Consider the following 71,098-nt stretch of genomic DNA (forward strand, 5'->3'; position numbering starts at 1 on the left):
CTCGCTCTTATTCCTTCTGATCCTCTATCTCTCGTTATTTTGTCTTACCCCCCCCCCCCCCCCTCCATCTGTCTCTCTTTTCTCTCTTTCATTCCCTATCCGTCGCTCCTTCTCTCCATCGCTCCTTCTCTCCATCGCTCCTTCTCTCCATCGCTCCTTCTCTCCATCGCTCCTTCTCTCCATCGCTCCTTCTCTCCATCGCTCCTTCTCTCCATCGCTCCTTCTCTCCATCGCTCCTTCTCTCCATCTCTTCCCTCGTGTCTCTCCTTCTCTCCTTGTTCATCTTCCTCCCTTTTTGCTCCTCTCTCACATTTCCCTTCTCCATGGTGTCCCCGTGTCTCAGTTTTTTTTCCCTGGCCTATGAAATGAGGAATTAATCCGTCCCTATTCTTCAGGGGGTGATTCTCTCCAGTCATCAGAAACTCATTATCCTCCAATTGTGGGAAGTGTGTTTTGGAAATTAATAATTTTTCCGAAACATGCCAGAAACATTAAAAATGATTGCAGGCGAAGAGCCAGGATCCATCCTAGACGGTCATCTTTGTGTGTAGGTGAGAAGCTCACAGTGTGCAGTGAATGCCATTTCAGTATAGAAGAGGAGCCGGTACGTATGGAGGGAGGATTTAAGTCCATATCTGGAACTTTCCAGGGACTTCCATGGCCCCTCCATGACTTTAAGCCATGTAACCTATCGTTAAATCCTGTCCCAGTTCTTCCAAGAAAAGGCAGTTGGAGAGGTCCCGGGTGCCGTCTCCAGTTCCATGATTGTTTTCACACCTTGACACTGCAGCCGGTGCCAAGTAATGATGTCAATCTTTTTGGTCTCTGAGCTGACCGGAGGCCTATGGCTTCTTCTCCGGAATCTCTGTAGACACAACACAGGGCCTGCCAGACTTGGGAACCATCTATTGTAAGAAAGATCACTCCATAAATGTTCAATGAAATAAAAGTAGGTGAGCGCACAAATCAAAAATGAGCTGCTAGCATAAAAGGATAAAACCCCTTAATCCTCAAAGATACAATAAATCAAATATGCAGCGCTAAAGAATAAAGTGATCAAGTCCACAAAACCGCAAAATATCTAAATTAGTGAGATGAACTAAATATAATGAACAAAGTGGCAAGTGAAAAAGTGAATGGATGAAATAAATTCACAAAGATGAAGTGATTCGACACTAAAAATATATTCCATATATAATATAAACTATGAAGTTCATTGAAGTGCTACTAAATCCATATTCCAGTAAACATGTGACTGGATGAAAATCAGAAGGTGATTGATGCAATACTCCAAATAATAGCAGTGATTCCAGTGACTGAGAAGCAGGAACGTTGAAAAAAATCCAGTGCTCGTGACTTCAAATGGTGATGAAATGGGGTGGGCTTGCACTTACCAGAAGCGCAAGTTAAATGCGCATATTACAATGATCTCCAAAAGGGACCCTGGTGGTCATCATGGATCTGGTCAGGGACAGAAGGGGGCTCCACTGGCACATACACACAACATGGGAAGCACTCCAGACATCACTAACGGACCAATCCAGCATTTAGGGACATCAGACTTCGCCAAAATACACCGATAATACCAGATGGTGATCCTCCACCTTAGATGGCTCAGTAATCAAGCCACCAGACCAGGGGCGGACTGACAACTCATGGGGCCCCCGGGCAATAGGGGATCATGGGGCCCCTGTGTCCTTGCACAAACTCAAAAAAGCCTATGAAAAAGGTACCAGGGGCATCTCATGGGGCCCCCTACTGATCCCGGGCCCTCAGGCAGTGCCCAAGTTTCCAAATGGTCAGTCCGCCCCTGCACCAGACATAGGTATTATAGTGTAGTAAATTTAATAAGAAATCCGGCGAAGTAATAATATCCAAATAATATGCAAATGTGGAACAGGCTTACATGAACAGTGTAAAAGATGGCCGCCGGACCAACATGCGGCCTCGGCGGCTTGACTTGAGCACGGCAATGCTCCTCCCTGACGCGTTTCGTGCGACAGCACGTTGTCGAAGGAATGTACCGTGGTGTTAGATGATACGGGAGGGAGGCTTCCAGGTGCGGGAAATGTTCACGTGTATAGAATGGACGTCCCAGTTCCTGTACTTGGATAGTCCTGAGATACTGTGCAGCACTTCACAAAGTACATAAAGACTTTGCGTCGGTCTGCCGCCAAAGGAGCTTACAGTCTAATTTCACATTCATTGCTTGGACACCCGACCGTCACATATATATGAGCTTGTTGGACATCCCATTCCAAAACCATGGCTTTCAACCAGTTGCCGCCTGCCCACAGTACATTTACTAAAAGCAGGGTTTGGGGGCACGTGCCCACTGCTAACCAGCACTGTCACTAGCTAGATCCCAGCCAGGGGCGGACTGACAACTCATGGGGCCTCCCGGGCAATAGGGGCTCATGGGGCCCCTGTGTCCTTGCCCACACTCAAAGCACACCCAAAAAAAGCCTATAAAAGGTACCAGGGGCATTTCATGGGGCCCCCTACTGAACCTGGGCTCTCGGGCAGTGCCCAAGTGATCGAATGGTCAGTCCTCCCCTGATCCCAGCCCATGATTTATGGCTGAGACCTGCTGATCGGTTGTAGCCAATCACAGCAGAGAGTCCTGTGTTTACAAACAACACAGGGCTCTGTACACAGATCAGTGATCTGGCTGTTTCTTTTCCCTGCCAAGCAGGGAGAAAAACATCAGCCAGATCTGTGAGTAAAAGCAGCACACATTACACTTGTTAGGCACTTGATTGCCCCTTGATGTTAACCCCTTCCCAACCAGTGCCATTAGTACAGTATTATATCCGATCAATGTATTGGTGTCACTAGTGAGGGCCGTGTCAGCCAGTTAGTGTACCTCCTGGGGGTCAGTTAGCGCCACACTATCACAGTCCCACATTGGCTTCTGTGTTAATTAGAGCCCATTTGGTCAGGTGCTGATGTTGGAAGCCCGTATCATTGGACCTCACATTGGGCACCAATATGAGACCTGGCTCGCAGTCGGCGTTCTAATTCTTTCCAAAGGTGTTCAGTAGGGTTGAGGTCAGGGCTCTGTGCAGGACATTCGAGTTCCTCCACACCAAGCTGGTCATCCATGTCTTTATGGAGCTGCTTCACACAATTTGTGAAGTCAGGTACTGATGTTGGATGAGAAGAGCTGGCTCGCACAATTGGGCCTCGTGTTGGGCACCATAAAAGAGATCTGGCTCACAATCAGTGTTTCACTTCACCACAAAGGTGTTCAGTAGTGTTGAGGTCAGATCCTGATGGATGAGAAGACCTGGCTCACAGTTGGTGTTCAGATTCATCTGAAAGGTGTTCAGTAGGGTTGAGGTCAGACACTAATGTTGGATGAGAAGACCTGGCTCACAGTTGGTGTTCAGATTCATCTGAAAGGTGTTCAGTAGGGTTGAGGTCGGACACTAATGTTGGATGAGAAGACCTAGCTCACAGTTGGTATTCGATCTCATCCCAAAGGTGTTCAGTAGGGTTGAAGTCAGATCCTGATGTTGGATGAGAAGACCTGGCTCACAATTGGTGTTTGAATTCATCTCAAAGGTGTTCAGTAGGGTTGAGGTCAGACACTAATGTTGGATGAGAAGACCTGGCTCACAATGGGTGTTCCATCTCATCCCAAAGGTGTTCAGTAGGGTTGAGGTTAGATCCTGATGTTGGATGAGAAGACCTGGCTCACAATTGGTGTTTGAATTCATCTCAAAGGTTTTCAGTAGGGTTGAGGTCAAATACCAGATGTTGGGTGAGATGACTTGGCTCACAATGGGTATTTGAAGTCATCCCAGAGATGTTCAATAGGGATAAGGTCAGATAATGATGTTGGATGAGAAGACCTGGCTCACAATTGGTGTTTGAATTCATCTCAAAGGTGCTCAGCAGGGTTGAGGTCAGATGCCAGACGTTGGATGAGAAGACCTGCCTCACAATTGGTATTTGAAGTCATCCCATAGGTGTTCAGTAGGGTTGAGGTCAGACACTAATGTTGGATGAGAAGACCTGGCTTACAATTGGTATTTGAAGTCATTCCAGAGATGTTCAGTAGGGATAAGGTCAGATAATGATGTTGGATGAGAAGACCTGGCTCACAATTGGTGTTTGAATTCATCTCAAAGGTGCTCAGCAGGGTTGAGGTCAGATGCCAGACGTTGGATGAGAAGACCTGCCTCACAATTGGTATTTGAAGTCATCCCATAGGTGTTCAGTAGGGTTGAGGTCAGACACTAATGTTGGATGAGAAGACCTGGCTTACAATTGGTATTTGAAGTCATTCCAGAGATGTTCAGTAGGGATAAGGTCAGATAATGATGTTGGATGAGATGATCTGGCTCACAATTGGTGTTCAAATTCATCCCTAAGGTGCTCAGTAGGGTTGAAGTCAGAGCTCTGTGAAGGACACTTGTGTTCCACCACACCAAGCTGGTCATCCATGTCGTTATGGAGCTGGCTTTTTACACAGGGCACATTCATAACAGAAAAGGGTCTTCAACAAACTTACTACAATATTGAAAGAGCATAATTGTCTACAATGACTTTATATGATGTACTATTAAGGGGCCTTCACTGGAGACACCTGAACCCCATCAGGGGAAGGGGATCCACATACCATTGGTCATTTAGGCAGGTGTGATGGTCAAGCCTTTGGCCCCCTGGTCTCGTAGGGCCAGTTAAGCTGCCAGTTTGATTTTGGATTGCTGGAGAGAATCCCCTGTAGAACATCTGCACCAATATGGGAAGAATTTACTCCATGCATTTATTTGCTGGGGATCAAACCCCATATGCCAATAGGCAAAGTTAAAGGAGGTTTCCCAAGTGCCGTACACCTAACGAAGGCTGTGTAATAGACTGGTAAAAGCAGCCTCAGCTCAGTCTATCAAGGCCACTCCATTGCGTTTCGCCACACCGGGGTTGAAACGCGTTGGTGGTATGGCCTTGATAGGCTGAGCTGAGGCTGCTTTTATCAGTCTATTACATTGCCTGCCGAGGTGCGTGGCAGTCGGGAAACCTCCTTTCACTTTGTCTGCATGCTCTGGGTCTGGACGAACCCATCCTGCTCCATCATTGATTTTGACCCATACTCAGTACTATGATGGTTCTTCCTTCTCAGTAAAAGTAGAAGAACCAGCGTCGATGGAGATGGACAACAGCCTAGCTGACAAAGAGGAGAGCTGCTACGACAACGCAGAGGCAGCGTTCAGTGATGATGACGAAGAACTGAACAACAAAACCACTGACAACGGTACGGACTCCCGCGCTTTCATTTTTTTATATATATGCAGCATTACAGCATGTCTAAACCTGTATTTGCAGATAATATTGTTAGCCTGAAAAAAAGAAAAGGAATGCGGTCACCGCAGCTAAGGACTGGTAATCTGCAATGTATGACGCTGTTCTTGAGTCTCAATACACTTTCTATACCTCCACAGTGAATACTTTTTGATCTGCTGTTAAAGGGTTGGTTCAGAGTGATATATTTAGATGGAGCCCGTTAGGTTGAGTTTCCCATGTTTTGGTTCAAGAATGTTAGAATTGTCTACACAAGTCACTGATGGTACAAAAGGTGTCAGTTGATCGGTCGTTTTTTAACTGGAGGAGGAAAAGAGCAATTCATTGCAAATTATTAGGACAAAAATTTCCCTGGATGGAATCCAGATGGCCAATTCAGAGACTCTGACTGCGCTTCACATTTAGATTAATACCAGACCCTTACATCTACAAATATATGTGAATCCACACCGCCACATCATGGAGCTTCTGTAAAGTGCAAGCCCATCCTGATCTGTGTGGGCAATGTGTAAACCAACACATTAGCTGCACATAGTACTTTAGCTGCATGCAGCACCTTGGCTGTGAAACATGGCGTCTTGGCTGTGAGACAAGGCGCCTTGGCTGTGAGACAAGGCTCCTTGGCTGTGAGACAAGGCTCCTTGGCTGTGAGACAAGGCTCCTTGGCTGTGAGACAAGGCGCCTTGGCTGTGAGACAAGGCGCCTTGGCTGTGAGACAAGGCGCCTTGGCTGTGAGACAAGGCGCCTTGGCTGTGAGACAAGGCGCCTTGGCTGTGAGACAAGGCGCCTTGGCTGTGAGACAAGGCGCCTTGGCTGTGAGACAAGGCGCCTTGGCTGTGAGATATGGCGCCTTGGCTGTGAGATATGGCGCCTTGGCTGTGACACATGGCGCCTTGGCTGAGAGACATGGCGCCTTGGCTGTGAGACATGGCGCCTTGGCTGTGAGACATGGCGCCTTGGCTGTGAGACATGGCGCCTTGGCTGTGAGACATGGCGCCTTGGCTGTGAGACAAGGCGCCTTGGCTGTGAGACAAGGCGCCTTGGCTGTGAGACAAGGCGCCTTGGCTGTGAGACAAGGCGCCTTGGCTGTGAGACATGGCGTCTTGGCTGTGAGACAAGGCGCCTTGGCTGTGAGACAAGGCGCCTTGGCTGTGAAACATGGCGCCTTGGCTGTGAGACAAGGCGCCTTGGCTGTGAGACAAGGCGCCTTGGCTGTGAGACAAGGCGCCTTGGCTGTGAGACAAGGCGCCTTGGCTGTGAGACAAGGCGCCTTGGCTGTGAGACAAGGCGCCTTGGCTGTGAGACAAGGCGCCTTGGCTGTGAGACAAGGCGCCTTGGCTGTGAGACAAGGCGCCTTGGCTGTGAGACAAGGCGCCTTGGCTGTGAGACAAGGCGCCTTGGCTGTGAGACAAGGCGCCTTGGCTGTGAGACAAGGCGCCTTGGCTGTGAGACAAGGCGCCTTGGCTGTGAGACAAGGCGCCTTGGCTGTGAGACATGGCGCCTTGGCTGTGAGACATGGCGCCTTGGCTGTGAGACATGGCGCCTTGGCTGTGAGACATGGCGCCTTGGCTGTGAGACAAGGCGCCTTGGCTGTGAGACAAGGCGCCTTGGCTGTGAGACAAGGCGCCTTGGCTGTGAGACAAGGCGCCTTGGCTGTGAGACAAGGCGCCTTGGCTGTGAGACAAGGCGCCTTGGCTGTGAGACAAGGCGCCTTGGCTGTGAGACAAGGCGCCTTGGCTGTGGATGTAGCACCTTTGCTGTGAGACATGGTTACAGCATCTTAGCTGTGGATATAGCTCCTTAGCTGTGGATGTATCACCTTCCTCAGTTACAGCATTTTAGCTGAGGAAGGTAGGGCCTTCCTCCTTTAAGTTACAGCACCTTGGATGTGGACGTAGCACCTTCTTCGAAGTTATAGTGGTGTGGACATAGAACCTTCACTGTGGACGCAGCACCTTCTTAGAAGTTATAGTGCTTTAGCTGTGGACGTAGAACCTTCGCTGTGGACATTGCACCTTCCTCAGTATTATAGAACCTTGGCTGTGGATGTATCACCTTCCTCAAAGTTACAGCACCTTAGCTGTGGACGGGTAGGGCCTTGTCTGTGGACGGGTAGGGCCTTGTCTGTGGACGGGTAGGGCCTTGTCTGTGGACGGGTAGGGCCTTGTCTGTGGACGGGTAGGGCCTTGTCTGTGGACGGGTAGGGCCTTGTCTGTGGACGGGTAGGGCCTTGTCTGTGGACGGGTAGGGCCTTGTCTGTGGACGGGTAGGGCCTTGTCTGTGGACGGGTAGGGCCTTGTCTGTGGACGGGTAGGGCCTTGTCTGTGGACGGGTAGGGCCTTGTCTGTGGACGGGTAGGGCCTTGTCTGTGGACGGGTAGGGCCTTGTCTGTGGACGGGTAGGGCCTTGTCTGTGGACGGGTAGGGCCTTGTCTGTGGACGGGTAGGGCCTTGTCTGTGGACGGGTAGGGCCTTGTCTGTGGACGGGTAGGGCCTTGTCTGTGGACGGGTAGGGCCTTGTCTGTGGACGGGTAGGGCCTTGTCTGTGGACGGGTAGGGCCTTGTCTGTGGACGGGTAGGGCCTTGTCTGTGGACGGGTAGGGCCTTGTCTGTGGACGGGTAGGGCCTTGTCTGTGGACGGGTAGGGCCTTGTCTGTGGACGGGTAGGGCCTTGTCTGTGGACGGGTTGGGCCTTGTCTGTGGACGGGTTGGGCCTTGTCTGTGGACGGGTTGGGCCTTGTCTGTGGACGGGTTGGGCCTTGTCTGTGGACGGGTTGGGCCTTGTCTGTGGACGGGTTGGGCCTTGTCTGTGGACGGGTTGGGCCTTGTCTGTGGACGGGTTGGGCCTTGTCTGTGGACGGGTTGGGCCTTGTCTGTGGACGGGTAGGGCCTTGTCTGTGGACGGGTAGGGCCTTGTCTGTGGATATAACACCTTCCTCAAAGTTACAGAACCTTAGCTATAGATTGTGGGACCATATCTGTGGCTGTAGCATCTTCCTCCTTTAAGTCAAAGCCCCCCTGCATGTGACTACACTCAACAATGCCCAGTATTGAAGACTGAACCACCCCTTATGTTTTCTTCCATCCCCAGGAAAGAAACGAGACTTCAGGTTCCACCCCATCAAAGAGACGATCGTTGAGGAGCCGGTAGACATCACGCCGTATCTGGAACAGCTGGAAGAGCCACTGAGAGACAAGGTTGTTTCTTTGCAGAAGGAAAGGTGAGTAGTATGTGTACCTACTGACACCGGCTTTTCCCTTCTCCTGCCTGTCAATAAAGGATTACAGCATCCACTTTGAGTGATCACTGGGGTTGGGGAAACCTTTTTCCTTCATGCAGCAGACTGATGACATCATTTTCCCAGATTGCACCTCTCTTGATTTGCACCTGTTGCTGCATATTGTGGGGCATGTCAGGAATTTATTCATGCAGACTTGTAACATAACTGATCGGGGGGGCTTTAAACTTTTAACAAAGACCAGCACGTTGAGGTGACCAAACTCTTCAAAATTCCCAGTGAAGTTAATATCCTCCTGTGATACACAGAGATGAAGCAAATCTTTCTATATAAGTTGTACTTGTTTATCTGCAGCCTTCTAAATCCTCCCAAACCAAACCTTTTACACAGCATTTCTGAGCTCCTAAAGGCAAGGGGTATGGATCTGAATTGCCACACTGCACAGCATAGAGCAGGGAACTGAGTGTAATCTGAGATCTGAGTGGAGGTAATAGAGTCCTTAGTTGTCCGATGTGTTTAGTGTTGAGCGGTCATGGTGCCTTCTTGTTTATATCTTTCAGTGACATGGAGTCGCAGTGCGAGATGATGCAAGATATAGTGGAGCAGATCCTAGAGGTAAGTGCTTGTGAAGCATCTATTCTTTTAGACTGATGTTTCGGATTAAACCCAATGATCTGCAGCAGAGGAGAGTGGTGGGGAATCAGGAAGGTAAAACTTGTCTTCATTTTTAAGTTCAGCCAAAGTATAATGCCTCAATCCACGTCCTATAGAGCCATCAAGAGTTTCCTGCCTGTAAGCTCTAGCAGGTCGGAAAATGCCTTGGAGGAGGACTTGGGTGGAGTGCCTCTGAGCAGCAAAGTGTTGCTGATTCTATGGGAGGGATATGTGGCTTTTTGGTTCAAGGGGAGGTGATGGAGCCAAGAGTTTGGCTGGCGCAAGGCACTGGACCTGAAGAGGTCCTTGAAACTTGTTTCTGTCCTTATGCAGAAGGCTGATTTTATTTCCGAATTCCTGTGTCGTTAAAGCTTGCCCCATATCAGTGGTGGGAGGTTAGGTGTCACAGGTGAGGTTCTGAAGAAGGCACTCCCTCTTTTCAGTGTAGCTCCATAACAGCCTTGTAGCACCAAATCCAAGCTTCCTGGCACTGCCATGGTAATGGGTAAACAGAATGGAGTATGGCCTGCCAAGTATAGCAGCAGCCAATTACCCGGTAAGATCCTTACTGTAGGATACCAATGTCCTGTGACCGTTGATGTGCCGATCCCACCATCTGGGAATAATTGTAGGCCTTACACATGGCACTTAGTAGACTAATGCTTTCATCTCTGGAAAGGCCAATGCACTGTCTTCTACTCTTCTCCTTCCAAGCATGAGCATGGCCAACTGACAGCTGTCCTTCAAATGGAAGGCTAAGCGGTGAACTCTTTCTTCTCTTCTTCGCAGGATGACTTCGACTCGGAGCAGTTGTCCGTTTTGGCTTCCTGTCTCCATGAGTTGTTCAAGCACCATTTCCGGGGAGAGGTCCTACCAGAGGAGATCACAGATGAGTAAGTGCCCCCTGACCCATGTGACCAGATATTTTGTTCTCTGTATGGTTAGAAGGCTTCTTGATCAAAACCTTCTTGAAGGGGGTCAGTCATGTCAGTTTGTTGGGTTACAGCTGAGCTGAAGCTACAAGGAGTGGACAGGTTTATGTCCATACTAAACTTCGACTCGGAGCAGTTGTCTGTTTTGGCTTCCTGTCTCCATGAGTTGTTCAAGCGCCATTTCTGGGGGGGAGAGGTCCTGCCAGAGGAGAACACAGATGAGTAAGTGCCTCCTGAGCCATGTGACCAGATATGTTGATCTTCTCCGTATGGTTAAAAGGTTTCTTTATTGAAACCCTGAAGGGTTCAATCTTGTCAGTTTGTTGGGTTACAACCAGGGGCGGACTGACAACTCATGGGGCCCCCGGGCAATAGGGTATCATGGGGCCCCTGTGTCCTTGCCCAAACTCAAAAAAGCCTATGAAAAAGGTACCAGGGGCATCTCATGGGGCCCCCTACTGACCCCGGGCCCTCGGGCAGTGCCCAAGTTTCCAAATGGTCAGTCCGCCCCTGGTTACAACTGAGCTGAAGCTACAAGGAGTGGACAGGTTTATGTCCATACTAAACTTCGACTCGGAGCAGTTGTCCGTTTTGGCTTCCTGTCTCCATGAGTTGTTCAAGCACCATTTCCGGGGAGAGGTCCTACCAGAGGAGATCACAGATGATTAAGTGCCCCCTGAGCCCATGTGACCAGATATTTTGTTCTCTGTATGGTTAGAAGGCTTCTTGATCAGAACCTTCTTGAAGGGTTCAGTCATGTCAGTTTGTTGGGTTACAACTGAGCTGAAGCTACAAGGAGTGGACAGGTTTATATCCATACTAAATTCTTAGGGTAGGTGGGCCACACAAGGCAGAATGTGGGGGCCGGTTAGGGTGATGAAGCCTTAACAGTTTACTGGACTGCCAACAATATACCCGCTACCTTGTGAAGGATCGCATACAACATGATGAGGTAGGATGTGTGAGACAATGACGTTTGGTGGTCATGTCAGTGCAGTGTGGAGGACTAAAGGGTGACTGTGACAGTAATGCAGGCATTCTGCCTATGGATGGACAATGGAAGACGAGAATGATGGATGACGGTACATTGGTGAACTCTGTCGAAATCTGGTCCATTGGTGGGGTGGGGAAGAGGGCAGGGTGATGGTACCAAATACATTGTGGTTGGCCTCAAAGGATATGGCAGTGGATTACTCCGATGGATAGGAATCAATGACACTTTGTTGGACCTCTACATTAGTTTGGTTTACCTCTTACCCTCTGACAATATTTACTTGTATTTATCAGGTCTCTGGAAGAGTCTGTTGGAAAACCCCTCTACCTGATATTTAGGTAAGTCTCCCTTACATCCTCTTTCTACAGCCCAGGCTTACCAAGACTTTATCATCTTCACTTTATCTTCTCTGCCTCCAGAAACCTGATCCAGATGCAAGAAGATAGCAATGGCTTCTCCCTCCTCCTAGACTTACTGTCTGAACTTTATCAGAAACAGCCCAAGATTGGCTATCATCTTCTGTACTACCTAAAGGCCAGGTAAGGGGGATATGATAGGTTGGGTAAGAAAGACTGGCATATGATGGGCTGGGAAATGAAGACTAGTGTATGATGGGTTGGAGAATAAAGACTGGTATAGGATAAACTGGGAATCGGAGACTGGTGCAGTGTATATGTTGCAAAACAGAGACTGGTATACGATAGGTCGGGGAGCGGAGACTGGTATACGATAGGTCGGGGAGCGGAGACTGGTATACGATAGGTCGGGGAGCGGAAACTGGTATACGATAGGTCGGGGAGCGGAGACTGGTATACGATAAGTTGGGGAGCGGAGACTGTTATACGATAGGTCGGGGAGCGGAGACTGTTATACGATAGGTCGGGGAGCGGAGACTGTTATACGATAAGTTGGGGAGCGGAGACTGTTATACGATAGGTCGGGGAGCGGAGACTGGTATGCGATAGGTCGGGGAGCGGAGACTGGTATACGATAGGTCGGGGAGCGGAGACTGGTATACGATAGGTCGGGGAGCGGAGACTGGTATACGATAGGTCGGGGAGCGGAGACTGGTATACGATAGGTCGGGGAGCGGAGACTGGTATACGATAGGTCGGGGAGCGGAGACTGGTATACGATAAGTTGGGGAGCGGAGACTGGTATACGATAGGTCGGGGAGCGGAGACTGGTATACGATAGGTCGGGGAGCAGAGACTGGTATACGATAGGTCGGGGAGCGGAGACTGGTATACGATAGGTCGGGGAGCGGAGACTGGTATACGATAAGTTGGGGAGCGGAGACTGGTATACGATAGGTCGGGGAGCGGAGACTGGTATACGATAGGTCGGGGAGCGGAGACTGGTATACGATAGGTCGGGGAGCGGAGACTGGTATACGATAGGTCGGGGAGCGGAGACTGTTATACGATAGGTCGGGGAGCGGAGACTGGTATACGATAGGTCGGGGAGCGGAGAATGGTATACGATAGGTCGGGGAGCGGAGACTGTTATACGATAGGTCGGGGAGCGGAGACTGTTATACGATAGGTCGGGGAGCGGAGACTGTTATACGATAGGTCGGGGAGCGGAGACTGTTATACGATAGGTCGGGGAGCGGAGACTGGTATACGATAGGTCGGGGAGCGGAGACTGTTATACGATAGGTCGGGGAGCGGAGACTGGTATACGATAGGTCGGGGAGCGGAGACTGGTATACGATAGGTCGGGGAGCGGAGACTGGTATACGATAGGTCGGGGAGCGGAGACTGGTATACGATAGGTCGGGGAGCGGAGACTGGTATACGATAGGTCGGGGAGCGGAGACTGGTATGCGATAGGTCGGGGAGCGGAGACTGGTATACGATAGGTCGGGGAGCGGAGACTGGTATGCGATAGGTCGGGGAGCGGAGACTGGTATGCGATAGGTCGGGGAGCGGAGACTGGTATGCGATAGGTCGGGGAGCGGAGACTGGTATGCGATAGGTCGGGGAGCGGAGACTGGTATGCGATAGGTCGGGGAGCGGAGACTGGTATGCGATAGGTCGGGGAGCGGAGACTGGTATACGATAGGTCGGGGAGCGGAGACTGGTATACGATAGGTCGGGGAGCGGAGACTGGTATACGATAGGTCGGGGAGCGGAGACTGGTATACGATAGGTCGGGGAGCGGAGACTGGTATACGATAGGTCGGGGAGCGGAGACTGGTATACGATAGTTCGGGGAGCGGAGACTGGTATACGATAGGTCGGGGAGCGGAGACTGGTATACGATAGGTTGGGGAGCGGAGACTGGTATACGATAGGTCGGGGAGCGGAGACTGGAACACAATAGGTTGGGTGCAGAGACTGGCGGACGATTGGCCGGGTGCAGAGACTGGCGGACGGTAGGCCGGGTGCGGAGACTGGCGGACGGTAGGCCGGGTGCGGAGACTGGCGGACGGTAGGCCGGGTGCGGAGACTGGCGGACGGTAGGCCGGGTGCGGAGACTGGCGGACGGTAGGCCGGGTGCGGAGACTGGCGGACGGTAGGCCGGGTGCGGAGACTGGCGGACGGTAGGCCGGGTGCGGAGACTGGCGGACGGTAGGCCGGGTGCGGAGACTGGCGGACGGTAGGCCGGGTGCGGAGACTGGCGGACGGTAGGCCGGGTGCGGAGACTGGCGGACGGTAGGCTGGGTAAAAGAGGATTGAATATGAGGAGCGCGAGGTCGGAGACTATTATATGATAGGTTGGGGTCGGTGTCGTATTTGGCATCGGATGTGAGATTTCTTTCCCTCCCCAGCAGGGTCTGTATCAGGTCCGGGATTTAATCCTCCTCATTATTTTCTTCTTCTGCTTAATAACATCCAGTGTCTGTTCTCCATGTCCGGATTGTTTATTGGAGATAATTAATAGCCAGAACAGATTTCCCTCCTAATCAGGTACACGACTTCCTGAATGATGAAATGTTCTTTTTCTTCTCTGAGACGTAGCTGGCTGTGCGCTCTGCCCAGACGTGCGCAATGCCCTGACTTCCCCTCTGCCCGGACGTGCGCTCTGCCCGGACGTGCGCTCTGCCCGGACGTGCGCTCTGCCCGGACGTGCGCTCTGCCCGGACGTGCGCTCTGCCCGGACGTGCGCTCTGCCCGGACGTGCGCTCTGCCCGGACGTGCGCTCTGCCCGGACGTGCGCTCTGCCCGGACGTGCGCTCTGCCCGGACGTGCGCTCTGCCCGGACGTGCGCTCTGCCCGGACGTGCGCTCTGCCCGGACGTGCGCTCTGCCGCCGTGACGTTGCCCTGCCGCCGTGACGTTGCCCTGCCGCCGTGACGTTGCCCTGCCGCCGCGACGTTGCCCTGGTGCCGCGACGTTGCCCTGGTGCCGCGACGTTGCCCTTGTGCCGCGACGTTGCCCTTGTGCCGCGACGTTGCCCTTGTGCCGCGACGTTGCCCTTGTGCCGCGACGTTGCCCTTGTGCCGCGACGTTGCCCTTGTGCCGCGACGTTGCCCTTGTGCCGCGACGTTGCCCTTGTGCCGCGACGTTGCCGTCTGCCGCGACGTCCCTTCTGCCGCGACGTGCGCTCTGCCCGGACGTCCCTTCTGCCATGACGTGCGCTCTGCCCGGACGTCCCTTCTGCCGTGACGTCCCTTCTGCCGTGACGCGCCCTCTGCCCCGGACGCGCCCTCTGCCCCGGACGCGCCCTCTGCCCCGGACGCGCCCTCTGCCCCGGACGCTATGGGTTCTTGGCGGGAGTCTAGGATACATAGGCATGGAAAGCATGGAGCTTAAGCATCGCTTACCTGGCAGAGTCCTTGACCCGAAGTAAACGTGGCCGTGGATGACGTCATCGCTGAGATTTCTGTATATTTCATGGCAATGGCTTAGAAAACGCCCGACGTACTAAATCAAGCAGACAAGTAGAATTTGTAAAGGAGACGTCTGAGGAGGGTGTTCTGCGTGATTCCGATATCAGCCGCTGGTCCATTCCGCGATCCTCCTGTATCCTCACTGGGAGAAGAGAAGATTGTAAAGGGGGCGCTCTCACCTGTTTTCAGAGATAACACAGATGTATCTAAAGATGGCGATTGGTCAGGGATTGGTGCGGGGGATGGGTTGGGACTCTTCTTACCACCTCCAATGTATATCAAAATTGGTGGTGTTATTGGTCCATTGGTGTTATTAACTGTTATTGGTGGATTTTGGTCCATTTTGGTGTCTAATTGGTTTCCTCTCTGCAGCAAAGCCGCGGCCGGGAAGATGAACTTGTACGAGTCGTTCGCTCAGGCCACGCAACTCGGTGACCTGCACACCTGCCTGATGATGGACATGAAAGCCTGCCAGGAGGATGATGTGCGTCTGCTGTGTTACCTGACCCCCTCCATATACAGCGAGGTACAGTATGCAGGTGGAGGGATTGGCCTGATCTCAGGGGTGAAGGTGCAGGAATTGGGGGGATCTGAGGAGTGAAGGTGCAGGAATTGGGATCTGAGGAGTGAAGGTGCAGGAACTGGGGAGGATCGGAGGAGTGAAGGTGCAGGAATTGGGGGGATCTGAGGAATTGAAGGTGCAGGAATTGGGGGGATCTGAGGAGTGAAGGTGCAGGAATTGGGATCTGAGGAGTGAAGGTGCAGGAACTGGGGAGGATCGGAGGAGTGAAGGTGCAGGAATTGGGGGGATCTGAGGAGTGAATGTGCAGGAATTGGGACCTGAGGAGTGAAGGTGCAGGAATTGGGATCTGAGGAGTGATGGAGCAGGAATGGGGGGGATCTGAGGAGTGATGGTGCAGGAATGGAGGGGATCTGAGGTGTGATGGTGCAGGAATTGGGGGGGATCTGAGGTGTGATGGTGCAGGAATTGGGGGGATCTGAGGAGTGAAGGTGCAGGAATTGGGATCTGAGGAGTGAAGGTGCAGGAACTGGGGAGGATCGGAGGAGTGAAGGTGCAGGAATTGGGGGGATCTGAGGAGTGAATGTGCAGGAATTGGGACCTGAGGAGTGAAGGTGCAGGAATTGGGATCTGAGGAGTGATGGAGCAGGAATGGGGGGGATCTGAGGAGTGATGGTGCAGGAATGGAGGGGATCTGAGGTGTGATGGTGCAGGAATGGAGGGGATCTGAGGTGTGATGGTGCAGGAATTGGGGGGGATCTGAGGTGTGATGGTGCAGGAATTGGGATCTGAGGAGTGATGGTGCAGGAATTGGGGGGGATCGGAGGAGTGAAGGTGCAGGAATTGGGGGGGATCGGAGGAGTGAAGATGCAGGAATTGGGGGGATCTGAGTGACGGTGCAGGAATTGGGGGGATCTGAGGGGGTGAAGGTGCAGGAATTGGGGGGATCTGAGGGGGTGAAGGTGCAGGAATTGGGGGTGATCTGAGGTATGAGGGCAGAATTGGGGTGATCTGAGGTATGAGAGTGCAGAATTAGGGGGATCTGAGGTATGAGTGCAGAATTGGGTGATCTGAGGGGGTGAAGGTGCTGGAATTGGGTGATCTGAGGGGGTGAAGGTGCAGGAATTGGGGGGATCTGAGGGGGTGAAGGTGCAGGAATTGGGGGGATCTGAGGGGGTGAAGGTGCAGGAATTGGGGGGATCTGAGGGGGTGAAGGTGCAGGAATTGGGGGGATCTGAGGGGGTGAAGGTGCAGGAATTGGGGGGATCTGAGGGGGTGAAGGTGCAGGAATTGGGGGGATCTGAGGGGGTGAAGGTGCAGGAATTGGGGGGATCTGAGGGGGTGAAGGTGCAGGAATTGGGGTGATCTGAGGGGGTGAAGGTGCAGGAATTGGGGGGATCTGAGGGGGTGAAGGTGCAGGAATTGGGGGGATCTGAGGGGGTGAAGGTGCAGGAATTGGGGTGATTTGAGATGTGAAGAAGGCATTGTGGGGAATATGAGGGGTGAGGCTGCAGTACATTTGGGGGGGGGGTGTATCTCGATGTATTAGCAGCCTGAGCCGTGCTGAGCGATGGGGCGGCCATCTTGTTCTGGGTGTCACTGAATTTCCAGCTACACAGCAGGAGGACCTCACTCTCCTCTCTCCCTCCAGTTTCCAGACGAAACGCTGCGGAGCGGGGAACTCCTGAACATGATTGTGGCCGTCATTGACTCCGCCCAGGTAAGGGTCGAACGTTACACTGACACCTCCAATGCGTTTGTAATGGTGGAGGTGTGAGAGCCGCTCAGGGCTGAGCTCTGTAGGGGGGGCGGGGCTCCGGTAACTCCCTGTTTGTGTCTCAGCTGCAGGAACTGGTGTGTCACGTCATGATGGGGAACCTGGTGATGTTTCGGAAGGACTCCGTGCTCAATATTCTAAGTAAGTGTTCTAGGTTGGGAATTGAGTGTCTGGGGTCTGTGGGGAGGGGGAGGGGGGTGGTTAGGGGCTCTGATACCTATTTTATACAGGTATTTATATTGTGCCAACTATTTACCCCCCCAAGGAGCGTCCATACCAAGGACCTCACATACATGAGCCAACTAACCCACCAGCATGTCTTTGGAGTGTGTTTATTTCGGTGAAAGCCCCGCCCCCATTGAACCAGATTGAGTACATCCAACGCATTTCGGTGAAAGGCCTCCCCCTATTGATCAAGATTGAGTGCCCCAATGCGTTTCCATGAAGCCCCCCACCCCCTATTGAACAAGATTGAGTGCCCCAACGCGTTTCATTGAAAGGCCTCCCCCTATTGAACAAGATTGAGTACCTCCAATGTGTCTCAGTGAAGCCCCCCCCCCAATTGAACAAGATTGAGTACATCCAATGTGTCTCAGTGAAGCCCCCCCCCCAATTGAACAAGATTGAGTACATCCAATGTGTCTCAGTGAAGCCCCCCCCCCAATTGAACAAGATTGAGTACATCCAATGTGTCTCAGTGAAGCCCCCCCCATTGAACAATATTGAGTACATCCAACGCATTTTGATGGAAGGCCTTCCCTAAGATTCAGTGCAGCTAATACACTTCAGTGAAAGGCCCCCCCCCCCCATTGAACAAGATCAAGTACATTCAATGCGTTTTGGTGAAAGACCTCCCCCTATTGAACGATCTAATATATTCAATGCGTTTCGGTGAAATACCTCCCCCTATTGACCAAGATCAAGTACATTCATTGCGTTTCGGTGAAAGACCTCCCCCTATTGACCAAGATCAAATATATTCAACGTGTTTCGGTGAAAGACCTCCCCCATTGAACAAGATCTAATATATTCAATGCGTTTCGGTGAAAGACCTCCCCCTATTGACCAAGATCAAGTACATTCAACGCGTTTCAGTGAGACCTCCCCCATTGAACAAGATCTAATATATTCAATGCGTTTCAGTGAAATACCTCCCCCTATTGACCAAGATCAAGTACATTCAACGCGTTTCGGTGAAAGACCTCCCCCTATTGACCAAGATTAAGTACATTCAACGAGTTTCGGTGAAAGACCTCCCCCTTGTTGAGCAAGATCAAGTACATTCAATGCGTTTCGGTGAAAGACCTCCCCGTATTGAACAAGATCAAGTACATTCAACGCATTTCGGTGAAAGACCTCCCCTTATTGAACAAGATTAAGTGCTTCCAACGCGTTTCGGTGAAAGACCTCCCCCTATTGACCAAGATCCAGTACATTCAACGCGTTTCGGTGAAAGACCTCCCCCTTATTGAGCAAGATCTAATATATTCAATGCGTTTCGGTGAAAGACCTCCCCCTATTGACCAAGATCAAGTACATTCAACGCGTTTCGGTGAAAGACCTCCCCCTATTGAGCAAGATCTAATATATTCAATGCGTTTCGGTGAAAGACCTCCCCCTATTGACCAAGATCAAGTACAGCCAACGCGTTTCGGTGAAAGACCTCCCCCTATTGACCAAGATCAAGTACATTCAACGCGTTTCGGTGAAAGACCTCCCCCTATTGACCAAGATCCAGTCCATTCAACGCGTTTCGGTGAAAGACCTCCCCCTATTGACCAAGATCAAGTACATTCAACGCATTTCGGTGAAAGACCTCCCCCTATTGAGCAAGATCTAATATATTCAATGCGTTTCGGTGAAAGACCTCCCCCTATTGACCAAGATCAAGTACAGCCAACGCGTTTCGGTGAAAGACCTCCCCCTATTGACCAAGATCAAGTACATTCAACGCGTTTCGGTGAAAGACCTCCCCCTATTGACCAAGATCCAGTCCATTCAACGCGTTTCGGTGAAAGACCTCCCCCTATTGACCAAGATCAAGTACATTCAACGCATTTCGGTGAAAGACCTCCCCCTATTGACCAAGATCAAGTACAGCCAACGCGTTTCGGTGAAAGACCTCCCCCATTGAACAAGATTAAGTACAGCCAATGCGAGTCGGTGAAAGGCCTCCCCGTATTGAACAAGATCAAGTACATTCAACGCATTTCGGTGAAAGACCTCCCCCTATTGACCAAGATCAAGTACATTCAACGCATTTCGGTGAAAGACCTCCCCCTATTGACCAAGATCAAGTACAGCCAACGCGTTTCGGTGAAAGACCTCCCCCATTGAACAAGATTAAGTACAGCCAATGCGAGTCGGTGAAAGGCCTCCCCTTTCTTTGGGGCTTTAAAAAGTGTTCTCTTCCATTCATTGGAGGACACAGCCAGACTGGTTGCATGTCGCCACCTTCAGGAGGAAGACACTAGGTGCAACTAAAGTGAAAAACGCCCAATGAGCTGCCTCCTACTGGTGACCAAATCCCCATTTACAACACGCAGCTCAGTTTTTTAGCCTAGGGCTTAGGTGTCGGGACTTGTCCTCGTTGTCAGGATCTGCCATGTTCTTCACCCTATTGGTACTGAGGTGGTCACATGACCCTGAGTGGGTGGGCAGTAAGGTCTCTGTCTCTCTTTCAGTTCAAAGTTTGGATTGGGAGACCTTCGAGCAGTACTGTACGTGGCAGCTCTTCCTGGCTCACAACGTCCCATTGGAGACCATCATCCCCATCCTGCAGCATCTCAAGTACAAAGGTCAGTAGGTCTCTCACCCAGACACACCTCTTTATCCTCTCATACCGATCCACCCGCCATCCTGCCTCTTCCCCGACATTCCTTCACCCTCCTCCTCTCCTACTGATCCACCTTCCATCCTGCCTCTTCCCCGACTTTCCTTCACCCACCTCCTCCTCCTTTCCTACTGATCCACCCTCCATCCTGCCTCTTCCCCGACTTTCCTTCACCCACCTCCTCCTCCTTTCCTACCGATCCACCCGCCATCCTGCCTCTTCCCCGACATTCCTTCACCCTCCTCCTTTCCTACTGATCCACCTTCCATCCTGCCTCTTCCCCGACATTCCTTCACCCACCTCCTCTCCTACTGATCCACCCTCCATCCTGCCTCTTCCCCGACATTCCTTCACCCTCCTCCTCCTCTCCTACTGATCCACCCGCCGTCCTGCTTCTTCCCCGGCATTCCTTCACCCTCCTCCTCTCCTACTGATCCACCCTCCATCCTGCCTCTTCCCCGGCATTCCTTCACCCCCCTCCTCCTCTCCTACTGATCCACCCGCCATCCTGCTTCTTCCCCGGCATTCCTTCACCCTCCTCCTCCTCTCCTACTGATCCACCCTCCATCCTGCCTCTTCCCCGGCATTCCTTCACCCTCCTCCTCCTCTCCTACTGATCCACCCTCCATCCTGCCTCTTCCCTGGCATTCCTTCACCCTCCTCCTCTCCTACTGATCCACCCTCCATCCTGCCTCTTCCCCAACATTCCTTCACCCTCCTCCTCTCCTACTGATCCACCCTCCGTCCTGCCTCTTCCCCGGCATTCCTTCACCCTCCTCCTCCTCTCCCCTCCATCCTGCCTCTTCCCCGGCATTCCTTCACCCTCCTCCGCCTCTCCTACTGATCCACCCTCCATCCTGCCTCTTCCCCGACATTCCTTCACCCTCCTCCTCCTCTCCCCTCCATCCTGCCTCTTCCCCGGCATTCCTTCACCCACCTCCTCCTCCTCCTCTCCTACTGATCCACCCTCCATCCTGCCTCTTCCCCGGCATTCCTTCACCCTCCTCCTCCTCTCCCCTCCATCCTGCCTCTTCCCCGGCATTCCTTCACCCACCTCCTCCTCCTCCTCTCCTACTGATCCACCCTCCATCCTGCCTCTTCCCTGGCATTCCTTCACCCTCCTCCTCCTCTCCCCTCCATCCTGCCTCTTCCCCGACATTCCTTCACCCTCCTCCTCCTCTCCCCTCCATCCTGCCTCTTCCCCGACATTCCTTCACCCTCCTCCTCCTCTCCCCTCCATCCTGCCTCTTCCCCGGCATTCCTTCACCCACCGGCTCCTTTCCATCTCATCTGACCATGTGTGATCACCCTAATAGAATGTCTCTGCCATTTTCGGTGACTTCTGTGTCTGTTTTCCCCTTTGCAGAACACCCTGAAGCTCTGTCCTGCCTCCTCCTGCAGCTCCGCAGGGAAAAGTAAGTGGCACTTTGTATTATGACTGGAGACCCCCCTGTTTATATACGGACCACTCGCTCATAGTTTGCACCGCCATAAACTGGACATGGACTCTGGATACGGAATTCTCCTCCAGCTTCTTGACTGACATAGGCGCGCCCCACTTAACGCCGCATTTTAACAAATTTGCTGAACAACCGTATAGAACGGCCGCGTGAAAAGCGCTTAGTCCTCTGACCTTTATAAGTGCGCCATTTGCTATAATTGCAGGCTGTGCGGCACTTTCCCCGCCATTACGGTGAACGCCGAGCCGGAGTGTCATTGTGTATGCAGGTCTGATGGTGTCACGCTCTGCAATATCCTGTACAGAGAGATCCCTTATCAGCCGGATCATTTATTACCGCATCTGCCGTGTGCTGGGAGAGCGGGGGATTGTGGGTAATGGAGGGCCACAGGAGCCATCGCTCAGCCTGATGTCACCAGATATTTCTCTGTATCAATTTACGTGCGTCGTTTGTCCCCGCTCGACCCCGCGTTCGCTGTATTGACCCACACAGAAGTCATTTGATAACTAGTTTGGCTTTGTCTGACTGGCTGCGGCTTCTAATGCACATTGTGAGGAGCTCACAGTGTGCAGTGACATCAGAGGAAGCCATTCCAGTCCAGGGGAGGAGCCGGTACACCTGTGCAAGACTGTAGGGGTGGAGCCGGTACACCTGTGCAAGACTGGAGGGGAGGGGCCGGTACACCTGTGCAAGACTGGAGGGGAGGAGCCAGTACACCTGTGCAAGACTGCAGGGGAGGAGCCGGTACACCTGTGCAAAACTGCAGGGGAGGAGCCGGTACACCTGTGCAAGACTGCAGGGGAGGAGCCAATACACCTGTGCAAGACTGCAGGGGAGGAGCCTGTACACCTGTGCAAGACTGAAGGGGAGGAGCCAATACACCTGTGCAAGACTGTAGGGGAGGAGCCGGTACACCTGTGCAAGACTGAAGGGGACGAGCCTATATACCTGTGCAAGACTGAAGGGGAGGAGCCGGTACACCTGTGCAAGACTGAAGGGCAGGAGCCGGTACACCTGTGCAAGACTGAAGGGGAGGAGCCGGTACACCTGTGCAAGACTGAAGGGGAGGAGCCGGTACACCTGTGCAAGACTAAAGGGGAGGGGCCGGTACACCTGTGCAAGACTGGAGGGGAGGGGCCGGTACACCTGTGCAAGACTGGAGGGGAGGGGCCGGTACACCTGTGCAAGACTGAAGGGGAGGAGCCGGTACACCTGTGCAAGACTGAAGGGGAGGAGCCGGTACACCTGTGCAAGACTAAAGGGGAGGAGCCGGTACACCTGTGCAAGACTAAAGGGGAGGAGCCGGTACACCTGTGCAAGACTAAAGGGGAGGAGCCGGTACACCTGCGCAAGACTGGAGGGGAGGGGCCGGTACACCTGCGCAAGACTGGAGGGGAGGAGCCGGCACACCTGTGCAAGACTGTAGGGGAGGAGCCAATACACCTGTGCAAGACTGTAGGGGAGGAGCCGGTACACCTGTGCAAGACTGAAGGGGACGAGCCGGTACACTTGTGCAAGAGTGAAGGGGAGGAGCCGGTACACCTGTGCAAGACTGAAGGGGAGGAGCCGGTACACCTGTGCAAGACTGAAAGGGAGGAGCCGGTACAACTGTGCAAGACTGAAGGGGAGGAGCCGGTACACCTGTGCAAGACTGAAGGGGAGGAGCCGGTACACCTGTGCAAGACTGAAGGGGAGGAGCCGGTACACCTGTGCAAGACTGAAGGGGAGGAGCCGGTACACCTGTGCAAGACTGGGGGGGAGGAGCCGGTACACCTGTGCAAGAGAAGGCAGGAGGTCAGTTTTAATAATTTCTTTATTTTTTGCTTCCCTCAGGCCGACCGAGGAGATGGTGAAGATGGTGCTCAGCCGCCCGTGCCACCCCGACGACCAGTTCACCACCAGCATCCTGCGCCACTGGTGCTTGAAACACGACGACCCCTTGGTGGAACACATCAAGTCTTTACTCATCAAGAACAACAGCCTGCCCCGCAAACGGCAGAGGTAAAGGGGTTAAATGTAACCTGTAAAAGGGGGGGGGATGTATAGTTTCCTAATTGCACCACTCCACCCCCCCGCCATGTACTGCTGTCACACCTTTTTGCTTTGGCTCGTCCACCTTGAAGAGAATAGGGATTCAGCATGGCTTAACCCGGGACAGCGGTGGAAGGAAGACCAGGGGCGCAGGAAAGACTGGGGATCCAGCATGGTCTAACCAGGGGACAGCAGATGGAAAACCAGGGTGCGGGGGGAGGGCAAGAATAGGGATCCAATCCAGCATGGTGAACCAGGGTACAGCAGGAGGAAGCATGGGGATCCAGCATGGTGAACCAGGGTACAGCAGGAGGAAGAATGGGGATCCAGCATGGTTGAACCAGGGTACAGCAGCAGAAAGTATGGGGATCCAGCTTGGTCCAACCAGGGTGGGTACAGCAGGAGAAAGAATGGGGATCCAGCATGGTCCAACCAGGGTGGGTACAGCAGGAGGAAGACCAGCTTGATTGGAAGAGGAAGAGGGGGGGGGATGGGGATCCAGCATGGGCAAACCAGGGTACAACAGGAGGAAGACTGGGGTGAGAAGTGAGAGTGAAGAAGAGAGTGAGGACCTAGCACAACCACACCAGAGGACGGCGGTGTGACGTGCAGGGGGAGCACAGCCAGCACTGTGTGGAAAAATAGAATCTGACAGCATGACAGCTGATTGAGGATACATAATGGAAGTTATGGGTTGGGGGTCAGGTAGACCGCAAGGGACCCCGTGATTTCTAATGGCGGCATTTGCTTCCGCAAATCCTCTTGAGAACCAATGCACATGGAAAGTGACGTGCAGCTCTCCAATTTATACCAATTGAGAGAGATTCAGGGAGGCCATGAATCTGAAGCTTACCCCCAGCGCTCAGTCCCACCAGTTAGGAAAGGAGATGGAATGAGGGAGGCCATGAATCCGAAGCTTACCCTCAGCACTCAGTCCCACCAGTTAGGAAAGGAGATGGAATGAGGGAGGCCATGAATCCGAAGCTTACCCTCAGCGCTCAGTCCCCGCCAGTTAGGAAAGGAGATGGAATGAGGGAGGCCATGAATCCGAAGCTTACCCTCAGCACTCAGTCCCACCAGTTAGGAAAGGAGATGGAATGAGGGAGGCCATGAATCCGAAGCTTACCCTCAGCACTCAGTCCCGCCAGTTAGGAAAGGAGATGGAATGAGGGAGGCCATGAATCCGAAGCTTACCCTCAGCGCTCAGTCCCGCCAGTTAGGAAAGGAGATGGAATGAGGGAGGCCATGAATCCGAAGCTTACCCTCAGCGCTCAGTCCCACCAGTTTGGATTCATGGCCTCCCTCATTCCATCTCCTTTCCTAACTGGCGGGACTGAACGCTGGGGGTAAGCTTCGGATTCATGGCCTCCCTCATTCCATCTCCTTTTCTAATTGGTGGGATTGAGCGCTGGGGGTAAGCTTTGGATTCATGGCCTCCCTCATTCCATCTCCTTTTCTAACTGGCGGGACTGAGCACTGGGGGTAAGCTTCGGATTCATGGCCTCCTTCGTTCCATCTCCTTTCTTAATTGGCGGGACTGAGTGCTGAGGGTAAGCTTTGGATTCATGGCCTCCCTCATTCCATCTCCTTTCCTAAGCTTACCCCCAGCACTCAGTCCCACCAGTTAGGAAAGGAGATGGAATGAGGGAGGCCATGAATCCAAAGCTTACCCCCAGCGCTCAGTCCCGACAGTTAGGAAAGGAGATGGAATGAGGGAGGCCATGAATCCAAAGCTTACCCTCAGCACTCAGTCCCACCAATTAGAAAAGGAGATGGGAATGACCTTCCTGTTGGGTCTGTGGTGGAGTGGGTGAAGGTAGATCTCTCCAATGGGGCACAGATGGCAAACACAAACCCTGGTGGTTTTCAGCCGTTTCCTACTCGGTACAAAAGGTTTTGGCCCTCTACTTGGCTATAGACCGTTCTCCTCCAACTCCCTCGTCTGTCAGTCCGCTGTTGCCGTCTTCAAGTCTTATACTAATTACTTTTTTTGCGTGAAGAGCCCTTACCGGTGAGCGCCGTCTGCCAAACAGCTGACTCCCCTCTCCCAGCTCCTCCCCCCACCGCGGCAGACGCTGCAAGATCCGAGTGTTTATCTGTCACAGAAATTCGCACACTGCTTGAGATGTCTCCAGCGCCGAGCACTCGAGGTTTCAGCATGTTGTCATTCATCTCTGAAGTGCCTTCAGGAGCTCAGCGGGCCGACTATCACAAATCCCAGAGGATGGCAGGAAAAGCCGCCAGGGAAGCAGAGACCGGCAACGTATAATTGGAAAGATAGTGAAAGGAGAGAGCAGACACCTCAGGTGTAATGAGGCAGCGCAGAGCAGCCAATCAGAATGTAGCTTTCATTAGCTTCTACCATCATGGCAGGGAAAGGTGATTGCTGATTGGTCGCTGTGGGTATCTGAATCTTCACACACTGTGTTCTCCCTTATAGTAAGGAAACGTTCGTGGTTTTGGGTCCAGTTATTTCTCTTTTCCATTTATTGATGGGCACAGCTGGATCTTCAGGCCATAACCAATGGCGGGAAGATCTTCTCCCTTCCTGTGCCAGTTGTGGCATTTTTTGTGCTTTCCAGTACATGTCCCCTAGTCCTGGAGGCCTCTGTTTTGGCCCAGAACACAGGCCAGGGGGTGCCGGTGTCCTTGGGGGCCCCCTTTTGACTTTGTCAGGTCTTGGTGGTCATGGATGGTGTCCCACATGGTGAAGGGCCCTATTGATGGAATCCCCCGATTGAATGGCCTCTGGCATCTGCATCCCCAGCCTTGGACAATGGGTTTTCTTATGCCCCACTGCCTGTAGCCCTCTCACCTCCCCGTCAGCGGAGACATGTTTATTGTAACTCGGTTTACATGTATGTATCGTTTCAGCTCCTATTAGGCTGTTTGGGGTCCTTGCAGGTTGGCCTCCATCATTCAGGTTAGCTATTTTCCCTCTCTCGGGGAACCATTGGTTGGGACAACAGAAGGTACCACTCCTTCCTTGTCCTTAGTTTCCAGGGCCTTCCCATGTCGGGTCCAAGCATCTACTTGGGTGCCACACCCTCCATGACCATCAAGATATGGCAAAGTCAAATGGGGGCCTCAAGGACACCGACACCCCTTGACTCACGTCCTTCGTTTTCATGGCCTTCCCATGTCATGTCTGAGCACCTACCTGGGTGCCACACCCTCCATGACCGTCAAGATATGGCAAAATCAAATGGGGGCCTGAAGGACACCGACACCCCTTGGCTCACGTCCTTAGTTTCCAGGGCCTTCCCATGTCATGTCTGAGCATCTACCTGGGTGCCACACCCTCCATGATCGTCAGGACATGGTGTCCTTGAGGCCCCCCTTTTGACTTTGCCATGTCTTGACGATCATGGAGGGTGTGGCACCCAGGTAGATGCTCAGACCTGACATGGGAAGGCCCTGGAAACTAAGGAGGTGAGCCAAGGGGTGTTGGTGTCCTTGAGGCCCCCTTTTGACTTTGCAAACACCCCTTGGCTCACGTCCTTAGTTTCCAGGGCCTTCCTATGTCAGGTATGAGCATCTACTTGGGTGCCACACCCTCTATGATCAGCAAGACATGGCAGAGTCAAAAGGGGGCCTCAAGGACACCGACACCCCTTGGCTCACGTCCTTCGTTTTCATGGCCTTCTCATGTCAGGTCTGAGCATCTACCTGGGTGCCACACCCTCCATGACCGTCAAGACACGGCAAAGTCAAAAGGGGACCCTGAGGACACCGATGCTCCCTGGCCCACATTCTTGTCTGGAACAGAGGCCTCCAGGATCAGAGGATTCCTATTGGGGAGCAGACCACATAAATGTCCAGTTACGGATGGTGTGGCACCCAGGTAGATGCTTGGATCAGATAAGGCAAACTTCCAGTACCTTCTGCTGTCCCAACCAATGGGCCCACAAGAGAAGGAAATCCGTTAATCTGAGTGAAAGAGGCCCACCAAACAACCTAATAGGAGCTGAAACCGAATGTGCCAACTAACTCCCCTGGGGGGGATAAGAAAGGCCTTGGTCTTAAGTTATGGACTCAGATGCCAGGAGGTGGTTAATCGAGGGCTTCCAGGGACAAGTCCTTCACCATGCAGGACACTCTCCATGACCATCAAGACATGGCAAAGTCAAAAGTAGGCTCCGAGGACAGCAGCACCCCCATGGCCCACGTTTTGTGCTTCATTAGAGGCCTCCAGGGTCCAGGGGACTCATATTGGGAAGCAGAGAACATCGAATGGGAAGCAGCCCCAAAAATGAAACTGACACAGAAAGGGAGAGGATCTTCTCACCATCTGGTATGATCTGAAGATCCAGCTGTGTCCTTCAAGGAACCTCAATGAACATCTTCTGATTGGGCGGACGAGGTCTGGGTGGCTCTGATTGGGAACTTCATTAGAAGGCCAGCATGTTGGATTTCACAGTCGTCATGTGTTAGGGGGCGATTGTATGCAAGGGACATGTATGACCGGTGTCGTCTCTCTTGTGTTGGCAGCCTGCGGAGTTCCAGCAGCAAGTTGGCGCAGTTGACGTTGGAGCAGATCCTGGAACATCTGGATAACCTGAGACTCAACTTGTCCAATACCAAACAGAACTGTGAGTACCCCATCCCCCACCCTGCACCAATCAGGTCACCAGATACAGCATACCTCCCTCCTGGATCCTCCTATATCTCCTCATCTCTCCGCCTTCTTTAGCCAGCCCCGCCCTTTCCCCATCTCCGTAACCAATTACACAAACACAGGCCAGTTCCTGGCTCCACCTCCAGATCCCTCCCGGTGATGTGGCCCCCATTCATTTGTGGAGACTTTACCACGCAACCCAGCGTTCCATGAAGGCCACCGGCCAGCATGAGTCGGTGTATGGGCGGACCGGATACCTACAGAGCAGGGCAGTGCAAGAACTTCTGCTGGTCTAATTGTGTGTTGGGGTCACACAGATACCCCCCCACCCCCCTCCTCCTATAGCAGTCTCCCTCGTCCCCACTGGTCTCCCTCCTCCTATGGCGGTCTCCCTCCTCCTATGGCGGTCTCCCTCCTCCTATGGCGGTCTCCCTCCTCCTATGGCGGTCTCCCTCCTCCTATGGCGGTCTCCCTCCTCCTATGGCGGTCTCCCTCCTCCTATGGCGGTCTCCCTCCTCCTATGGCGGTCTCCCTCCTCCTATGGCGGTCTCCCTCCTCCTATGGCGGTCTCCCTCCTCGCGGTCTCCCTCCTCCCCACCGGTCTCCCTCCTCCCCACCGGTCTCCCTCCTCCCCACCGGTCTCCCTCCTCCCCACCGGTCTCCCTCCTCCCCACCGGTCTCCCTCCTCCCCACCGGTCTCCCTCCTCCCCACCGGTCTCCCTCCTCCCCACCGGTCTCCCTCCTCCCCACCGGTCTCCCTCCTCCTATGGCGGTCTCCCTCCTCCTATGGCGGTCTCCCTCCTCCTATGGCGGTCTCCCTCCTCCTATGGCGGTCTCCCTCCTCCTATGGCGGTCTCCCTCCTCCTATGGCGGTCTCCCTCCTCCTATGGCGGTCTCCCTCCTCCTATGGCGGTCTCCCTCCTCCTATGGCGGTCTCCCTCCTCCTATGGCGGTCTCCCTCCTCCTATGGCGGTCTCCCTCCTCGCGGTCTCCCTCCTCGCGGTCTCCCTCCTCGCGGTCTCCCTCCTCGCGGTCTCCCTCCTCGCGGTCTCCCTCCTCGCGGTCTCCCTCCTCCCCACCGGTCTCCCTCCTCGCGGTCTCCCTCCTCGCGGTCTCCCTCCTCCCCACCGGTCTCCCTCCTCCCCACCGGTCTCCCTCCTCCCCACCGGTCTCCCTCCTCCCCACCGGTCTCCCTCCTCCCCACCGGTCTCCCTCCTCCCCACCGGTCTCCCTCCTCCTATGGCGGTCTCCCTCCTCCTATGGCGGTCTCCCTCCTCCCCACTGGTCTCCCTCCTCCTATGGCGGTCTCCCTCCTCCTATGGCGGTCTCCCTCCTCCTATGGCGGTCTCCCTCCTCCTATGGCGGTCTCCCTCCTCCTATGGCGGTCTCCCTCCTCGCGGTCTCCCTCCTCGCGGTCTCCCTCCTCGCGGTCTCCCTCCTCGCGGTCTCCCTCCTCGCGGTCTCCCTCGTCCCCACCGGTCTCCCTCGTCCCCACCGGTCTCCCTCGTCCCCACCGGTCTCCCTCGTCCCCACCGGTCTCCCTCGTCCCCACCGGTCTCCCTCGTCCCCACCGGTCTCCCTCGTCCCCACCGGTCTCCCTCGTCCCCACCGGTCTCCCTCGTCCCCACCGGTCTCCCTCGTCCCCACCGGTCTCCCTCGTCCCCACCGGTCTCCCTCGTCCCCACCGGTCTCCCTCGTCCCCACCGGTCTCCCTCGTCCCCACCGGTCTCCCTCGTCCCCACCGGTCTCCCTCGTCCCCACCGGTCTCCCTCGTCCCCACCGGTCTCCCTCGTCCCCACCGGTCTCCCTCGTCCCCACCGGTCTCCCTCGTCCCCACCGGTCTCCCTCGTCCCCACCGGTCTCCCCTCCTCCTATGGCAGTCTCCCTCCTCTTCCCCTCCGGTCTCCCTCTCCTCCTGTGGCAGCCCCCCCAAATCCATCTCCCTCTATTCCTTCTATGGCAGTTCTGTCTGCTTATCATCCGGCTGGACCCGAAGTTCATCCTCCCATCTATGTATAGCTCTGTAATTCTGTTGTCGCTCCGAAAAGCCGCAGCTAGACGGAACCGTTATCGCGTCCAATCATCTCCCCTGCCTGGCGTAGAGCTCTGCTTCCCTCTAGTGACCAGATTGGGTCACTGCAGACACATCGGTACTTTTCCATGATCTTGTACTTTGTCAGTGCAGCAAACCCCCCCCCCCCTCCCCCCCCACCCAGCAGTATAGGCTCACCTCACCAAATCCACCCTCCCTCCCCAGCAGTACAGACTCACCTCACACCCCCCCCCCTTCCCCCCGAGCAGTAGACTCACCTTCCCCCCCACAGCAGTACAGACTCACCTCACACCCACCCCCCAACCCCCGCATTCTTGTCTCCAATGTACATGACTTCCCCCCTCGCCCCCCTACCTTCACCCAAATATTCATACCTTTCCTCCACCTTCCCCTATATGTCTCAATATACATATGATCCTCCCCCCGGCAGTACATACCTCCCCCTCCCCCCCCGGCAGTACATACCTCCCCCTCCCCCCCCGGCAGTACATACCTCCCCCTCCCCCCCCCGGCAGTACATACCTCCCCTCCCTCCCCCCCGGCAGTACATACCTCCCCCTCCCTCCCCCCGGCAGTACATACCTCCCCCTCCCCCCCCGGCAGTACATACCTCCCCCTCCCCCCCCGGCAGTACATACCTCCCCCTCCCCCCCGGCAGTACATACCTCCCCCTCCCCCCCCGGCAGTACATACCTCCCCCCTCCCCCCCCGGCAGTACATACCTCCCCCTCCCCCCCCGGCAGTACATACCTCCCCCCCCCCCCCCCGGCAGTACATACCTCCCCCCCCCCCCCCCCGGCAGTACATACCCCCCCTCCCCCCCGGCAGTACATACCTCCCCCTCCCTCCCCCCGGCAGTACATACCTCCCCCTCCCTCCCCCCGGCAGTACATACCTCCCCCTCCCTCCCCCCCGGCAGTACATACCTCCCCCTCCCTCCCCCCCGGCAGTACATACCTCCCCCTCCCTCCCCCCCGGCAGTACATACCTCCCCCTCCCTCCCCCCCGGCAGTACATACCTCCCCCTCCCCCCCGGCAGTACATACCTCCCCCTCCCTCCCCCCCGGCAGTACATACCTCCCCCTCCCTCCCCCCCGGCAGTACATACCTCCCCCTCCCTCCCCCCCGGCAGTACATACAGTTGTGACCAAAATTATTCAACCCCCAATGCTGTAAAGGGTTTAGGGACTATAGTGTACATTTGGAATTGTATTCAGAATCAAATCCTACAAGGACGTTGTAACTACCCAAATGCAACTAAAATGACATCAATTGTTTATGTAATACAGTAGTAAATGGTTCTTATGTGGTTTCTTCATTGCCACAATTATTCAACCCCTTAAAGACTACCACTCTGAAGAACAGAGGTTCATACAGGTGCTTTCCATCAGGTATTGAAAACACCTGTGGATGTCACCGAGCAGCAATCAAGCATAATAAGCACCAATTAGGCAGCTTTAAAATGACTGTGATACTCAGCTCCTTCTAGACATTTACTGGTGTGGTTACAAACATGGTGAAGGCAAGAGAATGGTCCAGGAAGACAAGAGAAGAGGTGATTTCTCTTCACAGGAAGGGCAATGGCTATAAGAAGATTGCAAAGATGTTAAACATACCAAGAGACACCTTAGGAAGCATCATTCGCAAATTCAAGGCAAAGGGCACTGTTGAAACGCTACCTGGTCGTGGCAGAAAGAAGATGCTGACTTCGACTGCTGTGCGCTACCTGAAGCGTAGAGTGGAGAGAAGTCCCCGTGTGACTGCTGAGGAACTGAGAAAAGATTTGTCAGATGTGGGTACAGAAGTTTCAGCCCAGACAATAAGACGCACACTGCGTAATGAAGGCCTCCGTGCCAGAACTCCCAGGCGTACCCCCTTGCTGTCTCCAAAGAATAAGAAGAGTCGACTGCAGTATGCCAAAAGCCATGTGGACAAACCACAAAAGTTGTGGGATAGTGTTCTGTGGACTGATGAAACAAAATTAGAACTGTTTGGGCCCATGGATCAACGCTATGTTTGGAGGAGGAAGAACAAGGCCTATGATGAAAAGAACACCTTGCCTACTGTGAAGCATGGTGGAGGGTCAATCATGCTTTGGGGCTGTTTTGCTTCTGCAGGTACAGGGAAGCTTCAGCGTGTGCAAGGTACCATGAATTCTCTTCAGTACCAGGAGATATTGGATGGAAACGTGATGCAGTCCGTCACACACCTGAGGCTTGGGAGACGTTGGACCTTTCAACAGGACAATGATCCCAAGCATACCTCCAAGTCCACTAGAGCATGGTTGCAGAGGAAAGGCTGGAACATTTTGGAGTGGCCATCGCAGTCACCAGACTTAAATCCGATTGAGAACCTCTGGTGGGACTTAAAGAAAGCAGTTGCAGTGCGCAAGCCTAAGAATGTGACTGAACTGGAGGCCTTTGCCCATGAAGAATGGGCGAAGATACCCGTAGATCGCTGCAAGACACTTGTGTCAAGCTATGCTTCACGTTTAAAAGCTGTTATAACTGTAAAAGGATGCTGTACTAAGTACTAAGATTGAATGTCACTTGGGGGTTGAATAAAACTGATAATGCTGTGAGCACAGAAAAGACATTTGTGGTTATTTCATTATAACTGTTATGTTATATTTGTCTGACCTACAAGTGCCTCTTTAATGTAAATGTAAGCAAGATGACTGAATGATCAAAAGCAATGTCAAACTGGCCAAAACACTCAATTTCAGTGGGGGTTGAATAATTTTGGTCACAACTGTACCTCCCCCTCCCTCCCCCCCCGGCAGTACATACCTCCCCCTCCCTCCCCCCCGGCAGTACATACCTCCCCCTCCCTCCCCCCCGGCAGTACATACCTCCCCCTCCCTCCCCCCCGGCAGTACATACCTCCCCCTCCCCCCCGGCAGTACATACCTCCCCCTCCTTCCCCTTCAGTACATACCTCCCCCTCCCCCCCCCGGCAGTACATACCTCCCCCTCCCCCCCCCGGCAGTACATACCTCCCCCTCCCCCCTGGCAGTACATACCTCCCCCTCCCCCCTGGCAGTACATACCTCCCCCTCCCCCCCGGCAGTACATACCTCCCCCTCCCCCCCGGCAGTACATACCTCCCCCTCCCCCCCCGGCAGTACATACCTCCCCCTCCCCCCCTCCCCCCCCGGCAGTACATACCTCCCCCTCCCCCCCCCCCCCGGCAGTACATACCTCCCCCTCCCCCCCCCCCCCCCCGGCAGTACATACCTCCCCCTCCCCCCCCCACGGCAGTACATACCTCCCCCTCCCCCCCCGGCAGTACATACCTCCCCCTCCCCCCCCCAGCAGTACATACCTCCCCCTCCCCCCCCCCAGCAGTACATACCTCCCCCCCCAGCAGTACATACCTCCCCCCCCAGCAGTACATACCTCCCCCTCCCCCCAGCAGCACATACCTCCCCCTCCCCCCAGCAGCACATACCTCCCCCTCCCCCCAGCAGTACATACCTCCCCCTCCCCCCAGCAGTACATACCCCCCCCCCTCCCCCCAGCCGTACATCCCCCCCCCCCCCCAGCCGTACACCCCCCCCCCCCCCAGCCGTACATCCCCCCCCCCCCCAGCCGTACATCCCCCCCCCCCCAGCCGTACATCCCCCCCCCCCAGCCGTACATCCCCCCCCCCCCCAGCCGTACATCCCCCCCCCCCAGCCGTACATCCCCCCCCCCCCAGCCGTACATCCCCCCCCCCCCCCCCCAGCCGTACATCCTTCCCCCCCAGCCGTACATCCTTCCCCCCCAGCCGTACATCCTTCCCCCCCAGCCGTACATCCTTCCCCCCCAGCCGTACATCCCTCCCCCCAGCCGTACATCCCTCCCCCCAGCCGTACATCCCTCCCCCCAGCCGTACATTCCTCCCCCCAGCCGTACATCCCTCCCCCCAGCCGTACATCCCTCCCCCCAGCCGTACATCCTTCCCCCCCAGCCGTACATCCTTCCCCCCCAGCCGTACATCCTTCCCCCCAGCCGTACATCCCTCCCCCCAGCCGTACATCCTTCCCCCCCAGCCGTACATCCTTCCCCCCCAGCCGTACATCCCTCCCCCCAGCCGTACATCCTTCCCCCCCAGCCGTACATCCTTCCCCCCCAGCCGTACATCCTTCCCCCCAGCCGTACATCCTTCCCCCCAGCCGTACATCCTTCCCCCCAGCCGTACATCCTTCCCCCCCAGCCGTACATCCCTCCCTCCAGCCGTACATCCCTCCCCCCAGCCGTACATCCCTCCCCCCAGCCGTACATCCCTCCCCCCAGCCGTACATCCTTCCCCCCCAGCCGTACTCCCTTCCCCCCAGCCGTACATCCCTCCCCCCAGCCGTACATCCTTCCCCCCCAGCCGTACATCCCTCCCCCCAGCCGTACATCCTTCCCCCCAGCCGTACATCCCTCCCCCCAGCCGTACATCCCTCCCCCCAGCCGTACATCCTTCCCCCCCAGCCGTACATCCCTCCCCCCAGCCGTACATCCCTCCCCCCAGCCGTACATCCATCCCCCTCCCCCCAGCCGTACATCCTTCCCCCCCAGTGTCAGTATTCTGTACAGTATGAAGAGTTCCGGGTTCCTCCGGTATAATGAATATTGTTGTTGTTCAGTTTTCAGCCAGACGCCGATCCTGCAGGCTCTCCAGCACGTCCAGGCCAGCTGTGATGAGGCACATAAGATGAAGTAAGGATGGGAAGATCTCATGTCACGTACCCTGCACCCCCCCAAACTATGTGTTCACCCCTCCCCCCATTAGCATGGATATTCATGCAGAGCCCCCAGTGCATGCTGGGACGTCACACTTCTCCTGGGTCAGACATCAGTTATTATATGAAGTGGAATAGTAACATCTGGATTAACACCTTTGGTATCAGAGACCCGACCATTAGGGGGCGTCACACAGAAATGGGAGGACCTTATGTGGCTGCTTAATATACACCACCTGCATGCGGAAATCAGGCTTGCAGTGAGAGTCACTACTTGGATGAGTGCTTCGGTGGGATGTCAGCGGGGGGCTCGGGGGGCTCACCAATGGGGTCTACTACAGTAATAGTGCAAAAAAGGCAGAATGGTGGGGCTGATTGACCAGTGCTGCAGACTCTGAATGGTGGTGTCACCCTCCAGGGGAGGTTACAAGAGGTTGGGCAAGACTTAAGTCTGGCAGGTGATTTGGTTCTGTGAATGTGTCGGGTTTCTGTAGAGCTGCAATGGGTGTAGTAACTCGTCTCTGCAAGGAGGTGGCGCTCTGTGTCCTCGTCTGTCCACCCATTGTAATGGTCACCTCTGAGGTGTAGTACCTCTCCTATACCAGGAGGTGGCGCTGTGACCCTCTGTCCACCCCCTGTAATGGTCACCTCTGAGGTGTAATACCTCTCCTATGCCAGGAGGTGGTGCTGTGACCCTCTGTCCACCCCCTGTAATGTATACCTTTGAGGTGTAGTACCTCTCCTATGCCAGGAGGTGGCACTGTGACCCTCTGTCCACCCACTGTAATGGTCACCTCTGAGGTGTAATACCTCTCCTATGCCAGGAGGTGGCACTGTGACCCTCTGTCCACCATCTGTAATGGATACCTCTGAGGTGTAGTACCTCCCCTATGCCAGGAGGTGGCACTGTGACCCTCTGTCCACCCGCTGTAATGGTCACCTCTGAGGTGTAGTACCTCTCCTATGCCAGGAGGTGGTGCTGTGACCCTCTGTCCACCATCTGTAATGGTCACCTCTGAGGTGTAATACCTCTCCTATGCCAGGAGGTGGCACTGTGACCCTCTGTCCACCCACTGTAATGGTCACCTCTGAGGTGTAATACCTCTCCTATGCCAGGAGGTGGCACTGTGACCCTCTGTCCACCCGCTGTAATGGTCACCTCTGAGGTGTAGTACCTCTCCTATGCCAGGAGGTGGCTCTGTGTCCTCGTCTGTCCACCATCTGTAATGGTCACCTCTGAGGTGTAATACCTCTCCTATGCCAGGAGGTGGCACTGTGTCCTCGTCTGTCCACCATCTGTAATGGTCACCTCTGAGGTGTAGTACCTCTCCTATGCCAGGAGGTGGCTCTGTGTCCTCGTCTGTCCACCATCTGTAATGGTCACCTCTGAGGTGTAATACCTCTCCTATGCCAGGAGGTGGCACTGTGACCCTCTGTCCACCCACTGTAATGGTCACCTCTGAGGTGTAATACCTCTCCTATGCCAGGAGGTGGCACTGTGACCCTCGGTCCACCCACTGTAATGGTCACCTCTGAGGTGTAATACCTCCCCTATGCCAGGAGGTGGTGCTGTGACCCTCTGTCCACCCACTGTAATGTATACCTCTGAGGTGTAGTACCTCTCCTATGCCAGGAGGTGGCACTGTGACCCTCTGTCCACCCACTGTAATGGATACCTCTGAGGTGTAGTACCTCTCCTATGCCAGGAGGTGGCACTGTGACCCTCTGTCCACCCACTGTAATGGATACCTCTGAGGTGTAGTACCTCTCCTATGCCAGGAGGTGGCTCTGTGTCGTCTGTCCACCCACTGTAATGGTCACCTCTGAGGTGTAGTACCTCTCCTATGCCAGGAGGTGGTGCTGTGACCCTCTGTCCACCATCTGTAATGGTCACCTCTGAGGTGTAGTACCTCTCCTATGCCAGGAGGTGGCTCTGTGTCGTCTGTCCACCATCTGTAATGGATACCTCTGAGGTGTAGTACCTCTCCTATGCCAGGAGGTGGCACTGTGACCCTCTGTCCACCCACTGTAATGGTCACCTCTGAGGTGTAGTACCTCCCCTATGCCAGGAGGTGGTGCTGTGACCCTCTGTCCACCCACTGTAATGGATACCTCTGAGGTGTAATACCTCTCCTATGCCAGGAGGTGGCGCTGTGACCCTCTGTCCACCCACTGTAATGGTCACCTCTGAGGTGTAATACCTCTCCTATGCCAGGAGGTGGCGCTGTGACCCTTATCTGTCCACCCCCTGTAATGGTCACCTCTGAGGTGTAATACCTCTCCTGTGCCAGGAGGTGGCTCTGTGCTGCATTTGGCCACCCACTGTAATGGTCACCTGAGGTGTAGTACCTCTCTTTTGTCAGGAGGTGGCGCTGTGTCCCTCAGCTGTCCACTCACTGTGATGGCCACCTCTGAGGTGTAGTACCTCTGTTTCAGCAGCAGGTGGCTCTGTGCCCCCACTTGCCCACCCAATGTAATGGATACCTCTGAGGTGTAGTACCCCTCTTATGCCAGGAGGTGGCACTGTGGCCCTCTGTCCACCCACTGCAATGGCAACCTCTCAGCTGTAGTACCTGTTTCGGCAGCAGGTGGCGCTGTGACCTCAATTACATTGTGTGTTCCATCTGTCAGGTTCAGCGATCTTTTCTCGCTGGCGGAGGAGTACGAAGATTCGACAAAGGCGCCAAAGAGCCGGCGGAAAGGGCCCATGACCAGCCCACGCAGCAGGAAGACCACGGCGCAGCCAACCAACACGGAGGAGGAGTCTGCGTCCAGCAGCGCCTCGGTGAGCATCTTGACAGGCGGTGGGCGGGGTCACCTGTTCTAATGGGCAGGGTCACCTGTTCTAATGGGCGGGGGTCACCTGTTCTAATGGGCGGGGTCACCTGTTCTAATGGGCAGGGTCACCTGTTCTAATGGGCAGGGTCACCTGTTCTAATGGGCGGGGTCACCTGTTCTAATGGGCGGGGTCACCTGTTCTAATGGGCGGGGTCACCTGTTCTAATGGGCGGGGGGTCACCTGTTCTGGTGGGCGGGGCATAAACAAGGGATGTCAAGGCAAAAGCTCCATTGTTTTGGGTTAGGTTGTATTGGGGTGGTGGGCGGAGTCAGGACATTGGGGCGGTGCAGAGGCGGAGTCAGGACATTCGCCGCCGGGAATAACGAACGCCATTTCCCATTTTCTTCGCAGGAAGAGGAAGACGCGAAGCCAAAGCCCAGCAAGCGGAAGAGGAAGGGCTCCGCGGCGGTGGGATCGGACAGCGACTGATAGCCCCGCCCACCCAGTGGATGCTGATGAACTGTTCAGCGCTGCGATTGGCCGGTCGATGCTTCCCTCAGACTCCTTGATGACATCAAATAGCTGTCGGCCATTTTTCCTCTTACCCCACCCCCCGCAGACAGGACGACGCCTCCTCTGCGCCGGAGGCGGGCCATTTATAGAAATCTCTTATTTTCTTACTGGACTGTATATAAACCGCGTGCGGCGGCGGCGTGACTCCGCCTCCTCTGTGTACATTTTTCTTTTTTTTTTTTTTTTCTTTTTTTTTAAAGAAAGTGAAAATATTTTAAAACACAATAAATGGTTTGTGATACCCGACACCCCGGGGCCCCTTCCTGCGCCCGGCCACCGCATCGTCAAAGATGGCCGCTTGTTGTGATTGGACGGGTTCTGTTGAGGGAGAGAGGCGGGAGTAGATGTGATTGGTGTAAGAAGACAGGGGGGTGGCAATGGGTGTGACCTCTAGGGGCCCCATCCTCCACTGCCTGCATTTTTAGGAGTGACCTTTAGGGGCCCCATCCTCCACTCCCTGCACAGTTAGCGGGGGCCCCATCCTCCACTGCCTGCACAGTTAGCGGTGTGACGTCTGGGGACGTGACCTCTAGGGGCCCCATCCTCCACTGCCTGCACAGGGTTGGGTGTGACCTCTGGGGGCGTGATCTCTAGGGGCCCCTTCCTCCACTGCCTGCACAGTTAGGGGTGCGACCTCTGGGGGGGCCCTTCCTCCACTGCTTGCACTGTTAGGGGTGTGACCTCTGGGGGGCCCTTCCTCCACTGCCTGCACAGTTAGGGGTGCGACCTCTGGGGGGGCCCTTCCTCCACAGTTAGGGGTGCGACCTTTGGGGGGCCCTTCCTCCGCTGCCTGCATTGTTAGGGGTGTGACCTCTGGGGGGGCCCTTCCTCCACTGCCTGCACAGTTAGGGGTGCGACCTCTGGGGGGGGCCCTTCCTCCACTGCCTGCACAGTTAGGGGTGCGACCTCTGGGGGGGCCCTTTCTCCACTGCCTGCACAGTTAGGGGTGCGACCTCTGGGGGGGGCCCTTCACTGCCTGCATTGTTAGGGATGCGACCTCTAGGGGGCCTTCCTTTCCTGGCTGCATTGTTAGGGGTGTGACCTCTGGGGGCCCCATCCTCCACTGCCTGCATTGTTAGGGGTGTGACCTCTGGGGTTCACACGGTTTTATGGTGTACCTGAAGCACAGAGGAAAAGGGGGAGGGGTCATAACTCGGTGCTGAGGACTGTCAAGAATGAAGAGTTGGCCAGCCAATAGGGTGAGAGGAGGAGGCGGGAGCAGTTCTTGTATCGCCGCCATATAAAGAGCGATGCGTGAGGACTTGCCTACAGAAGAAGGAACCCCAAAGAACTGACGGCAATGCCTTCATTCCTCCTCACTGACTGGACTTCCTCATTGAGACCCCCCCCAAGCTTGGCTACCAGTCCAAGTGGAGTTTCGCTCCCTCCTCTTCCCGTCACCTTTCCTGTGTCTCCTCACGGATTTGCAGATCTCCAGAGGGCCCTATTGAGACCTTGTTGACCAGGGTGTCGTTGCCCTGGTTCCTGGGGTAGATCAGGTTCAAGGATCGTACGTCAACCAGTTCACCGTTTCCTTTCTTAAAGCCCTGAACGTCTTCATTTGAACCCAGAAGATCTGCATGGAATCCACCAGACTCCTATTTCCCTCACCTTTCCTGTGTCTCCTCGCAGATCTCCAGAGGGCCCTATTGAGACCTTGTTGACCAGGGTGTCGTTGCCCTGGTTCCTGGGGTAGATCAGGTTCAAGGATCGTAAGTCAACCAGTTCACCGTTTCCTTTCTTAAAGCCCTGAACGTCTTCATTTGAACCCAGAAGATCTGCATGGAATCCACCAGACTCCTCTTTCCCTCACCTTTCCTGTGTCTCCTCGCAGATCTCCAGTGGGCCCTATGGAGACCTTGTTGACCAGGGTGTTGTTGCCTTAGTTCCTGTGGTAGAACAGGTTCAAGGATCGTATGTCAACCAGTTCACCGTTTCCTAACCCTTTCTTAAAGCCCTGAATGTCTTCATTTGAACCCAGATCTGCATGGAATCCACCAGACTCCTCTGCCCCTCACCTTTCCTGTGTCTCCTCGCAGATCTCCAGTGGGCCCTATGGAGACCTTGTTGACCAGGGTGTCGTTGCCTTAGTTCCTGTGGTAGAACAGGTTCAAGGATCGTACGTCAACCAGTTCACCGTTTCCTAACCCTTTCTTAAAGCCCTGAATGTCTTCATTTGAACCCAGATCTGCATGGAATCCACCAGACTCCTCTTTCCCTCACCTTTCCTGTGTCTCCTCGCAGATCTCCAGTGGGCCCTCTTGAGACCTTGTTGACCAGGGTGTCGTTGCCTTAGTTTCTATGGTAGAACAGGTTCAAGGATCGTACGTCAACCAGTTCACCGTTTCCTAACCCTTTCTTAAAGCCCTGAATGTCTTCATTTGAACCCAGATCTGCATGGAATCCACCAGACTCCTCTGCCCCTCACCTTTCCTGTGTCTCCTCGCAGATCTCCAGTGGGCCCTATGGAGACCTTGTTGACCAGGGTGTCGTTGCCTTAGTTCCTGTGGTAGAACAGGTTCAAGGATCGTACGTCAACCAGTTCACCGTTTCCTAACCCTTTCTTAAAGCCCTGAATGTCTTCATTTGAACCCAGATCTGCATGGAATCCATACACTCTTCTTCCTTCATGGAAATGTTCTGGCTTTTGTGGTCATAAAGAACATACCTTGGACATGTCCCATGTTTTCCGATACCTCAGCCTTTTCTGTTTTGCTGTGGGACCCCTGTGCTACTAGTTTGTGGCCCTGCTATTTAGCTTCTCCTCAGCACCCCGGGGTGTTCACCAAGGTGCTCCAGTATTGGCCATTCTGCTCTCTCATGGCATCCCTATTGTGGGACACTTGGATGGTCTTCTGTTGAGGGAACAGTCGGTGCAGGCTCTGTGGTTTTGATTTTCCAGATGTTACAGCGATTCAGGTGGATCCTGAACCCTCAGAATAGGTTGTTGGAACCTTCTCATTGGTTTGACTATGAAGGTAGACCTCAGCTGGCAGCGTATAGTCCTTTACACCGCTCAGGGGAAAAACGCCATACTCTCCGACCTTCGATTCAAACGCTCCAGTCCAGAAGTCACCCGACTGTCTACTTTTTCATGTATGTCACGGGTCTGATGGTACCTTCGATGCGCTTGTTTTGACCAGTTCCGCTCCATCTCTTGATAATGAAACATTCTGTCATCATGGGACAAGTCAGGTCCCTGGGCAGACTGCTTTTTTGGTATAAAAGGCCAAGTTGTCCATAGCTTGTTGGCTCTGGAATCGGGGAAGCCTCCTTCTTGACCTGGGAGAAGTCCTGTACTCCCTGGGCTTGCAGGAGATTTGATCGTTGGGGTAGTCTCCTCTCCCGGTCCACATTCTGGAACTTTGACTGAATCTCCAGCATTGGACCATCCTGCTGGAAGGTTACCTGAACAGGACAACGCCATGGGGTTGGCATACATCAACCATCAGAGCAGAACTAGAAATCTCGCCGAATCAATTGGATCCTGTCCTTGGCAGAACTTCACGTTCCAGCCTTGTTCACGGTGTACATCCCAGGTGTAGACGATGGCAAGCAGACCTCAGCTGGCAGTGGCTGGACTGGGGAAGTGGTCCCTACACCCTGAGATGTTTAAGGACCTGTGTCACTGGTGGGGGATGCTGGAATCGGACCTTCTGGCCTCCAGGTTCAATAACCGCTAAAAGAGCGAAGATGGCGAGACTAGTAGAGTCAACTAGAAGAACAGAGCCACATCCTGCAAGGATCCATCCATCTCTGGTGGTGGACATTGCCCAACTCCCAGAAATGGTGCTAGTTCCAGGGCAGACCTGTCTCTGTGTGATGCTACAATTGTGCACTCTAAAGACATCCTGCGGTTCAGCAGCAACAACAGATGACTGGTCCTCTTTAAAAGCCAAGATTTCCTGTGTGACTGGCCCGGCTCTGATTCGCGGAGCTGTGTTGTGGTCCTTTAAACGTTCAGTTGAGCGAGAGATCGAAGGCACATTGAGGTAATTCTGGGAATTTTTGAGAAGGAGGGTGAAGGGGACAACATCTGTTCCAGAATGTTCTAGAGCCGCGTTCTCCATCTGGCGTTCGAGAAGAGAACGTGGCGCAGGCCTCGACCTCTGGAGTTAATTATTTCCCTCACCTGGCCCCGTTCCTCTTTTTTCTTTCTCTGCGGCTCACAATGTGCGTCCTTGTATGACCCCGCTGAGGGCAGCTGATCCGTGATTGTGTCCCTCTCCATGTCCTACAGCAGACTGGAAGGGCGCCTACCTTAACCCTTTGCGCTGTTGGATTAGGACGCACAGACGTTTACGTGGTTAACGAGGGTTGAAGAAAAAAGTTTTATGTACTGACAGGCGCAGGGGACTTCTGATATCCACATATGGTCCTTCAGTCAGTTGATGGAGCCATAAAAATGTCAGGATAAGGTCCTTCAGCACCCAAGGTGAAAAGTTCAAGGTGTCCCCCACAGGAGGTGGGAATTGCATAGGTTGGGCGGTCGTGCCTTTTTTGTACCCATCTTATTTGGTGTACAAGGTGGCCACCTCTTCAACCCGCCCCTCAGCCTGGCCCTCGATCTACACCACCACCTTTAAAGGGGAAGTATGGCAGATTTTGGTCAATGTATTCGTAAATGAAAGTTTTGAAAAATTTATACAGTACAAGATCAGTTATATATGGCTTTGGTGCATTTTTTGCGCCTGATGGGAAAACCGGGGGATCCCTCTTGTGTGATTTATGCCGAAGTCTGTGCAATCTGATCCAACGCCTCATGAGCCGAAATATGCTATATGGCCAAAATGAGGTGAACCTCCTCCAAATGATGGAGCTCAGGTGTCTTCGGTGAATGGTCCTGTTAACACTCCATCATACAAAGACATAGTGGGAAGAGTTTGTATGATGGAGTGTTATGGTGGAACAGAAAAGGGTTTTCACCAAACTCTTCCCACCATGTCTTTGGTGAAGAGCCTTTTCTGTTCCACCGTAACACTCCATCATACAAACTCTTCCTACCATGTCTTTGGTGAAGAGCCTTTTCTGTTCCACCGTCACACTCCATCATACAAAGATATGGTGGGAAGAGTTTGGTGAAGAGCCTTTTCTGTTCCACCATAACACTCCATCATACAAACTCTTCCCACTATGTCTTTGTATGATGGACTGTGACGGTGGAACAGAAAAGGCTCTTCACCACTCCAACATACAAAGACATGGTGGGAAGAGTTTTTATGATGGAGTGTTACGGTGGAACAGAAAAGGGTCTTCACCAAACTCTTCCCACCATGTCTTTGTATGGTGGAGTGTTACGGTGGAACAGAAAAGGGTCTTCACCAAAGACATAGTGGGAAGAGTTTGGTGAAGACGCTATTCTGTTCCACCGTGGCACTCCATCATGCAAAGACATGGTGGGAAGAGTTTGTATGATGGAGTGTTACGGTGGAACAGAATAGGGTCAACACCAAACTCTTTCCACCATGTCTTTGGTGAAGACCCTTTTCTGTTCCACCGTAACACTCCATCATAAAAACTCTTCCCACCATGTCTTTGTATGATGGAGTGTTACGGTGGAACAGATGTATGTTGGAGTGGTGAAGAGCCTTTTCTGTTCCACCGTCACAGTCCATCATACAAAGACATGGTGGGAAGACTTTGTATGATGGAGTGTGACGGTGGAACAGAAAAGGCTCTTCACCAAACTCTTCCCACCATGTCTTTGTATGATGGAGTGTGACGGCGGAACAGAATAGGGTCTTCACCAAAGACATGGTAGGAAGAGTTTGGTGAAGACCCTTTTCTGTTCCACCGTCACACTCCATCATACAAACTCTTCCCACCATGTCTTTGTATGATGGAGTGTTACGGTGGAACAGAATAGGGTCTCACCAAACTCTTCCCACCATGTCTTTGTATGATGGAGTGTTACGGTGGAACAGAATAGGGTCTCACCAAACTCTTCCCACCATGTCTTTGTATGATGGAGTGTGACGGTGGAACAGAAAAGGCTCTTCACCACTCCAACATACAAAGACATGGTGGGAAGAGTTTTTATGATGGAGTGTTACGGTGGAACAGAAAAGGGTCTTCACCAAAGACATGGTGGAAAGAGTTTGGTGAAGACCCTTTTCTGTTCCACCGTCACACTCCATCATACTACGACATGGTGGAAAGAGTTTGGTGAAGACCCTTTTCTGTTCCACCGTCACACTCCATCATACAAAGACATGGTGGGAAGAGTTTGATGAAGACCCTATTCTGTTCCACCGTAACACTCCATCATACAAAGACATGGTGGGAAGAGTGTGGTGAAGACTCTATTCTGTTCCACCGTCACACGCCATCATACAAAGACATGGTGGGAAGAGTTTGATGAAGACCCTATTCTGTTTCACCGTAACACTCCATCATGCAAAGACATGGTGGGAAGAGTTTGTATGATGAAGTGTTGCGGTGGAACAGAAAAGGGTCTTCACCAGACATGGTGGGAAGAATTTGGTGAAGACCCTATTCTGTTTCACCGTGACACTCCATCATGCAAAGACATGGTGGGAAGAGTTTGGTGAAGACCCTATTCTGTTCCATTGTGACTGTGCCCATGTGTACGAAGCCAGCTCCATGAAGACATGGAGGAATGAGTTTGGTGTGAAGGAGCCCGAGTGTCCTGCACAGAGCCCCGACCTCAACCCTACTGAACACGTTTGAGATGAATTGGAACGCTCATTGTGACCTGGGTCTTCTCATCCAACGTAAATACATGTCCTCATAATGGCATTAAAAAAAAAAACACAGACCCTGTCTACAAACTTTTTTCCAAAAGCTTTCCAGAAGTGTGAAGGATGGTATAGCCACAAACTTCAGAAGTATGGCCATGGTTCTGTAATGGGATGTCCAAGATGCCCCTACAGGTTTGGTGGTCAGGGGTCCATAGACTTTTCATATGTACAGTGCAGGAAATGCGTATTTACTCCCCGGCTGATGCTGAATGTTTGCCCCTCACACAGAAATGATCGGTCTAACAATGGAATGTTCGCCCCTCACACAAATGATCGGTCTAACAATGGAATGTTCGCCCCTCACACAGAAATGATCGGTCTAACAATGGAATGTTCACCCCTCACACAGAAATGATCGGTCTAACAATGGAATGGTCGCCCCTCACACAGAAATGATCGGTCTAACAATGGAATGTTCGCCCCTCACACAGAAATGATCGGTCTAACAATGGAATGTTCGCCCCTCACACAGAAATGATCGGTCTAACAATGGAATGTTCGGTGTAACACTGAGAGACAGAATACAACAACAAAATCGGCAGAAATGCGTCTAACAAATGATGACGGATCTGCATGTTCATGAGGGAAAGAAGGATTTGATCCCCTTCAGAAAACATGACTTAGTACTTGGTGGCCAATCCCTTGTTGGCCATCACAGAGGTCAGACGTTTCCTGGAGTTGGCCCCCAGGTTCGCACACATCTCAGGAGGGATTTTGGCCCACTCCTCTTGGCAGATCCTCTCCAAGTCATTAAGGTTTGGTGGCTGACGTTTGGCAACTCGAACTTTCAGCTCCTCCACAGATTTTCAATCGGATGAAGGTGTGGAGACTGGCTAGGCCACTGCAGGACCTTAATGTGCTTCTTCTTGAGCCGCTCCTTTGTTGCCTTGGCCGTGTGTTTTGGGTCATTGTCATGCTGGAACACCCATCCACCACCCATTTTCAATGCCCTGGCTGAGGGAAGAAGGTTCTCACCCAAGATTTGAGGGCACATTGCCCCGTCCATCATCCCTTTGATGCGGTGCAGTTGTCCTGTCCCCTTAGCAGAACCCCCCCCCCCCCGCCCCCCAAAGCAGAATGTTTCCAGCACCATGTTTCACAGTTGGGATGGTGTTCTTGGGGTCATAGGCAGCATTCTTCCTCCTCCAAACACGGCGAGTTGAGTTGATGCCAAAGAGCTGGATTTTGGTCTCCTCTGACCACAACACTTCCCACCAGTCCTCCTCTGCATCATTCAGATGTTCAGTGGCAGACTTCAGACGGCCTGGACATGGGCTTTCTTGAGCAGAGGGACCGTGCGGGCACTGCAGGATTTCAGTCCTTGTCGGCGTAGTGTGTTACCAATTGTTTTCTTGGTGACTGTGGTCCCAGCTGCCTGGAGATCATTGACAAGATCCTCACGTGTAGTTCTGGGATGATTCCTCACTGTTCTCATGATCATTGACACTCCACGAGGTGAGATCTTGCATGGTGCACCAGACCTAGGGAGACTGACACTTGTTTTGTGTTTCTTCCATTTGTGAATGATTGCACCAACTGTTGTCACCTTCTCACCAAGCTGCTTGGCCATAGTTTGGTAGCCCAGTCCAGCCTTGTGTAGGTCTACCATCTTGTCCCTGACATCCTTGGACAGCTCTTTGGTCTTTGCCATGGTGGAGAGTTTGGAATCTGATGGTTTGATGGCTCCTGTGGACAGGTGTCTTTTATACAGGTAACACAATGAGATTAGCAGCACTCCCTTTAAGAGACTGCTTCTAATCTCAGCTTGTTACCTGTATGAGAGACACCTGGGAGCCAGAAATCCTGCTGAATGATAGGGGATCAAATCCTTCTTTCCCTCATGAACATGCAGATCCGTCATCATTTGTTAGACGCATTTCTGCTGAATTTGTTGTTGTATTCTGTCTCTCAGTGTTACACCGAACATTCCATTGTTAGACCGATCATTTCTGTGTGAGGGGCGAACATTCGATTGTTAGACCGATCGTTTCTGTGTGAGGGGCGAACATTTGATTGTTAGACCGATCGTTTCTGTGTGAGGGGCGAACATTCCATTGTTAGACCGATCGTTTCTGTGTGAGGGGCGAACATTCCATTGTTAGACCGATCGTTTCTGTGTGAGGGGTGAACATTCCATTGTTAGACCGATTGTTTCTGTGTGAGGGGCAAACATTCCATTGTTAGACCGATTGTTTCTGTGTGAGGGGCAAACATTCCATTGTTAGACCGACCGTTTCTGTGTGAGGGGCGAACATTCCATTGTTAGACCGATCGTTTCTGTGTGAGGGGCGAACATTCCATTGTTAGACCGATCGTTTCTGTGTGAGGGGCGAACATTCCATTGTTAGACCGATCGTTTCTGTGTGAGGGGCGAACATTCCATTGTTAGACCGATCGTTTCTGTGTGAGGGGCGAACATTCCATTGTTAGACCGATCGTTTCTGTGTGAGGGGCGAACATTCCATTGTTAGACCGATCGTTTGTGTGAGGGGCGAACATTCCATTGTTAGACCGATCGTTTCTGTGTGAGGGGCGAACATTCCATTGTTAGACCGATTGTTTCTGTGTGAGGGGCGAACATTCCATTGTTAGACCGATTGTTTCTGTGTGAGGGGCGAACATTCCATTGTTAGACCGATCGTTTCTGTGTGAGGGGCGAACATTCACCATCAGGGGGGAGCAAATACACATTTCCTGCACTGTATATGAGTTGATCAGGGGGCCCCAGCCTCTTGGCCGTGTAGGTGTGATGGTCTGGGGGCCCCAGCCTCTTGGCCATGTAGGTGTGATGGTCTGGGGGCCCCAGCCTCTTGGCCATGTAGGTGTGATGGTCTGGGGGCCACAAACTCTTGGCCACATCCACCCAGCAGCCTCTTTATTGGCTCCACCTGTTCAATTACTTGGTAAGAAATTGCTAATCAGCCAATCACAGGGCAGCAACTCCATGCATTGAGGCATCTAGACGTGGAGAAGACAACTTGCAGAAGTTCTAACCGATCATCAGAATTCCCTGTTGGGCCAGGAAGTGGTGGGAAGACTCAGCCATGGGGCCACACACTATACCATGTGCTGGGCGCGGGAGGAATCCTGCCTTCATTTCCCAATGTGATGCTCCAACTTGTTGATCAGGTTTCCCCCGACACAGCCGCCGGCAAAGTGACTCTTCTTGTCGGGACGCGCACGGTGCTAAGATTCACCACGTTTACACCTCAACTCATCTCCTACAATCCCATCACCATTCTGCAGGGAGAAACCATGGGGGGGGATGGGGGTACAATAGAGGGACGGAGGGGGGATGGGGGTACAATAGAGGGACGGAGGGGGGATGGGGGTATAATAGAGGGACGGAGGGGGGACGGGGGTACAATAGAGGGACGGAGGGGGGATGGGGGTATAATAGAGGGACGGAGGGGGGACGGGGGTACAATAGAGGGACGGAGGGGGGGACGGGGCTGTAATAGAGGGACGGAGGGGGGACGGGGGTGTAATAGAGGGACGGAGGGGGGGACGGGGGTATAATAGAGGGACGAAGGGGGGGGGGGGGTCGGGGTATAATAGAGGGACGGAGGGGGGATCGGGGTATAATAGAGGGACGGAGGGGGGGACGGGGCTATAATAGAGGGACGGAGGGGGGGGGGGGGTCGGGGTATAATAGAGGGACGAGGGGGGGATGGGGCTATAATAGAGGGACGGAGGGGGGACGGGGGTATAATAGAGGGACGGAGGGGGGACGGGGGTACAATAGAGGGACGGAGGGGGGACGGGGGTACAATAGAGGGACGGAGGGGGGATCGGGGGGTGTAATAGAGGGACGGAGGGGGGATGGGGGTATAATAGAGGGACGGAGGGGGGATGGGGGTATAATAGAGGGACGGAGGGGGGACGGGGGTATAATAGAGGGACGGAGGGGGGACGGGGGTACAATAGAGGGACGGAGGGGGGATGGGGGTACAATAGAGGGACGGAGGGGGGGGGATGGGGGTATAATAGAGGGACGGAGGGGGGATGGGGGTGTAATAGAGGGACGGAGGGGGGATCGGGGTATAATAGAGGGATGGAGGGGGGATGGGGGGGTACAATAGAGGGACGGAGGGGGGATGGGGGTACAATAGAGGGGGGATGGGGGGGTATAATAGAGGGACGGAGGGGGGATGGGGGTATAATAGAGGGGGGGATGGGGGTGTAATAGAGGGACGGAGAGGGGGATCGGGGTACAATAGAGGGACGGAGGGGGGGACGGGGCTGTAATAGAGGGACGGAGGGGGGACGGGGGTGTAATAGAGGGACGGAGGGGGGGACGGGGGTATAATAGAGGGACGAAGGGGGGGGGGGTCGGGGTATAATAGAGGGACGGAGGGGGGATCGGGGTATAATAGAGGGACGGAGGGGGGGACGGGGCTATAATAGAGGGACGGAGGGGGGGGGGGGGTCGGGGTATAATAGAGGGACGAGGGGGGGATGGGGCTATAATAGAGGGACGGAGGGGGGATGGGGGTGTAATAGAGGGACGGAGAGGGGGATCGGGGTACAATAGAGGGACGGAGGGGGGACGGGGGTGTAATAGAGGGACGGAGGGGGGGACGGGGGTATAATAGAGGGACGAAGGGGGGGGGGGGTCGGGGTATAATAGAGGGACGGAGGGGGGATCGGGGTATAATAGAGGGACGGAGGGGGGGACGGGGCTATAATAGAGGGACGGAGGGGGGGGGGGGGTCGGGGTATAATAGAGGGACGAGGGGGGGATGGGGCTATAATAGAGGGACGGAGGGGGGATGGGGGTATAATAGAGGGACGGAGGGGGGACGGGGGTACAATAGAGGGACGGAGGGGGGACGGGGGTACAATAGAGGGACGGAGGGGGGATGGGGGTACAATAGAGGGACGGAGGGGGGATGGGGGTACAATAGAGGGACGGAGGGGGGATGGGGGTACAATAGAGGGACGGAGGGGGGATGGGGGTACAATAGAGGGACGAAGGGGGGATCGGGGGGTGTAATAGAGGGACGGAGGGGGGATGGGGGTATAATAGAGGGGCGGAGGGGGGATGGGGGTATAATAGAGGGACGGAGGGGGGATGGGGGTGTAATAGAGGGACGGAGGGGGGATGGGGGGGTACAATAGAGGGACGGAGGGGGGATGGGGGTACAATAGAGGGGGGATGGGGGGGTATAATAGAGGGACGGAGGGGGGATGGGGGTATAATAGAGGGGGGGATGGGGGTGTAATAGAGGGACGGAGAGGGGGGTGGGGGTGTATAATAGAGGGACGGAGGGGGGATGGGGGTATAATAGAGGGGGGGATGGGGGTGTAATAGAGGGACGGAGGGGGGATGGGGGTGTATAATAGAGGGACGGAGGGGGGATGGGGGTATAATAGAGGGGGGGATGGGGGTGTAATAGAGGGACGGAGAGGGGGGTGGGGGTGTAATAGAGGGACGGAGGGGGGATGGGGGTGTAATAGAGGGACGGAGGGGGGATGGGGGTGTAATAGAGGGACGGAGGGGGGATGGGGGTGTAAAAGAGGGACGGAGGGGGAATCGGGGGGTGTAATAGAGGGGTAGAAGGGGGAGGGGGGTACAATAGAGGGACGGAGGGGGGGATGGGGGTGTAATAGAGGGACGGAGGGGGGATGGGGGTGTAAAAGAGGGACGGAGGGGGGATGGGGGTGTAATAGAGGGACGGAGGGGGGATGGGGGTGTAAAAGAGGGACGGAGGGGGGATGGGGGTGTAATAGAGGGACGGAGGGGGGATGGGGGTGTAAAAGAGGGACGGAGGGGGGATTGGGGGGTATAATAGAGGGACGGAGGGGGGATGGGGGGGTGTAATAGAGGGGTAGAAGGGGGAGGGGGGTAACTAGAGGGGTAGAAGGGGGAGGGGGGTACACTAGAGGGGTAGAAGGGGGAGGGGGGTAACTAGAGGGGTAGAAGGGGGAGGGGGGTACAATAGAGGGACGGAGGGGGGGATGGGGGTGTAATAGAGGGACGGAGGGGGGGATGGGGGTGTAAAAGAGGGACGGAGGGGGAATCGGGGGGTGTAATAGAGGGGTAGAAGGGGGAGGGGGGTAACTAGAGGGGTAGAAGGGGGAGGGGGGTACAATAGAGGGACGGAGGGGGCGATGGGGGTGTAAAAGAGGGACGGAGGGGGGATGGGGGTGTAAAAGAGGGACGGAGGGGGGATTGGGGGGTATAATAGAGGGACGGAGGGGGGATGGGGGGTGTAATAGAGGGGTAGAAGGGGGAGGGGGGTACACTAGAGGGGTAGAAGGGGGAGGGGGGTACACTAGAGGGGTAGAAGGGGGAGGGGGGTACACTAGAGGGGTAGAAGGGGGAGGGGGGTACACTAGAAGGGGGTACAGAGTTTGCTCCCCATATATATTATATATAGGGGGGGGGGCAGTAATGTAATGAGATGGAGCCGGGCAGGGAGGAGCGGCAGAGAGGGGCCCCTGGTGTGTGTGGGAGGGGCCCCTGGTTGGGGGAGGGGCGGTGTAGCCCCTCCCCAGGATCAGTGTGGCCCCTGGTGATGATGGAGTGGGTTCTGGTGGTGGCCCTCCTGCTCTCTCTGGCAGTGTTGTGGCCCCCAGGGGCCCGGCGCCTGGCTCTGCTCCTGCACGATGCGCTCTTCCTGCTCCGGTCCTGGGCTCTCCGGCGGTCGGTGGGTCGGTGGATGGGGGAGGGGGCGCTCAGCCTCCCGGGTCTCTTCCAGCTGCAGCTCCGCCGCTCCCCGGACTCCCCGTTCCTCCGGTTCCGGGATCAGATCATCACCTACCGACAGCTGGACGGAGCCGCCAACCGGGCCGCCAACGCTCTGCTCAACGCCGGGCCCCCGGGGGCCACAGTGGCCCTCCTCCTGCCCAGCGAGCCCCGCTTCCTGGCCGCCTGGTTCGGTCTGGCTAAACTCGGACACGTCGCCGCCTTCCTGAACACCAACGTCCGCCGGGGGGCGCTACGGCACTGCCTGGGGGCCAGCGGGGCCCGGGGCCTCATCACCTGCCCAGGTGAGCGGGGGAGGGGCGAGGGGCGGGGCCCACATTGATACATTGTTTACCAACAAACATCCCAACATGTGACGTCACTGCAGAGATTCCTATACCGGAGCGACGTATAATATATCTTATATCCGGAGGGCGGTGATGTCACTCTGTATAATATATCTTATATCTGGAGGGCGGTGATGTCACTCTGTATAATATATCTTATATCCGGAGGGCGGTGATGTCACTCTATAATATATCTTATATCTGGAGGGCGGTGATGTCACTCTGTATAATATATCTTATATCTGGAGGGCGGTGATGTCACTCTGTATAATATATCTTATATCTGGAGGGCGGTGATGTCACTCTGTATAATATATCTTATATCCGGAGGGCGGTGATGTCACTCCCGTATAATATATCTTATATCCGGAGGGCGGTGATGTCACTCTGTATAATATATCTTATATCTGGAGGGCGGTGATGTCACTCTGTATAATATATCTTATATCTGGAGGGCGGTGATGTCACTCCTGTATAATATATCTTATATCCGGAGGGCGGTGATGTCACTCTGTATAATATATCTTATATCTGGAGGGCGGTGATGTCACTCTGTATAATATATCTTATATCTGGAGGGCGATGATGTCACTCTGTATAATATATCTTATATCTGGAGGGCGGTGATGTCACTCCTGTATAATATATCTTATATCTGGAGAGCGGTGATGTCACTCCTGTATAATATATCTTATATCTGGAGGGCGGTGATGTCACTCTGTATAATATATCTTATATCTGGAGGGCGGTGATGTCACTCCTGTATAATATATCTTATATCTGGAGGGCGGTGATGTCACTCCTGTATAATATATCTTATATCCGGAGGGCGGTGATGTCACTCCTGTATAATATATCTTATATCTGGAGGGCGGTGATGTCACTCTGTATATTATATCTTATATCTGGAGGGCGGTGATGTCACTCCTGTATATTATATCTGGAGGGCGGTGATGTCAGAGATGTGGGCGTGTCCCATCCATTGTCTCATTCTTCTCTCTGATCTTCTAGAGCTGTTTGAAGCTGTGCGGGAGATTCTCCCCGATGTGCGGGAGATGGGGATCACAGTTTGGGTTATGGGTCCTGGCAATTACCCCGATGACGTCATCAACCTGCAGGCCTTAATGGACGCGGCGGCGGACAGCCCCCCCCCTGCAGAGCTTGGCATTGTGAGGAATCCGATGGAGACCGCCATCTGCATCTTCACCTCCGGGACTACAGGTGAGTCGATGATGGAGGGGGCGGAGCGGCTCCTCTGATTGGCTCCTCGGGGTGTCGGCACAATCGCCCCCTCCTGGCAGCCCCCACACTGATCGATCTGGTGATCTCTTTCCCTCCGCAGGGTTACCCAAAGCCGCCCGGATCAGCCACCTGAAGACGCTGATGTGCTCCGTCTTCTACCAGCTGTGCGGAGCGCGACGCGATGACGTCATCTACATGTCCCTGCCGCTCTACCACAAAGCCGGGGCCTTGCTGGGGGTCGGCGGCTGCATCGGCGTCGGTAAGTCCTCACGGCCGGCGGATGAAGATGTCGCTGAAGCGTCACAAACAATCGCCGCCAATTGTGTCATCTGCAGTGATTTCCTATGATTGGCGGCTCCATCTAGTGGCCAAAACACAGAATTTCCCGGAAATACCTAAATCAGGACAATTCCACGATGTCGCCAGTAGATGGAGCCGATGATTATAGGACAGAAAGGGATGATTTCCCATGATCCTCTCTGACTTCCCTCTCCATGCTGGTCCTCAGGGGCGTCGCTGGTCCTGAAGGAACGTTTCTCCGCCAGCCAGTTCTGGAACGACTGCCGCAAGTACGACGTCACCGTGTTCCAGTATATCGGGGAGCTGTGCCGCTACCTCACCAACCAACCGCAGGTACCGGGGACACGCCCCCTCCATCACTCCAATGGCAGCGCTCTCTCCTCCCCTCTCACTCTTCTATTGGTCCTTTCCCTCTCCACAGCTGTCCAATCACAGTCTCTTCTGCCGTCCCCCATCACCCCTCCGTCGTTCGATGTTCTGCTTACCGTCCAAGCAACGCTCTGCTGGCAATCAAAATAATTGCTGTATCAATGTTTCATAGTTATGATTTCCAGCCAGTGGGGGGCGTTCTTGGCTGATTTTCTGTGTTTACCAGGCTAATCCTGACTGCTCTGCTGAATAAATCCTGTCGTTTCTATAGTCTGAAGCTCAGATTACACACACAACTGAATGAGCCGGGGGGAGGCTCACCCTCAACTACTCTGCCAATTAAGGCCTCTTGTTTACATAGCCCAATAGCTGAAGCTCAGATTACACACACGGCTGAATGGGACAGTGGGTGGCCTCCTTGGCTAATTTCATGTGTTTACCAGGCTAATCCTAACTGCTGTGCTGAATAAATCCTGCTGAGTGAGCCGGGGGTGGGAGGTTCACCCTCAACTACTTTGCCAATTGAATCCTGTCGTTTACATAGCCCAATAGCTGAAGCTCAGATTACACACTCAGCTGAATGAGCCAGTGGGGGACGTTCTTGGCTAATTTCATGTGTTTACCAGGCTAATCCTAACTGCTGTGCTGAATAAATCCTGCTGAGTGAGCCGGGGGTGGGGGTTCACCCTCAACTACTTTGCCAATTGAATCCTGTTGTTTACATAGCCCAATAGCTGAAGCTCAGATTACACACTCAGCTGAATGAGCCAGTGGGGGGCGTTCTTGGCTAATTTCATGTGTTTACCAGGCTAATCCTAACTGCTCTGCTGAGTAAATCCTGCTGAATGAGTCGGTGGAAGGTTCACCCTCAACTACTCGGCCAAATAAATTCTATCGTTTACATAGCCCAATAGCCGAAGCTCAGATTACACACACAGCTGAATGACCTGGGGGGAGTTTCACCCTCAACTACCTTTCCATTTAAGGCTTGTTGTTTACAAAGCCCAATAGCTGAAGCTCAGATTACACACACGGCTGAATGAGCCAATGGGTGGCCTCCTTGGCTAATTTCATGTGTTTACCAGACTAATCCTAACTGCCGTGCTGAATAAATCCAGTCGTTTCCATAGCCTGAAGCTCAGATTACACACACAGCTGAATGAGCTGGGGGAGGGGTTCTCCCTGCAGACTTTCAATGAGAGAGAGACGGTCTGCAAGGAAGCAGCTTCTGCTCGTATCTTTGTGATCGGCACGCCTTGTGATCGATTGTTTGTTTATTTGTACAATAAAGTTTTTACACCAAGAGTGACGGCCGATTGGCTGAGAGATTCTGTGTACATTATCTGTTCCCTTTGTGATGCAGAGCGACGGCGAGAAGAACCACAAAGTGCGCCTGGCGGCGGGCAGCGGGCTCCGCCACGACGTCTGGAAGGATTTCACTCGCCGCTTTGGGAACATTAAAATCTTTGAGACGTACGGCCTGACCGAGTTCAATGTCAGCTTCTTCAACTACACGGGGACGCCCGGCGCTGTCGGCAGGGGTACCTACCTGTACAAGGTAAGTCGGGTCTTACCTAATAGGAGCGATGCTCTGCGGGTCCATAGAGAGGACAGTGGTGGGAGAATCTGCAGAATCTATCTGTATGTATTGTGCCCCTGATGACGTCATGTGACGAAACACGTAGGGTGGATCCGGAATTGGTTCATATTCTGCCGATCTCTAGCGAGGTCAGTGGTGGAATAATCTGCAGAATATATCAATATGGATTTTTCAGAAGGGGGAGGGGATGGAGTGATGTTCTGCAAAGGGGTCAGAGGCAGAATACTCTGCAGAATATGGATCTGTCAGGAGGGGATGGAGCGTTGTTCTGCAGATTTCTAGAGAGGTCAGTTATGGGATAATCTGCAGAATATATCTATATGTATTGTGCCCCTGATGACGTCATATGTGAGGAGACGCGTAGGGTGGAGCCAGAATAGGCATCATGTTCTGCAGATCTCAAGAGCGGTCAGTGATGGGATAATCTGCAGAATGCATCAATATGGATCTGTCAAGAGGGTGATGGGAGGGAGCGATGTTCTGCAGATCTCTAGAGGGGTCAGTGGTGGAATAATCTGCAGAATATATCAATATGGATTGTGCCCCTGATGACATCATATGAGACAAAACGCGTAGGTGGGTCCGGAATTGGCGTCATGTTCTGCAGATCTCTAGAGAGGTCAGTGATAGACTAATCTGCAGAGTATCTCAATATGGATCTGTCAGGAGGGGACGGAGCGATGTTCTGCAGATATCTAGAGAAGTCAGTGATGGACTAATCTGCAGAATATTTCAATATGGATTGTGCCCCTGATGACGTCATATGTGATGAAACACGTAGGGTGGGGCCGGAATTGGCCAGTGATGGAATAATCTGCAGAATGTATGAATATGGATCTGTCAGGAGGGGGATGGGACGGAGCAATGTTCTGCAGATCTCTAGGAGGAGTCAGTGGTGGAATAATCTGCAGAATATTTCAATATGGATTGTGCCCCTGATGACGTCATATGTGATGAAACGCGTAGAATAGGGCCGGAATTGGCCAGTGATGGAATAATCTGCAGAATGCATGAATATAGATCTGTCAGGAGGGGGATGGGACGGGGCGATGTTCTGCAGGACTCTGATGAGGTCTGTGCTGTCATTGGTTAATGATCATGTCTTATTTCTCTTTTGATGTAGCAATTCTGCCCATTTGATCTCATCCGCTTCGACACCCAGGAGGGGGAGCCAATCAGAGACTCGCAGGGGCGGTGCCAGCAGACAAGCACAGGTAAAGTTGCATGCCTCCTCCTCCCCCTGTTCCTGTAATTGGTTCTCGGCCTCTCGTCGCAGTCTGTGGCCACGCCCAGGGAGCTGCGTGAAATCCGGCACCCCCAGGCGTTGAACCCGATGGACCTTTGATCGATGTATCTTCTGTCCAGGGGAGACGGGTCTCCTGATTTCGCCGGTCACCCCCATGTCTCCGTTCTTGGGGTACGTTGGTAGTCGGGAAATGTCGGAGAAGAAATTGTTGCGCGATGTGTTCCGGAAGGGCGACTGTTACTTCAACACGGGCGACCTGATGGCGCAGGACAACCTCGGCTTCGTCTACTTCCGGGACCGGACCGGCGACACCTTCAGGTGCGGAGACACTTCTACACAACCAGTAGTGCAGTTATGGGAGGGCGGGGTCACCCTACGATAAAGGGCGGGGTCACCTTCCGATGTCATGGAGAATTCTGCAGCCAGAGTGAGACCACCTCAGTGGCCGTGGAAGGTGGCGAGGGCCTCCCCCAAAACTGAAACAGGGCGGTCCTCCTCCAACCGAGGAAAAAAAATGTCATCGCAGATTTTTGTGTCGTAGGTGGAAGGGGGAGAACGTTGCCACCACGGAGGTGTCAGAGGTCATGAGTGGGCTGGACTTCCTCCAGGAGGTCAATGTCTATGGGGTGACCGTTCCAGGTAGGCCTTTCTTATTATTCTGTATCCATCTCCAGAGCTTGTGTTTGGTCATCGTCATCCTTGGCTTCATCTTTGGTGTCTTCCTGCTTTAGAACATGAAGGTCGGACTGGAATGGCGGCCGTCACTGTGCGTCCTGGCCATGAGCTGGATTTGGATCGAGTTTTCTCCCATGTGATGGAGTTCCTTCCGTCCTACGCTCGTCCACGCTTCCTGAGAGTCATGGTTGGTGAAATTCAATATACGTAACTGGGTTCTCTTGATGTAGTGCCACCTTGGTGTGTGGGGGTGGGGGGTCGGCAGAGCGTTGAATCTCCATTTTTCAAGGCATTAAAGTAGAACTCGGTCTAAAACTAGTCTTGAAACCTGAGGTCTATGTGTTCCTGGAGGTCTACTTGATTCTAAAGAGAAGATCAAACCTGGTGATCACCAAAACTGAGGTCCACATGTTCCTGCAGAGAGATCATCAGACCTAGTGACCACCAAAGCTGATGTCCATGTGTTTCTGGAGAAATAAGAGCGAAGATCAGACATGGTGACCACCAAAGCTGAGCTCTACTTGATTCTAAAGAGAGAAGATCAGACATGGTGACCACCAAAGCTGAGGTCTACTTGATTCTAAAGAGAGAAGATCAGACATGGTGATCACCAAAGCTGAGGTCTACTTGATTCTAAAGAGAGAAGATCAGACCTAGTGACCACCAAAGCTGATGTCCATGTGTTTCTGGAGAAATAAGAGCGAAGATCAGACATGGTGACCACCAAAGCTGAGCTCTACTTGATTCTAAAGAGAGAAGATCAGACATGGTGACCACCAAAGCTGAGGTCTACTTGATTCTAAAGAGAGAAGATCAGACATGGTGACCACCAAAGCTGAGGTCTACTTGATTCTAAAGAGAGAAGATCAGACATGGTGATCACCAAAGCTGAGGTCTACTTGATTCTAAAGAGAGAAGATCAGACATGGTGACCACCAAAGCTGACGTCTACTTGATTCTAAAGAGAGAAGATCAGACATGGTGATCACCAAAGCTGAGGTCTACTTGATTCTAAAGAGAGAAGATCAGACATGGTGATCACCAAAGCTGAGGTCTACTTGATTCTAAAGAGAGAAGATCAGACATGGTGACCACCAAAGCTGAGGTCTACTTGATTCTAAAGAGAGAAGATCAGACATGGTGACCACCAAAGCTGAGCTCTACTTGATTCTAAAGAGAGAAGATCAGACATGGTGACCACCAAAGCTGACGTCTACTTGATTCTAAAGAGAGAGGATCAAACATGGTGACCACCAAAGCTGATGTCCATGTGTTTCTGGAGAAATAAGAGAGAAGATCAGACATGGTGACCACCAAAGCTGAGCTCTACTTGATTCTAAAGAGAGAAGATCAGACATGGTGACCACCGAAGCTGAGGTCTACTTGATACTAAAGAGAGAGGATCAAACATGGTGACCACCAAAGCTGAGGTCTACTTGATTCTGAAGAGAGAGGATCAAACATGGGGATCACCAAAACCAAGCTCCACGTGTTCCTGGAGAGAGATTATCAGGCCTAGTGACCACCAAAGCTGATGTCCATGTGTTCCTGGAGAGAGAGGAGGGAAGATCAGACCTAGTGACCACCAAAGCTGATGTCCATGTGTTTCTGGAGAAAGAAGAGAGAATATCAGACATGGTGACCACCAAAGCTGAGGTCCGCTTGATTCCAAAGAGAGAAGATCAAATATGGTGATCACCAGAGCTGAGGTCCATATGTTCATGAAGAGAGAAGAAATAAAATCAAACATGGGGATCCCCAAAACTGAGGTCCACATGTTCCTGGAGAGAGATTGTCAGGCCTAGTGACCACCAAAGCTGGTGTTCATGTGTTTCTGGAGAGAGAAGAGAGAATATTAGACATGGTGACCACCAAAGCTGAGGTCCACTTGATTCTAAAGAGAGAAGATCAAATATTGGTGATCACCAAAGCTGAGGTCCACATGTTCCTGGAGAGAGAAGAGGGAAGATCAGACATGGTGACTGCCAAAGCTGAGGTTCTATCCAAGACAACCAAACATGGCAAGCTCCATGACACACAGTGAAATGTAAAACCTCAAAAAAGGTGTGGAGAGAGAAGATCCAGAAGATGCATCTCTCTGCTGTAGGGTCTTTGGTATAGGTGTTGGAGGGTGGGAGCAGTTTTAAGGGAAGATCGTTTTAGCCTCGAATTCTACTTCACTCATATATCGGTGTTCACCATGTTTGATCTTCTCTCTCCAGGAACATGTGGCCCTCAGCTTTGGTGGTCACCATGTTCGATCTTCTCTTTCCTCTCCTCACAGCTTTTGTTTGAAGCTTTATATATCATAGGTCTATCACTGTGTCATGGAGCTTGGTATGTTTGGTTGTCCTAGGTAGAACCTAAGGTATGGTGGTCACCATGTTTGATTTTCTCTTATCGGGAACACATGGACCTCAGCTTTGGTGGTTATTATGTCTGATCTTCTCTCTCCAGCACCAGGAACACATGGACCTCAGCTTTGGTGGTTATTGTGTCTGATCTTCTCTCTCCAGCACCAGGAACACATGGACCTCAGCTTTGGTGGTTATTGTGTCTGATCTTCTCTCTCCAGCACCAGGAACACATGGACCTCAACTTTGGTGGTTATTATGTCTGGTCTTCTCTCTCCAGCACCAGGAACACATGGACCTACCTCAGCTTTGGTGGTTATTATGTCTGGTCTTCTCTCTCCAGCACCAGGAACACATGGACCTCAGCTTTGGTGGTTATTGTGTCTGATCTTCTCTCTCCAGCACCAGGAACACATGGACCTCAGCTTTAGTGGTTATTATGTCTGATCTTCTCTCTCCAGCACCAGGAACACATGGACCTACCTCAGCTTTGGTGGTTATTATGTCTGGTCTTCTCTTTCCAGCGCCAGGAACACTTGGACCTCAGCTTTGGTGGTTATTATGTCTGGTCTTCTCTCTCCAGCACCAGAGACACATGACCTCAGCTTTGGTGGTTATTATGTCTGGTCTTCTCTCTCCAGCAACAGGAACACATGACCTCAGCTTTGGTGGTCACCATGTTTGATCTTTTCCCTCTTCAGGAACACATGCACCCCAGCTTTGGTGATCTCTGTATCTGATCCTCTCTCTCTAGAGAAACAAAGACCTCAACTTTGGTGGTCACCATGTTTGGTCTTCTCTTTTCTCCTTCCAGGAACACATAGGCCTCCAGCTTTGGTGGTCACAATGTCTGATCTTCTTTCTCCAGGAACACATGAACCTCCACTTTGGTGGTCACTATGTTTGATGTTCTCTTCTCTCTCTCCAGGAACATGTGGATGTTCGTTTTGGTGATTACATTTGATCTTCTCTTTTTTCTCTCCACGCCTTTTTTACATTTCACTGCTATATATCAGAGGTCCATCCCTGTGTGTCATTGACCTTGCCGTGTTTGATTGCTCTAGATAGAACCTAAGCTTTGTTGGCCACCATGTTTGACCTCCTCTCTTCAGGAATACGTAAACCTCAGCTTTGGTGATCACCGTGTCTAATCTTCTCTCTTCTATCTCCAGGAACATGTGGACCACAGCTTTGGTGGTCACCATATTTGATCTTCTATTTTCTGTCTCTCAAGGAAAACATGGGCCTCAGCTGTGGTGGTCACCTTGTTTGATCCTCTCTCTTCCCTCTTCAGGAACATATGCACCTCAGCTTTGGTGATCACTATGCCTGATCTTCTCTCTCCAGAAACACGTGGACACCAGCTTTGGTGGTCACCACGTCTGATCTTTTCTCTTCAGGAACACATAGTCCCCTGATTTGGTGGAAATCATGTCTGATCTTTTCCAGGAACACATTGACCTCAGCTTTGGTCATTGCCATGTCTGATCATCTCTTTCCTCTCTCAAGGCACATGTGGACCTCAGCTTTGATGGTCACCCTATTTGATAATCTTTCTTCTCTCTCCAGGAACACATAGGCCTCAGCTTTGGTGGTCACCATGTTTGATCATTGCACTTCTCCAGGAGCATTTGGACCACAGATTTGGTGGTCACTATGTTTGATCTTCTCTCTTTCCTCTCCAGGAACACATGGACATTAGTTTTGGTGGTCACTATATTTGATCTTCTGTGTTGAGGAACATTGTGTGCTTCAGCTTTGGTGGTCACCATGTCTTATCTTAGTGTTGGTGCTCACCATGTCTAATCTTTTCTCTTCTCTCTCCGGGAACACATGGTTGTTAGTTTTGGTGGTCACCATGTCTGATCTTCTCTCCAGGAACAGATAGACCTTAGTTTTGGTGTTCACCATGTCTGATCTTCTCTTCAGGAACAGATAGACCTTAGTTTTGGTGGTCACCATGTCTAATCTCTCTTCAGGAACACATGGATGTTAGTTTTGGTGATCACCATGTTTAACCTTCCCTTTCCAGGAACAGATGGACCTTAGTTTTGGTGGTCACCGTGTCTGATCTTCTCTCCAGGAACACATAGATATTAGTTTTGGTGGTCACCATGTCTGATCTTCTCTCCAGGAACACATAGATATTAGTTTTGGTGGTCACCATGTCTGATCTTCTCTCCAGGAACACATAGATATTAGTTTTGGTGGTCACCATGTCTGATCTTCTCTCCAGGAACAGATAGACCTTAGTTTTGGTGGTCACCATGTCTGATCTTCTCTCCAGGAACACATAGATATTAGTTTTGGTGGTCACCATGTCTGATCTTCTCTCCAGGAACACATAGATATTAGTTTTGGTGGTCACCATGTCTGATCTTCTCTCCAGGAACAGATAGACCTTAGTTTTGATGGTCACCATGTCTGATCTTCTCTCCAGGAACACATAGATATTAGTTTTGGTGGTCACCATGTTTGATCTTCTCTCCAGGAACAGATGGACCTTAGTTTTGGTGCTCACCATGTCTGATCTCTCTAGGAACAGATAGACCTTAATTTTGGTGCTCACCATGTCTGATCTTCTCTCCAGGAACAGATGGACCTTTAGTTTTGGTGCTCACCATGTCTGATCTTCTCTCCAGGAACAGATGGACCTTTAGTTTTGGTGCTCACCATGTCTGATCTTCTCTCCAGGAACAGATGGACCTTAGTTTTGGTGGTCACCGTGTCTGATCTTCTCTCCAGGAACAGATAGATCTTAGTTTTGGTGGTCACCATGTCTGATCTTCTCTCCAGGAATGGATAGACCTTAGTTTTGGTGGTCACCATGTCTGATCTTCTCTCCAGGAACACATAGATATTAGTTTTGGTGGTCACCATGTTTGATCTTCTCTCCAGGAACAGATGGACCTTAGTTTTGGTGCTCACCATGTCTGATCTCTCTAGGAACAGATAGACCTTAATTTTGGTGCTCACCATGTCTGATCTTCTCTCCAGGAACAGATGGACCTTTAGTTTTGGTGCTCACCATGTCTGATCTTCTCTCCAGGAACAGATGGACCTTTAGTTTTGGTGCTCACCATGTCTGATCTTCTCTCCAGGAACAGATGGACCTTAGTTTTGGTGCTCACCATGTCTGATCTTCTCTCCAGGAACAGATAGACCTTAGTTTTGGTGGTCACCATGTCTGATCTTCTCTCCAGGAATGGATAGACCTTAGTTTTGGTGGTCACCATGTCTAATCTCTCTTCAGGAACACATGGATGTTCGTTTTGGTGGTCACCATGTTTAACCTTCCCTTTCCAGGAACACATGGACCTTAGCTTTGGTGTTCGCCATATCTAATCTCCTCCTCTCTCCAGGAACTCATGGATGTTAGTTTTGGTGATCACCATGTTTAACCTTCCCTTTCCAGGAACATATGGACCTTAGTTTTGGTGGTCACCATGTCTGATTTTCTTTCTAGGAACAGATAGACCTTAGTTTTGGTGGTCACCATGTCTGATCTTCTTTCCAGGAACAGATAGGCCTTAGTTTTGGTGCTCACCATGTCTGATCTTCTCTCCAGGAACATATAGATATTAGTTTTGGTGCTCACCATGTTTAACCTTCACTTTCCAGGAACAGATAGACCTTAGTTTTGGTGCTCACCATGTCTGATCTTCTCTCCAGGAACAGATGGACCTTAGCTTTGGTGCTCACCATGTCTGATCTTCTCTCCAGGAACACATAGACCTTTGTTTTGGTGCTGACCATTTCTGATCTTCTCTCCAGGAACACATAGATATTAGTTTTGGTGGTCTCCGTGTCTAATCTTCTCTCTCCTTTTGTCCAGGAACACATTGAGACCACCGGGACCTTCAAACAACAAAAGCAACGATTAGTTAAAGACGGTTTCTCACCTCTGACCATCTCTGATCCCCTCTATCTCCTGGATGAAGGCTCTCGCTCCTACCGTCCACTTTCAGAAGACCTTTACTCACAGATCTTATCTTCAGAATTCCGAGTTTAAGTGATCGCAGTTTTCTAACGGAAACTTCTATCAGAATCGGTTCCTGAGGGGCCTCAGCTCAGCCGTGGCAAATCGACCACGGACCGCTTAGAGCGACTTAAACCTCATTCTAGTTTTCTAACACAGTTTCAGCAGCCGCGGTTGAGTTGGGAGGTCCATACTTGGGTCTAGTCATCACGTATCTCCAGTGCCTTACTACTTCCCGACATTCCAGGAGTCTGTGGATTGGTCCATCGGTGGCCTTTGGTTGGAGGACAGTGGGGGGGGGGGGACCAAGGGGTGAAACTCCTCCCTATTTTATGCAATCACATTTCACAAGGTTACAGGGTGGAGTCAAACTTTTTTTTTTTTTATTAATATTATTTTGCCGAAATAGTTTCTTAGAACATAATTATAGCAGAACCAATCAGCAAGCCACGGAGCCAATCAGCAAGCCACGGAGCCAATCAGCAAGCCACCGACTTTTCTTTATCTACTCATTTCAACAAACGACTTCTGCTGTTAAATTCTTTCCGTCGCTGAAAAAAAACCTGCCAAACCCACCGAACGGTACGCAGATCTCCCCGTCGCACTGAGGTTTTTATAATCCATTTCCCATCTTTCAGATGAGTCGACGCCTTCACAACGAACCTAAATAGCCAAATATAGACTGGTATTAGGAAGGGGGTGTGGCCTTATAGCGCCCCCTCCCCCCCCCGACCAACTCGCCGTCCTCGGCTCCAGCCCGTATCTGCGGGGTCAGACTCTACAAGTTTTATGTCTTTTTATATATATACAGATCGTTGTGCTTTTTTGTAACATTTTGTACTGCTACAGGGTATTCAATAAAGAGTTTTTGGAAAAAAAAAAAATTGACTCTTCGTGTTTTTCGATTTTGTGCATAAAAAATTTCTTGAAATAAAACATTATAACAGGTTCAGGTCGTGTCTGAAAATACCGCGGCGCCTCCGATGGAGATCTGCTGTATCAATGGCCAATCAGGTGATAGTCGGCTCCTTGGATCAGGTGACCTCGCCATTGGTGGTGGAGGAAACGACCAGCAGGGGGCAGCGACTTTTAGGTGCGTCACGGAAATAGTTGTCAAACGGGGAGAAGAATGAGCTATAAATAATAATAAATATAAACTAAATAATTATACAATAATAATAATAATAATATACTAATAATAATATACAAATAATAATATACTAATAATAATATACTAATAATAATAATATACTAATAATAATATACTAATAATAATATACAAATAATAATATACTAATAATAATAAATATAAACTAAATAATTATACAATAATAATAATAATATACTAATAATAATATACTAATAATAATATACAAATAATAATAATAATATACTAATAATAATAATATACAAATAATAATATACTAATAATAATAATATACTAATAATAATATACTAATAATAATAATATACTAATAATAATAATAATATACAAATAATAATATACAAATAATAATAAATATGAACTAAATAATTATACAATAATAATAATAATATACTAATAATAATATACTAATAATAATAATATACTAATAATAATAATAATATACTAATAATAATATACAAATAATAATAATAATATACTAATATTAATAATATACTAATAATAATATACTAATAATAATAATATACAAATAATAATATACTAATAATAATATACTAATAATAATATACAAATAATAATAATAATATACTAATAATAATATACTAATAATAATATACAAATAATAATATACTAATAATAATATACTAATAATAATAATATACAAATAATAATATACTAATAATAATAATAATATACTAATAATAATATACTAATAATAATATACAAATAATAATATACTAATAATAATATACTAATAATAATAATATACAAATAATAATATACTAATAATAATAATATACAAATACTAATAATAATATACTAATAATAATATACAAATACTAATAATAATAATAATATACTAATAATAATATACAAATAATAATATACAAATAATAATATACAAATAATAATAATAATATACTAATAATAATATACAAATACTAATAATAATATACAAATAATAATATACAAATAATAATATACTAATAATAATATACTAATAATAATATACAAATAATAATAATATACTAGTAATAATATACAAATAATAATAATATACTAATAATAATATACAAATAATAATATACAAATAATAATAATAATATACTAATAATAATATACAAATAATAATAATATACAAATAATAATATACTAATAATAATATACAAATAATAATATACTAATAATAATATACTAATAATAATAATATACAAATAATAATATACTAATAATAATAATAATATACTAATAATAATATACTAATAATAATATACAAATAATAATATACTAATAATAATATACTAATAATAATAATATACAAATAATAATATACTAATAATAATAATATACAAATACTAATAATAATATACTAATAATAATATACAAATACTAATAATAATAATAATATACTAATAATAATATACAAATAATAATATACAAATAATAATATACAAATAATAATAATAATATACTAATAATAATATACAAATACTAATAATAATATACAAATAATAATATACAAATAATAATATACTAATAATAATATACTAATAATAATATACAAATAATAATAATATACTAGTAATAATATACAAATAATAATAATATACTAATAATAATATACAAATAATAATATACAAATAATAATAATAATATACTAATAATAATATACAAATAATAATAATATACAAATAATAATATACTAATAATAATATACAAATAATAATATACAAATATTATACAAATAATAGTACAATAATAGCAAATATCTAAATAATAATATACAAATAATATACAAATAATAATAATAATATACTAATAATAATAATAATATACTAATAATAATAATATACTAATAATAATGTACAAATAATAATAATAATATACAAATAATATACAAATAATATACTAATAATAATAATATACTAATAATAATAATAATATACTAATAATAATAATATACAAATAATATTGAAATAATAATATAAGTAATAATTAATATACAGCGCTGTACAATATAAATAAATATACTATTTGTATTACACTAATATTTATATTATTAGTTTGTTTATAATAAATATATATAAGAGGCTGAGGGACGCAACATGAACCGACGCATTGTGACGTCACTGCGCTGAGGAGATTGTTTAATAAAATGTCGCTTGTAACACTTCAATAAAGTTCTGTAGAGAAAATAAAGTAAGAAACGCATATCATGGATGACGTGATCAGTGCTGATGTGAATGAGCCCCTGAAGACGTGTCTGTTGATAGCATGACATGTCTGTTGATATGATGACGTTTCTGTTGATATAACGTGATGACGTGTCTGTTGATATAACGTGATGACGTTTCTGTTGATATAACGTGATGACATGTCTGTTGATATGATGACGTTTCTGTTGATATAATGACGTGATGATGTGTCTGTTGATATGATGACGTGTCTGTTGATATGATCACGTGATGACGTGTCTGTTGATATGATGATGTGTCGATATGATGACGTGATGACGTGTCTGTTGATATGATGACGTGTCTGTTGATATGATCACATGATGACGTGTCTGTTGATATGATGACGTGTCTGTTGATATGATGACGTGATGACGTGTCTGTTGATATGATCACGTGATGATGTGTCTTTTGATGTGATGACGTGTCTGTTGATATGACGTGTCTGTTGATATGGTAACGTGATGACGTTTCTGTTGATATGATGACGTTTCTGTTGATATGATGATGTGTCTGTTGATATGATGACGTGTCTGTTGATATGATGACGTGTCTGTTGATATGATGACGTGTCCGGCAGATACATTGTGTCCAGGAAGTTGATACCTTTTGTATCTTCTGTATAATATTTCCCGCCAGATTTCCGTTTTATATTCATGTCCTATTGGCCGGACGATATTTAGGACACGAATTAATGTGACTCTGCAATTGCGAATACGACACTGGAGACGAGCAGTGCAAGTCCCTGACTGGGACCCTCCGGGGTCACCCTCCTGCAGGTCCCTGTACAGCAGAGCTCAGACTGGGGGAGGGAGGGAGCAGCACAAGCCAATCCATTCACAGAATGACAAGAAGTATGCTGATTGGAGGGGAGAGCAGAGAGGTGAGCTCATCACTGTACTGCTTGCTAGCCTGGGATGACCTGGGCTCAGAGGAAGTGGGTTGAATGATGATGGCCATCAGACTGAGGACATCTATTGGCAGGAAGAGTCTACTGTGAGGGGAATCTCTGGCCTGGAGGTGAATGTTGCAGCAAACTCTGATTGTATTTTCCCCGTAGATAGGGGCGGGGTTGACCGAGCCGATGGGGGCGGGGCTGACCGACCCGAGCCAAGGAACCGAACCGCTGATTCCTAAAGTAGTGCCGCTCGGAGTCCCCGCCCAGCAGATGTGGGGGCAACACCATGGCTGAGCTGCTGATTAAAGGGGCACTCCCCTCGCAGGTGAGACTCCACCCACCAGTCAGTTCCTACTGTTAAATCCCAGCACAGGGATGGTGGGAACCCCTCATAATGGGCACAGGGATGGTGGGAACCCATCATATTGGGCACAGGGATGGTGGGAACCCCTCATAATGGGCAAAGGGATGGTGGGAACCCCTCATAATGGGCACAGGGATGGTGGGAACCCATCATAATGGACACAGGGATGGTGGGAACCCCTCATAATGGGCACAGCGGGGGTACAGACCCAGGAACTCGGCACAAGGATGGTGGGAACCCCTCATAATGGGCACAGCGGGGGTACAGACCTGGGAACTCGGCACAGGGATGGTGGGAACCCCTCAATGGGCACAGCGGGGGTACAGACCCGGGAACTCAACACAGGGATGGTGGGAACCCCTCATAATGGGCACAGGGATGGTGGGAACCAATCATATTGGGCACAGGGATGGTGGGAACCCCTCATAATGGGCAAAGGGATGGTGGGAACCCCTCATAATGGGAACAGCGGGTGTGCAGACCCGGGAACTCCGCACAGGGATGGTGGGAACCCCTCATAATGGGCACAGCGGGGGTACAGACCGGGAACTCAGCACAGGGATGGTGGGAACCCCTCATAATGGCCACAGGGGGTGTACAGACCCGGGGACTCAGCACAGGGGTGGTGGGAACCCCTCACAATGGGCACAGCCGGTGTACAGACCCGGGGACTCAGCACAGGGATGGTGGGAACCCCTCATAATGGCCACAGGGGGTGTACAGACCCGGGGACTCAGCACAGGGGTGGTGGGAACCCCTCACAATGGGCACAGCCGGTGTACAGACCCGGGGACTCAGCACAGGGATGGTGGGAACCCCTCATAATGGGCACAGCCGGTGTACAGACCCGGGGACTCAGCACAGGGATGGTGGGAACCCCTCATAATGGGCACAGCGGGATACAGACCGGGAACTCAGCACAGGGATGGTGGGAACCCCTCATAATGGGCACAGGGATGGTGGGAACCCCTCCTAATGGGTACGGGGATGGTGGGATCCTCTGGGTCGTGGTTCTCGGTGGGGACAATGATTGTTGGAATGATTTGTATCCCCCCCCCCCCCATGTGTGGATGACCCCCCTTCCTCTTCTGGTGGGGGGAGGGGGGGTCATGTGAGGATGCTCACCATCTGACGGGGTGATCTCGGTGACCTTGTCCCCAGTTGTCTCTGTGACCTCTGACCCCCCCCTCCTCTCCCCCCCAGGCATGGGACTAGGAAGACCCTGGTGGGGGGGGGGCAGCCTATTGTGACCTCCGCAGTCCCCCTCCCCCTCTCCCAGGAGGGGGGGTTGGGTTGTCATTCTGTGGGAACTTTCCTCTGGATGCTCTCAGTGTTGAGGATGATTTGGGGTCACCAGAGGCTCCATCACCGCCAGCGACACCAGACCTGCCAGCGTTCTCCTGGGGGCCCCGAATTTCCTCCAGGACCCCCCCATCCCATCATCATGTGGATCCGGCTCCTGGGATTGGCTGTGCTCCTCCGCGGCGGTGAGTCCCATTCATATTTCTGTAGATTGTCAGCTCTTGTGTACAAGGATCCGATTGTCTGTGTATGGGATCCGAGGGGGGAGGGGGGAGGGGATGACGACTTTTATTGATTCATTATTGATGACATTACGCCTTTTCCAAAAATCCAATCAGTGATGTCATAGAATCTGATTGGTGATGTCATAGACTACGATTGGTGATGTCATAGAATCTGATTGGTGATGTCATAGACTACGATCGGTGATGTCATAGAATCTGATTGGTGATGTCATAGAATACGATCGCTGATGTCATAGAATACGATCGGTGATGTCATAGAATATGATCGGTGATGTCATAGAATCTGATTGGTGATGTCATAGAATACGATCGGTGATGTCATAGAATACGATCGGTGATGTCATAGAATCTGGTGATGTCATTGAATACGATCGGTGATGTCATAGAATCTGATTGGTGATGTCATAGACTACGATCGGTGATGTCATAGAATCTGATCGGTGATGTCATAGAATGCGATCGGTGATGTCATAGAATGCGATTGGTGATGTCATAGAATGCGATCAATGATGTCATAGAATCCGATCGGTGATGTCATTGAATCTGATTGGTGATGTCATAGAATACGATCGGTGATGTCATAGAATACGATCGGTGATGTCATAGAATCTGATTGGTGATGTCGTAGAATCTGATCGGTGATGTCATAGAATCCGATCGGTGATGTCATTGAATCTGATTGGTGATGTCATAGAATACGATCGGTGATGTCATAGAATACGATCGGTGATGTCATAGAATCTGATTGGTGATGTCGTAGAATCTGATCGGTGATGTCATAGAATCTGATTGGTGATGTCGTAGAATCTGATTGGTGATGTCGTAGAATCTGATCGGTGATGTCATAGAATCTGATTGGTGATGTCGTAGAATCTGATCGGTGATGTCATAGAATCTGATTGGTGATGTCATAGAATCTGATTGGTGATGTCGTAGAATCTGATCGGTGATGTCGTAGAATACGATCGGTGATGTCATAGAATCTGATTGGTGATGTCGTAGAATCTGA

The 71,098-nt window shown here is 51.4% G+C and overlaps 3 protein-coding genes and 1 long non-coding RNA gene across 4 annotated transcripts in view; 3 read left to right on the plus strand and 1 right to left on the minus strand.

Moving 5' to 3' along the window:
- Nucleotides 1–5,097: 5,097 nt before the first annotated feature.
- Nucleotides 5,098–38,563, plus strand: INTS3 (integrator complex subunit 3). The gene is made up of 16 exons (XM_089665736.1): nucleotides 5,098–5,260; nucleotides 8,398–8,527; nucleotides 9,106–9,160; nucleotides 9,989–10,092; nucleotides 11,419–11,463; nucleotides 11,545–11,664; nucleotides 15,335–15,488; nucleotides 17,134–17,202; nucleotides 17,325–17,400; nucleotides 19,944–20,057; nucleotides 21,459–21,507; nucleotides 23,386–23,553; nucleotides 28,075–28,175; nucleotides 34,870–34,942; nucleotides 37,597–37,750; nucleotides 38,156–38,563. The coding sequence occupies exons 1-16, from the start codon at nucleotides 5,152–5,154 to the stop codon at nucleotides 38,231–38,233; spliced, it is 1,599 nt and encodes a 532-aa protein (XP_089521862.1). The 5' UTR covers nucleotides 5,098–5,151; the 3' UTR covers nucleotides 38,234–38,563.
- A 13,002-nt stretch (nucleotides 38,564–51,565) lies between these two features.
- LOC149431269 (long-chain fatty acid transport protein 3-like) lies at nucleotides 51,566–64,765 on the plus strand. Its single transcript, XM_089665734.1, has 10 exons — nucleotides 51,566–52,074; nucleotides 53,128–53,337; nucleotides 53,459–53,617; nucleotides 53,867–53,991; nucleotides 55,391–55,585; nucleotides 56,751–56,841; nucleotides 56,993–57,191; nucleotides 57,415–57,512; nucleotides 57,605–57,735; nucleotides 63,738–64,765. The coding sequence occupies exons 1-10, from the start codon at nucleotides 51,600–51,602 to the stop codon at nucleotides 63,912–63,914; spliced, it is 1,860 nt and encodes a 619-aa protein (XP_089521860.1). The 5' UTR covers nucleotides 51,566–51,599; the 3' UTR covers nucleotides 63,915–64,765.
- The window catches only part of LOC149431270 (uncharacterized), a 16,189-nt gene continuing 9,437 nt past the window's right edge, over nucleotides 64,347–71,098 (minus strand). The window contains exon 2 of the long non-coding RNA XR_016309340.1: nucleotides 64,347–65,015. This is a non-coding gene — a long non-coding RNA (uncharacterized LOC149431270). The remainder of the gene's footprint in view (nucleotides 65,016–71,098) is intronic.
- LOC149431271 (immunoglobulin superfamily DCC subclass member 3-like) overlaps nucleotides 69,914–71,098 on the plus strand; it is a 24,607-nt gene continuing 23,422 nt past the window's right edge. Inside the window, 1 exon segment of the mRNA XM_089665733.1 lies at nucleotides 69,914–70,029. Within this exon segment, the coding sequence (XP_089521859.1) occupies nucleotides 69,987–70,029 (43 nt within the window). The 5' untranslated portion in view covers nucleotides 69,914–69,986.

The sequence above is a fragment of the Staurois parvus genome, unplaced genomic scaffold, assembly GCF_062004578.1.
Source record: "Staurois parvus isolate SC_StPar_1 unplaced genomic scaffold, SC_StPar_1.0 ptg002311l, whole genome shotgun sequence".
NCBI lineage: Eukaryota > Metazoa > Chordata > Amphibia > Anura > Ranidae > Staurois > Staurois parvus.

What these genes read in the sequence shown, in the direction of transcription:
- INTS3 (XM_089665736.1), top strand. Translation starts at nt 5,152, where the DNA reads ATGGAGATGGACAACAGCCTAGCTGACAAAGAGGAGAGCTGCTACGAC. An exon ending in GTTTCTTTGCAGAAGGAAAG is followed by an intron (nt 8,528 to 9,105) that starts GTGAGTAGTATG and finishes TATATCTTTCAG; the next exon opens with TGACATGGAGTCGCAGTGCG. An exon ending in TAGTGGAGCAGATCCTAGAG is followed by an intron (nt 9,161 to 9,988) that starts GTAAGTGCTTGT and finishes TCTTCTTCGCAG; the next exon opens with GATGACTTCGACTCGGAGCA.
- LOC149431269 (XM_089665734.1), top strand. Translation starts at nt 51,600, where the DNA reads ATGATGGAGTGGGTTCTGGTGGTGGCCCTCCTGCTCTCTCTGGCAGTG. An exon ending in GGGCCTCATCACCTGCCCAG is followed by an intron (nt 52,075 to 53,127) that starts GTGAGCGGGGGA and finishes CTGATCTTCTAG; the next exon opens with AGCTGTTTGAAGCTGTGCGG. An exon ending in GTGCCAGCAGACAAGCACAG is followed by an intron (nt 56,842 to 56,992) that starts GTAAAGTTGCAT and finishes TCTTCTGTCCAG; the next exon opens with GGGAGACGGGTCTCCTGATT.